At 42.6% G+C, this 72,089-nt stretch overlaps 1 protein-coding gene across 1 annotated transcript; it reads left to right on the top strand.

Annotated features, from left to right (window-relative positions):
- The first annotated feature begins 34,819 nt into the window (after positions 1–34,819).
- NKX6-1 (NK6 homeobox 1) lies at positions 34,820–41,872 on the top strand. The gene is made up of 3 exons (XM_027087612.1): positions 34,820–36,270; positions 37,953–38,125; positions 40,349–41,872. Exons 1-3 carry the CDS (start codon positions 35,604–35,606, stop codon positions 40,604–40,606), a joined length of 1,098 nt encoding a protein of 365 aa, XP_026943413.1. The 5' UTR covers positions 34,820–35,603; the 3' UTR covers positions 40,607–41,872.
- Positions 41,873–72,089: the final 30,217 nt, after the last annotated feature.

Here is a 72,089-nt window from a genome sequence, read left to right as displayed (position 1 = left end):
GTAGGGAATGGCCAAAAAAACTCAAAACAGGCAAAATTTTCAAGAAGATAGTATGAAGACATACATTTTACTCATTGTCTTTTAAGAAAAAGTAAAATTGATAAAAGCTCAACCTCAGGAATTATTACACTCATGCAAATCTAATCTACAAAAAGGTTTCAACTCACTCAGGTCGACTGACCATCAGCAAAAAGTCTACAAATAATGAATGCTGAAGTGGTTTTTGAGAACTGTGTACCCTCTAGCTGCTGGTGAGATGAAAAGTGGTAAGAGCCAATAATGAGAACAGAAAGGAGCTGTGTTTACAAGTAAAAATTGAGCTACCATTCGATGCAGCAGGCCCAACACTGTGCCTCTCACATGAGAAGACCAGAATCCAGAAGACACAGGCTGCAAAAGCTGCACTGCAGCCTTATTCACAATAGCCAAGACATGGAAGCAACCTAAATGTCCATCAACAGATGAATGGATAAAGAAGAAGTGGTCCATGTACACAATGGAATATTAGCCATGGAAAACAATGAAACACTGCTCTTTGAGGTACCATAGATGAGCCTAGAGATAATCACAGAACATGAGGTAAGTTGGAAAGCAAAATACATATATCCTATGATATCACCTATAGGTGTTACCTAACAATTGACAAAAATGGACATATTTCCACAGAGAAAGACACACACAGACTTAAAAAACAAACTATGTGTATATAAAAGGAAAGGTGGTGGCAATGGATAAATTAAGATTAGGTTTACCATACCTATACAAATACAGATTAAGTACATATATCAGAAAGCCTGAGCACATAGCAAGGGACGTCTACAGAACACTCTGTAATCCTTTACATGGGAAAAGGATCTGTACATGAATAGATATATATGATGTACAAATGAACCAGATTGTGTACACCTAGGACAAACTGTATTCTAATCATTACCCCGATTAAAACAATTAAAACAATGAACAAGAAGTAATGAGACATAAACTTCAGGTGTTTTTTCCTGGCACATTCCGTTCTAATTTACAACCTAGTAACAGGACTTCCAGAAAGGCTCTGCTGCCCTAGTACCCAGATTTGGGAACGGAGAAATGCTGCCGCCTTGTGGCCGTTTCCCACAACACCAGCTTTAAACCCAGTGCTAATGGTCACTAAATATTCACAATCATTGCAGGCATATAAATGACACCTGCTCTCCAAAAAAATCCTGGGGTCAAAAATCGACCACAAAATTCAAAAGAGGGCAACCTTCCAAGAAGACAATTTCAAGAGCTATACTGTACTCGCACCATTTTTTTTCTAAAGAAAAGAGAAAGGTGTGGAAAAATGCTGAATATTAGGAATTATTAAAGACATGCAAATCCAAATTACAAAAACCTATCAGCTCACACCAGTCAGAATGGCCATGAGCAAACATTCTGCAAAAAATAAATGCTGAAGGGGTTGAGGAAAAATGCGTACCCTCGGTGTTAATTGGGGTGTGGTAAGAGCCACTAATAAAAACACAATGGAGGTGCTTTGAAAAGGTAAACATTGAGCTACCAGTCAATGAATCATACCCACGGTTGGGTCTATCACCTGAGAAAATGAGAATCAAAAGTCACAGGCTGGCAATACTGTACTCCAGCAATATTTACCATAGCCAACACTTGGAAGCAATGAAAATGTCCATCAACAGAGGAATGCACAAAGAAGAAGTGGTCCATGTACACAATGGAATATTACTCCACTAAAAAATATAAATTAAATTTTAAAAACAAACATAAGTATGGAGACGTAAGCTTTTGGGGGTATATCAGGGCACATTGCACTCTAATTTATAACTGAGGAACACCGCTGGCAGGAAGGTCTGTTTCCCTAGGTACCAGAGTGGGGAACGTAGAAATGCTACTGTCCTCTGGCCGATACCTGCAAGAGCAGCTTTGAAATCTTTGAAATCTGTGCTAATGGGCACTTCACATGCACAAGTACTGCAGGGCTGCAAATGAAACCTGCCCTTAAAATGTCTTGATGCAGGTAAAGGCCAAAAAATTTCAAAATGTGGCACATACTTCAAGAAAACAATTTGAGAAAGTCAGCTGTAATAACAGTTTGAAAAATAAAAGGACATGCCTGAAAGCTAAATTTCAAGGGAGTATGAGACACATGCAAATCCAGCCACAAAGAGGTATCAGTTCACACCACTCAGAATAACCATCAGCAAAAAAACTACAAACGATCAATGCTGAAGAGGTTGTGGAGAAATGCATACCCTCTACTTTAAGTGGGACGTAACCTGGTAAGAGCCAGTAATGGGAACAGAATGGAGGTGCCTTTAAAAGGTAAACCTTGAGCTACTATATGATCCAGCAGGCCCACTCCTCAGGCTATATCCTAAGACAGAATTGGAAAGACACAGGCAGGCAAATCTGCACTGTAGAAGTATTACAGTAGCCAAGACATGGAGGCAAACAAAACGTCCATCAAGAGATGAGTGGACAAAGAACTGGTACATGTACAGATGGAATATTAGCCAAGGAAAAAAATGAAACAGTGCCATGTGCAGGACCATAGAGGAGTCTAGAGGTAATCATGTAACAGTTAGTAAGTAAGAAAGCAAAAGACACATATCCTATCACATCACTTATGGGTGTTACCTAAAAATTGATACCAATGAAGATATTTCCACAGAGAAAGGCAATCACAGATTCATTAAACAAACTTATGGTTCACCAAATGGAAAGGTGTGAGGATTGGATACATTACGATATTGGGTTTAACAGAGATATACAAACACATGTGAAATACATAATCACCAAAGACCTACGGAATACCAGGAGAAGCCTACTCAACATTGTGTCATAACCTACATGGGAAAAGGATCTGAAGAAGAATAGATATATGTATATGTGTAAAAGAACCACATCTTGCACACCTAGAACAAATAAAACATTGTAATCTAATTTGCTGTGATAAAAAATTAAATTTAAAAAACGAAAAAGAAGTAATGAGACATAGTCTTAAGGGGCTTTTCCTGGCACATTCCATTCTAATTTACAACCTACAGCACAACTTCCATTATGGGTCTGTTGCCCTAGTAACCAGATTTGGTAAGGAGAAGTGCTGTCGCCTTCTGGCCGTTTCGCAAAACAGCGCTAATGTTCACTTAATATTCAAAATAAATGCAGGCCTCTAAATGACACCTGCAATCAAAAAAAATCCTAGGGTTGTAAATCGACCAGAAAATTCAAAAGACATCAAAATTTCAAGAAGACTATTTCAAGAGGCATATTTTAGGCACATTTTGTCTTTTCTTTTTTTTCTTTAAAAGGAAATTGAAAAATGCTCAATATCAGCAATTAATAAAGCCGTGCAAATCCAATTACAGAAATGTTCACCTCACAGCTGTCAGAATGTTCTTCAGCAAAAAGTCTACAAATAAATGCTGAAGGGGTTTCAGAGAACTGTGTACCCTCTAGCTGCTGGGGGGATGTAAACTGGTAACAGCCAGTAGTGAGAACATAATGAGTGAGAACATAATGTCTTTTCTATTTTGCTTTGCTCACCTGAGCAGAGCAGAATGGAAAAGACACAGGCTGCCAATCCTGCACTGCAGGAACATTTAACATAGCCAAGACTTGGAAGAAACAAAAATGTCCATCTATAGAAAAATGCACAAAGAGGAAGTGGTCCATGTAAACAATGGAATATTAGCCATGGAAAACAATGAAACAGTGCCGTTTGCACCACTATATAAGGACCTAGAGATAATCACCCAACTTGAAGAAAGAAACTGAAAGACAGATATCCTATGACATTACTTATAGGTGTTACCTAAAAATTGATACTCATGAACTTATTTCCAAGAGAAGGAAAAGCATGGATTAAGAAAAAAAATTATGTTTAACCAAATGGAAAGGTGTAAGGAATGTATGAATTAGGGTATGGTGTTTAACAGACATGTACTAATACATATGAAATATATAATTACAAATTACCTATGGAATACCAAGAGAGGTCTACTCAACACTCTGTAATAACCTACACAGGAAAGGATCCAAAGATGAATAGACAGATACATTGATATGATGAACCAGATTCTGTACACCTAGGAGAAATAACATTTTTATCAAATTTGCTCTGATACCTAATAAAAATTAAATTTAAAAAACAAACAACAAGTAAGGAGATATAAGCTCTTGGGGGTTTGCGCTGGCACATTCCACTCTAATTTGAAGCCTACTAACACGATTTCCAGGAAAGCTCTGATGCCCAAAAACCCAGAGTTGGAAATGTAGAAATGCTGCCGCCTTGTGGCCATTTTCCGCAAGAGCAGCTTTAAACCCACAGCTAATGGTCACTTAACATTCACAAGGCCTCAGGGCTGTAAAGGTCACCTGCCCTAAAAAATTGTGCTGAGGTAGGGAATGGCCAAAAAAATTCAAAACAGGCAAAATTTTCAAGAAGATAGTATGAAGACGTACGTTTTACTCACTGTCTTGAAAGAAAATGGATAAAAGCTCAACCTCAGGAATTATTAGAATCATGCAAATCTAATCTACAAAAAGGTTTCAACTTACACCAGTTGACTGACCATCAGCAAAAAGTCTACAAACAATAAATACCAAAGAGGTTTTAGGGAACTTTGTATCCTCTAGCTGCTGGTGAGATGTAAAGTGGTAACAGCCAATAATGAGAACAGAAAGGAGCTGCATTTAAAAGTAAAAATTGAGGTACCATTCAGTCCAGCAGTCACACCACTGGGCCTCTCACCTGATAAGACCAGAATCGAGAAGACCCGGGCTGCAAAACCTGCACTGCAGCCTTATTCACAATAGCCAAGACATGGAAGCAACCTAAATGTCCATCAACAGATGAATGGATAAAGAAGAAGTGGTCCATGTACACAATGGAATATTAGCCATGGGAAACAATGAAACACTGCTATTTGAGGCATCATAGATGAACTTGGAGATAATCACAGAACATGAGGTAAGTCAGAAAGCAAAAGACCTATATCCTATGATATCACTTATAGGCGTTTTCTAATAACTAACACAAATGAACATATTTCCACAGAGAAAGACACTCACAGACTTAGAAATTAAGTATGCTTATCTAAAAGGAAAGGTGGGTAGAATGCATAAATTAAGATTAGTGTTACCATACGTATACAAATACATACTATAAACATATATTAAAAAGACCAACCACATAGCAAAGGAGGTCTACGGAACACTGTAATATTTTACATGGGAAGAGGATCCGAACATGAATAGCGATACATATTATACAAATGAACCAGATTGTGTACACCTGGACAAACAATATTCTAATCATTAACCCGATTAAAAAATTTTTAAAAACCAAGAAGAAGTAATGAGACATAAACTTATGGGCGTTTCTCCAGGCACATTCCATTCTAAATTACAACCTAGCAACAAGACTTCCAGAAAGGCTCTGCTGCCCTAGTAGCCACATTTGGAAATGGAGAAATGCTTCCTCCTTGTGGCCGTTTCCTACAACAGCAGCTTTAAACCCAGTGCTAATGGTCACTAAATATTCACCAAACTTGCCGTTCTGTAATTACACATGCCCTCCAAAAAAATCCTGAGGTCGAATATCGACCAAAAATTCAAAAGAGGGCAAGATTCCAAGAAGACAATTTCAAGAGCTATATTGTACTCACACATTTTTTTAACAGAAAAGAAAAAGGCATGGAAAAATGATGAATTTTAGGAATTTTTAAAGACATGCAAACCCAAATTACAAAAACCTACCAGGTCACAGCTGTCAGAGGCCATTAGCAAAAATGCTGCAAACAATAAATGCTGAAGGGATTGTGGAGAAATGCGTACCCTCGGTTCTAAGGGCGACGTGGTAAGAGCCACATGAAAACACACTGGAGGTTCTTTGAAAAGGTAAACATTGAGCTACTAGTCAATCAGCCACACTCACTGCTGGGGCTATCACCTGAGAAAATGAGAATCAAAAAGTTGCAGGCTGGCAATCTTGCACTCCAGCAATATTTAATATAGACAACACTTGGAAGCAGCGAAAATGTCCATCAACAGAGGAATGCACAAAGAAGAAGTGGTCCATATACATAATGGAATATTACTCCAATAAAAATATAAATTAAATTTAAAAAACAAACAAAAGTAAGGAGACATCAGCTTTTGGGGGTTATCTGGGCACATTCCACTCTAATTTATAACCGAGGAAGACCACTGGCCGGAAGCTCTGTTTCCCTAGTACCAGCATGGGGAGCGAAAAAAGGCTGCTGCACTCTGGCTGTTACCTGCAAAAGCAGCTTTAAAGCCTGTGCTAATGGTCACTTCATATGAACAAGTAATGCAGGGCTGTAAATGAAACTTGCCCTCAAAATGTCTTGAGGGAAGTAATGGCCAATAAATTTCAAAATGTGACACATACTTTAAGAAAACACTTTGAAGAACTAAGCTGTAATCACAGTTTGAAAAATAAAAAGGACATGCCTTAAAGCTCAATTTCAATGGATTATGAGTCACATGCAAATTCAACCACAGAGAGGTATCAGCTCACACCAGTCAGAATATCCATCAGCAAGAAAACTACAATCAATAAATGCTGAAGCTGTGGTGGAGAAATGTATACCCTCAACTTTAACTGGGACGTAACTTGGAAAGAGCCACTAATGAGAACAGAATGGAGGTGCCTTTAAAAGGTAAACCCTGAGATACCCTATGATACAGGAAGCCCACTCCTGGGCCTATAACATAAGAAGACAGAATTGGAAAGACACAGGCAGGCAAATCTGCATTGCAGCAGTATTACAATAGCCAAGACATGGAGGCAACCAAGAAGTCCATCAAGAGGTGAGTGGACAAAGCAGAACTGGTACATGTACAGATGGAATATTAGCTAGGGAAAAAAATGAAACAATGCCATTTGCAGCACCATAGATGATTCTAAAGGTCATCAGGCAAATTGTACTAAGTCAGACAGCAAAAGGCACATATCCTATAATATCACTTATAGGTGTTAGCTAAAAATTGATACCAATGAAGATATTTCCACAGAGAAAGGCAATCACAGATTCATTAAACAAACTTATGGTTCACCAAATGCAAAGTTGTGAGGATTGGATACATTAGGATATTGGGTTAACATAGATATAGAAACACATGTGAAATATATAATCACCAAAGACCTATGGCATACCAAGAGAAGACTACTCAACATTGTCATAACCTACATGAGAAAATGATCTGAAGAAGTATAGATACATGTATATGTGTAAAAGAACCACATCTTGCATACCTAGAACAAACAAAACATTTTAATCAAATTGGCTCTGATAAAAAATAAAAATTAAATTAAAAACAGAACAAGAAGTAATGATACATAAACTTAAGGGGCTTTTTGCTGGCACATTGCATTCTAATTTACAACCAGAACACGACTTCCGTTAAAGCTCTCTCATCACTAATAAAGCAGTTTTATAAGCAATGTTGAAGGTAGCTTAAAAGAAGTCTCACTAATTATTGATAGTAACAAGAAAACAAACAAAAGTAAAAATCTCACTGCAAAAAGTATACATAGAGTAAGGGTAGTAGATCAAACACTTATTAAACTTCTTTAAAGAATAAAAGACAACAGTGGTATGTTTTTTTAAAAAGAGAGGGCCCAAATAAATCAGAAATGAAAGAGATGATGTTACAACAGCCACCACAGAAATACAAAGTATCCTAAGATACACATAGACTGGACAGAGCCCACTCTCCATTCCCCTGTACATGACTTACAGGAGCCTGAGGAACTGAGTAGGGGGTCCCTGAGGAGAGGCACAAGATAGAAGATGTTAGGCATTAACATGACTGCATTCATCTTAAACGTGCCTGAACTACATTCACACGAGATGATTTTGTCCTGTATGTATATCAGCAACTCTAGTTGGAATTTCAGATCTTTGGCTTCACCACCTCTACTGACAGCATTAGCTTCATCTGCTGTGGACCGTCTCCTATAGGATTTCTAGAACAACAAAGCATCAAAGCTTCACAGAACCCAGAGTCTGTGCTACTCCACTCCGAGTCTCAGAGTCTCAACTGCACTCAGAGACTCAGAGTCTCAACAGAGACTCCACACTTGGAGGGCACACACAAAGTAGTGTGCACATCAGGACCAAGGGGAAGGAGCAGTCACTCCGTAGGCGAATGACCAGACCTACCTGCTAGTTTTAGAGGGTCTCCTGCAGAAGCGGGGAGGGGTTGTGGCTCACCATGGGGACAACAACACTGGCAGCAGAAGTTCTGGGAAATACTCCTTGGCGTGAGTCCTCCCAGAGTCCGCCATTAGCCCCACCAAGAGCAAGGTAGTCTCCAGTGCTAGGTCACCTCAGGCCAAACAACCAAGAGGGAGGGAACCCAGCCCCATGCATCAGCAGACAAGCGGATTAAACATTTTATGAAAGTTTTATTTAATCCACAGACAAGCAGATTAAAGCTCTGCCCACCAGAGCAACACCCAGCTCTACCCACCACCAGTCTGTCCCATAAGGAAGCTTGCACAAGCCTCTAAGATAGACTCATCCACCGAAAGACAGACAGCAGAAGCAAGAAGAACTACAATTCTTCAGCCTGTGGAAGGAAAACCACATTCACAGAAAGATAGAGAAAATGAAAAGGCAGAGGACTTTATACCAGATCAAGGAACAAGATAAATCCCCAGAAAAACAATGAAATGAGGTGGGGATAGGCAACCTTCCAGAAAAAGAGTTCGGAATAATGATAGTGAAGATGATCCAAGACTTTGGAAAAAGAATGGAGGCAAAGATCAAGAAGATGCAAGAAATGCTTAACAAAGACCTAGAAGAATTAAGGAACAAACACCTAGAAGAATTAAAGAACAAACAAACAGAGATGAACAATACAATAACTGAAATGAAAAATACACTAGAAGGAATCAGTAGCAGAATAACTGTGGCAGAACGGATAAGTGACCTGGAAGACAGAAAGGTGGAAATCCCTGCTGTGGAACAGAATAAAGAAAAAGAATGAAAAATGAAAACACACTAAGAGACCTCTGGGACAACATTAAACACAACTACATTTGCATTATAGGGATCCCAGATGGAGAAGAGAGAGAGAAAGGAACTGAGAAAATATTTGAAGAGATTATAGTCGAAAACTTCCCTAGCATGGCAAAAGAAATAGCCACCGAAATCCACAACATGCAGAGAGTCCCAGGCAGGATAAACCAAAGGAGAAAAATGCTGAGACACATAGTAATCAAACTGACAAAAATTAAAGACAAAGAAAAATTACTGAAAGCAACAGGGGAAAAATGACAAATAACATACAACGGAACTCCTATAAGGTAAACAGCTGATTTCTCAGCAGAAAATCTACAAGCCAAAAGGGAGTGGCATGATAAATTTAAAGTGATGAAAGGAAAGAACCTACAACCAAGAGTACTCCACCCAGCAAGGATCTCATTCAGATTTGACAGAGAAATCAAAAGATTTACAGACAAGCAAAAGCTAAGAGAATTCAGCACCATGAAACCAGCTCTACAACAAATGCTAAAGGAACTTCTCTAAGTGGGAAACACAAGAGAAGAAAAGGACCCGCCAAGACAAACCCATAACAATTAAGAAAATAGTAATAGGAACATACATATCGATAATTACCTTAAACGTGAATGGATTAAATGCTCCAACCAAAAGACACAGGCTCGCTGAATGGATACAGAAACAAGATCCATATATATGCTGTCTATAAGAGACCCATTTCAGACCTAAGGACACATACAGACTGAAAGTGAAGGAATGGAAAAGGATATTCCATGTAAATGGAAATCAAAAGAAAGCTGGAGTAGCAACACTCATATCAGATAAAATAGATTTTAAAACAAAGAATGTTACAAGAGACAAGGAAGGAGACTACATAATGATCAAGGGATCAATCCAAGAAGATATAACAATTATAAATATATATGTACCCAACATAGAAGCACCTCAATATAGAAGGCAACTGCTAACAGCTATAAAAGAGGAAATCAACAGTAACACAATAATAGCGGGGGACTTTAACACTTCACTTACACCAATGGAGATCATCCAGACAGAAAATTAATAAGAAACACAAGCTTAAATGACACAATAGACCAGATAGATTTAATTGATATTTATAGGACATTCCATCCAAAAACAGCAGATTACACGTTCTTCTCAACTGCACACAGAACATTCTCTGGAATAGATCACATCTTGGGTCACAAATAAAGCCTCAGTAAATTTAAGAAAACTGAAAACATATCAAGCAGCTGTTCCGACCACAATGCTATGAGATTAGAAATCAATTACAGGCAAGACAACGTAAAAAACACAAAAATATGGAGGCTAAACAATACGTTACTAAATAACCAAGAGATCACTGAAGAAATAAAAGAGGAAATCAAAAACTACCTAGAGACAAATGACAACAAAAACACGATGATCCAAAACCTATGGGATACAGCAAAGGCAGTTCTAAGAGAGAAGTTTATAGCAATACAAGCCTACCTCAAGAAACCAGAAAAATCTCAAATAAACAATCTAACCTTACACCTAACGGAAATAGAGAAAGAAGAATAAAACCCAAAGTTAGTAGAAGGAAAGAAATCATAAAGATCATAGCATAAATAAATGAAATAGAAACAAAGAAAACAATAGCAAAGATCAATAAAACTAAAAGCTGGTTCTTTGAGAAGATAAAAAAAAAAAGATAAACCTTTAGCCAGACTCAAGAAAAAGAGGGAGAGGACTCAAATCAATAAAATTAGAAATGAAAAAGGATAAGTTGCAACAGACACCACAGAAATACAAAGCATCCTAAGAGATTACTACAAGCAACTGTATGCCAATAAAATGGACAACCTGGAAGAAACGGACAAATTCTTAGAAAGGTATAACCTTCAAAGACTGAACCAGGAGGAAACAGAAAATAAGAAAAGACCAATCACAAGTAATGAAATTGAAACTGTGGTGAAAAATCTTCCAACAAACAAAAGTCCAGAACCAGATGGCATCAGAGGTGAATTCTATCAAACATTTAGACAAGAGCTAACACCTAACCTTCTCAAACTCTTCAGAAATTTTCAGGGGAAGGAAAACTCCCAAACTCATTCTATGAGGCCACCATCACCCCGATACCAAAACCAAACAAAGATACTACAGAAAAAGAAAATTAGAGACCAATATCACTGATGAATATAGATGTAAAAATCCTCAACAAAATACTAGGAAACAGAATTGAATAATACATTAAAAGGATCATACACCATGATCAGGTGGGGTTTATCCCAGGGATGCAATGATTCTTCAATATCCACAAATCAATCAATGTGATACACCATATTAACAAATTGTAGAATAAAAATATGATCATCCCAATAGATGCAGGAAAAGCTTTGGACAAAATTCAACATCGATTTATGATAAAAAGTCTCCAAAAAGTGGGCATAGAGGGAATCTACCTCAACATAATAAAGGCCGTATATGACAAACCCACAGCCAACATCATTCTCAATGGTGAAAAACTAAAAGCATTTCCTCTAAGATCAGGAACAAGACAAGGATGTCCACTCTCACCACTATTATTCAACATAGTTTTGGAAGTCCTAGACACAGCAATCAGAGAAGAAAAAGAAATAAAAGGAATACAAATTGGAAAAGAAGAAGTAAAATTGTCACTGTTTGCAAATGACACGATACTATACATAGTGAAACCTAAAGATGCCACCAGAAAACTACTAGAGCTAATCAATGAATTTGGTAAAGTTGCAGGATACAAAATTAATGCACAGTAACCTCTTGCATTCCTATACACTAACAATGAAAGATCAGAAAGAGAAATTAAGGAAACAATCCCATTCACCATTGCAACAAAAAGAATAAAATACATAGGAATGAACCTACCTAAGGAGGTAAAAGACCTGTACTCAGAAAACTATAAGACACTGCTGAAAGAAATCAAAGATGATATAAACAGATGGAGGTATAAACCATGTCCTTGGATTAGAAGAATCAATATTGTGAAAATGACTATACTACCCAAAGCAATCTACAGATTCAATGTAATCCCTATCAAATTACCAGTGGCCTTTTCTACAGAACTAGAACAAAAAAAATCTTAAAATTTGTATGGAGACAGAAAAGACACCGAATAGCCAAAGCAGTCTTGAGGGAAATTAAAAGAGCTGGAGGAATCAGACTTCCTGACTTCAGACTATACTACAAAGCTACAGTAATCAAGACTATATGGTACTGGCACAAAAACAGAAATATAGATCAATGGACCAGGATAGAAAGCCCAGAGATAAACCTACATACCTATGGCTAACTTATCTATGACAAAGGAGGCAAGGATATACAATGGAGAAAAGACAGTCTCTTCAGTAAGTGATGCTGGGAAAACGGGACAGGTACACGTAAAAGAATGAAATTAGAACACTCCATAACAACATACACAAAAATAAACTCAAAATGGATTAGAGACGTAAATGTAAGACCAGATACTATAAAACTCTTAGAGGAAAACATAGGCAGAACACTCTATGACATAAATCATAGCAAGATCCTTTTTGACCCACCTCCTAGAGAAATGGAAATAAAAACCAAAATAAACAAATGGGACCTAATGAAACTTCAAAGCTTTATTTTGCACAGCAAAGGAAACCATAAACAAGACCAAAAGGCAACCCTCAGAATGGGAGAAAATATTTTGAGATGAAGCAAATGACAAAGGATTAATCTCCAAAATTTACAAGCAGATCATGTACCTCAATATCACAAAAACAAACAACCCAATCCAAAAATGGGCAGAACACCTAAATAGACATTTCTCCAAAGAAGGTATACAGATTGCCAACAAACACATGAAAGGATGCTGAACGTTAGTAATCATTAGAGAAATGCAAATCAAAACTACAGTGAGGTATCACCTCACAGCAGTGAGAATGGCAATAATCAAAAAATCTACAAACATAAATGCTAGAGAGGCATTTATTGGAGAAAAGGAACCCTCTTGCACTGTTGGTGGGAATGTAAATTGATATAGCCACTAGGGAGAACAGTATGGAGGTTCCTTAAAAAACTAAAAATAGAATTACCATATGATCCAGCAATCCCACTACTGGGCATATACCCAGAGAAAACCATAACTCAAAAATACACATTCACCACAATGTTCTTTGCAGCACTATTTACGATAGCCAGGTCATGGAAGCAACCTAAATGCCCACAGACAGACGAATGGATAAAGATGTGCTACATATATAAAATGGAATATTACTCAGCCATAAAAAGGAATGAAATTGGGTCATTTGTAGAGATGTCGATGGATCTAGAGACTGTCATACAAAGTGAAGTAAGTCAGAAAGAGAAAAACAAATATTGTATATTAATGCATATATGTGGAACGTAGAAAAATGGTACAGATTAACTGGTTTGCAGGGCAGAAATAGAGACACAGATGTAGAGAACAAACGTATGGACACCAAGGGGGGAAAGCCATGGGGTGGTGGTGGTGGGATGAATTGGGAGTTTGGGATTGACATGTATACACTTATATGTATAAAATAGATAACCAATAAGAACCTGCTGTATAAAATATAAATAAAATAAAATTTAAAAATTTAAAAAAATAAATAAAATTTACTAAATAAAACAGAAAAAAAGTTCTTCCTTTCGCATAGATGTATTTATATGAATGAATTATTTCCATGCTTATATCTATAAATACAAAAAAAGAGGAATAAAATCTACCTTGAACCAAAAAAGAAAGAAAGAAAAAAAAACAGAACCCACCAGTTATACAGAGGAAAGCCCTCTCAGGGCACCTGCTCCAGTGGTAAACGATTCTGAAGTTGGTCAGAGGTGGGGAATCGTCTCCCATGAAGCCAGCAGCACCCCCGCAAAGAGCATCGTCACTGCAAAGCTGGGGGACCATGCCGAGGCGTCTCTGAGTAAACGTGAGCTGAGCCCCAGGCCAGCTGCTGCTGAACTGTTCCCACCCTTCCCAGGTAAAACACCTGAATATGTGCAAGGACTTGAAAGCCTAGAGTGGAGCCAACTTGGTGCCTGCAGGCCAGCCAGGATGGTCCTGGACCCGGGCGCTCTTCTGGAAGCTTTGCATTTCCCCGCCTGAGATACCCCTCCTGTCCCGGCACCCACTCCTTTTTTCCTTCCTCACCTCTGCCTGGGGAGACATTCCAGCGGCAGGTATGGGTGACACATCCTCTTCTTTAGCAGGTGGCAGCCTGGCAACTCCTGCAGAAAGTCCAGCAGAGCCCCACTCACACCGGGCCACACACAAAGCTGTGGCCCCTCACTCCCTCCCACCAGCCCAGCCCCGAGACTGCTGACGGGGCAGAGAATATGGCGTCACGCACAGCTGCAGGGGCTCTTGCTGCCTGGAGCGGTGTTTATATTGACCTCAACCCAGGCACACCTGGGGAGGGCTGGCCGGCAGGGTCAGGCTGCCCAGGTCAGCCAATCCTCGCCCCTCAGGGGCTCACAGTTGCAGAAAATGGACCTTGCTGAACCGGCCAGGTCCAAGGAACAGGTGTGGGCTCCTGAGAGTCAGGAGAGACAAGGGGCTGCAGCTCTGGCTTGTTTTCTAATCATTTTATCTGGCCCATGAGTGGGAGACAACTTCAAGAAGACCCTCTCATAATGAGAGGAACCCAGGAGTCAGGGAGAGGAGGGATGGTGGGTGGAGACAGAGGCCTGGTGCCCCGGCTACAGTGGAAATCTCTGGAAGACCAGGCGGAGGGAGGCCGCACAGAGTGATGCCCAGGGTCACAGACCTGTCGGAGCTGCTGTATATTATTTCAAGTCCTGCTCTGAGTTGCTCTGTGTCAGCTCTGAGTGACAGGTGACCTGGGGGTGCTCTGCAATGAGGGCTATGTGCACGGTTCCTGTGTGCCCAGCCCTGCCGGGGTACCTGCCCAGGGGAGCTCCGTATCCTGGGAGAGGCCTGACCACGAGAGCCCCATGGGCTGCTGGGTAGCTGCACAGGTGAGCTCCATACCCTGGGAGGGCCCTGACCACGAGAGCCCTGTGGGCTGCTGGGGACCTGGTAAAGGATGTCAGGACAGTCAGTGAAGCCACAGAGGATATACATCCAGTAGTTCCTAATTCCTACACCCTGCTGGTCATTCTACCATCCACCAGGACGTGGTATTCCGTACTAGACTTCAATGATGCCTTCTTCTGTATTCCATTAGTCCCAGAGTCACAAGAAATTTTGGCTTGTGAGTGGCAGGACTCAACATACAACAAAAACAATACTGCTGGGCCGTCCTGCCCCAAGGGTTCAAAATTTCCCACATCATCTTTGGAGAAACGTTAGCTAAAGACGTAAAATTTCTACCACTGGAAAAGGGAACCCTCCTTCAATATGCAGACGACATTCTGATCACCAGCCCTACTAAGGAGGCCTCTGAACTACCTAGCCAATAAAGGATAGGAGGTGTCCAAGAAAAAGGCTCAAATATCACAGACTAAGGTAACCTGCCTCGGCTTCATTCTCACAGAAGGTCGGAGAAGCCCATCCCAGGAAAGAGAAGAAGCCATTTGCAGCCTTACCACTTCTGAAACTAGAAGACAGCTTAGGGGTTCCTGGGGAGGCCGGGGTTTGCTGCATCTGGATCCCTAACTACAGTCTAATAGCTGGGCCTCTATATGAAACACTGAAAGGAAAAGATGATGATCCTTTTGAACAGAATCCAGAAGTGGCCTTTCAAGAATGGAAAGAGCAGTCAATTCAGACCCTTGCCCTGGAACTCCCTAATTTAGCTAAACCCTTTGACCTTTACATTCCTGGTCGAAGGTGAATCGCCCTTGGAGTATTAGTGCAAAAACTGGGACCACTTGAAATGGAACAACACAAGAATGCCCTCCAGGTAGGATAAACTACGGTCACCAAGGGCTTGGCCCACTGCCCCATCCGGCCAGGATACTGGCGGTATCTAAAAACCTGGAAATCAGCAGCCCGCAAGGCCAGCTCCCTCCTAAGGGAAAAGGACCCCACGTGGTGATCCTAACCACCCACCATGCCCTGAAGTTGCAGGGGTGGCTCCGTGGGCACACCGACCTCGAGTGAGGAGGCCCTCCAACTCCAACCCCCAGAGAGACAACCGAGGGCAACGGGCCCCCATGACGACTCGTGTGACCATCACGTGACCTGGAGCTTCTCTCAGAAAACAACAAGAGTGTGCCCCAAAAGAGCAGACTACTGCTTGCAGGACTTACTGCACCCAGAGGGGAGCTAATAAGCTTGGCAGGGGAACCGTAGATAACGCTGTCACCATAGAAAAGCCTACAGACACCGCGGTGATGGCGGCCAATGAGACCGGCTGGACTCCTGGCTACTTCAAAAGGCCGTTGACTCAGTGGCCGTCATGATCCTGGATCACCATCGGCCCTGGACTGTCTGGGGGTTGAGCGGGCAGGGCTCTGACACCTGGTGCTGTTTGTACGTTAATTCAGGGCCTAACTGCAGAAAGCACAGACTACTGGTCAGAGCACCTAGGCTGGCAGAAACCGTCAGCCTAAGGTGGCTGAACAAACGTGGGGCCGGGTAAAACCAGCCTCCCCAGCGTCTCTGCGCATGTCTTTCCTGGACCCTTAAAGGTCATTAGAATCTATAACACTTCCAATGCTGGTGCTCAGGCGGACAAGCAGTGAGGCAGGAGCCCTGGGGACAATCAACCTCACCTGGAGGCTGCTGGGGAGAAGTTCTGCCCCTCCCACCTGGGTATGAGGACTCCCAACTCAGCACGAAGCATTTACAGAAGAGGGGTCTGCACCCTCAGTGCCCCAAGAATGAGGAACGGGACAAAAGGCAGAGGAGGGGTTTGTCACCGGCAAAGCCCATGAAAAATTCCTAGGAGATAAAAATAGAATCTGGGCAATAAAATAAAGTCTAACCATTTTTTCCTTTGTGGTTTGTCTAATTTCACGTGCTCCTAGGGTTCCGCATGCAGAAGTCCCACACCTGGCACTTCAGACCCGATTTCCTAGTGCAAAATGTCTGGGCCGACACCTCAGCTAGTGGGGCTCCGTGCAGACTCCGCGACATAGAGCCTGAGCTCCAGCCAACCCGGCCCTCGAGAGCTCCGCCCCCTCCCTCCCACTGACGCTGACAGGATCCTTACACAGCAGCCCGGCCCACAGCCCACGGGGGAGCGCACGCTCTCACCTCTCCATTCTCTGATCAAAATATAAATTTTCCTTTGCTTCTGAACAAAAAATCTCGATCTGTTGACTCCAATGACACTGGGCAGGGGGACCCTTGTTGGGGCCCACTTTATAGGATCAGTAGCAGAAATTGACAACATTGTAACTTCAATGAACAGATGTGTGAGCCAAACTGTAATCAACATAGAGCAGTGTATAAGGCTCGGGTAAAATAAGATGTTTCTAACACTTCCATTTGATATTTCCATCACTTTATTATAAGCAAGTTCAGTGAAGGGGTTTGTCTTATTTGTCAGGTCAACATTAGAGAAAAGAAGTGATTTCTTTCCAAGGATGTACATCTAATAATCTTGGCTGGAGCTTCAATCTTGTTTTGAATGATTTTCCATTGAAAATGATACCTCTCTTTAAGCTCCCCCATTTCTGAGAAGTATAAAATCTTATAATTTATTATTATCAAAGAGGAAAGGTGGGAGGAGGGATAAATTAACAGTTTGGGATTAACACATACACACTTCTATGTATAAAATAGATCATCAACAAGGAACTACTGTATAGCACAGGGACGTACACTCAATATTTTGTAATAACCTATAAGGGGAAATAATCTGAAAAAGAATAGATATTTTTATTGACATCATCTATCAATGACAGTTAAAACGTAACCTAAGGGAAGCCGGTGGTGAGCGCTTCTGACCCTGAAGACTTCAATCATCTAAAGTTCGGACTCTGCCTACTGCCCAAGGCCCTTAATGAACATACATGTAGCCATAGCTTAAAAATTCCCCAGTTTGGGGTTCAGGGAGACACTGATTTGGAAAAATCCCTGGTGTTCTCCTTACATGCATGGGACCCTTCCTACAGCTAAAGCATGCCTGTGACACCCAGAAGATGGCACACCGTTTGATCGGGAAGAGTTTGGAAAAGACACGTCATCTCTTCATCTCCAGGTAGTTGGGTTCACCCCTCCAGCGTCTTTCCTAACAATCTCCCCACTTGGGGATGTCAGCACCTTCAACATCCTGTTGCGCACAGTTTGGAATTTGTCCAGAGGATGAAGCGGAAGGATGAGAAACAATGAGAGACAAGTTCTAGGTGTTCGGACAGGCACATGTCACTGTAATTTCCAATCAGGAAGACGAATTGACCAAAGGCCAAGATTGCCCATGGAAACAGAATAGGGCTTGAGGAAATCCCGCTTTCTTGTGGCCAGTTCCCAAAAACACAAGTTGAAAATGGAACTCAGGGGCACTAAAATTCACGAAACTGCAGAGTTGAAAATATCTATCTTCAAAAAATGTCTTGAGGTAAGTCACCGAAAAGGACTTGTAAGCAAGGGAGAATGGCAGGAAAGGTATTTGAAGAAGTAGAAAGGACTCACCATTAAAGCACAAGAAAAGGGGCTGAATATTGCCAACGATGCAGTTGGCCAAAAAGGGCGAATGCATTTTCTTCTGAATATATTCAAGAAAAGGGCACACACCCTTTTTAGCCAACTAAACAGGTGGGCATTGCAAATCAATACTACAAAAGGTATCACTTCGCAACAGTCAGAAGAGCCGTCCTCATAAAATGTAAACACCAGAAATGCAGGACAGGGTGAGGAGAAAAGGGAGGCCTGTGAGGCTGATAGTGGAAATATAAATTGCCAATGGACACTCTGGAGAAGTGTATTGTGTTTACTAAAAAATCTTAAAAAATGAGCTACAGAGCATAGGGTACTTGCACTCATGGGCGTATATCTTGGGAAAAACAAAAATCAACAGGACACAGGCACTGCAACGTTTACCGCCTCTCTGTTTAAAAGAGCCTCGACTTGGATACAACCTAAATGTCCCTGGAAGGAAAAAATGGATAAAAGAGATGTGATACTTATGTAGAGTGGAATATTACTCAGCCAGGAAATCAATGAAATAGAGCCAGCTGCAACAACTCGGGAGGAGTTACGTACGATCATTCTAAGTGACATAAGTCAGAAAGAAAAAGACACATATCATAAGATATCACTTAAAGGTGGAATCAAAAATGGCTACACATGAAATAAATTACAAAACAGAAACATAGTCAAATATGTAGAAAACAAACATAAGGCTGCTAGAGGGGAAAGGTGGGGAGTGGTGAGGCATTATCCAGGAGGTTGAAATTAGCAAAGATACCGTTCCAAATACCAAATTGATAATCGATAAGGCCTACACAGTACCTCAAAGAACTGCACTCAGCACACTCAAGTCACCGGAAAAGAATATATACGACTGGTAAGAATCTGAAAAAGAATTTATTGATGGCTCTTTATACATCAATCAAGTGGATGTACAGCAGTAAGAAAGAGAGCATTGAAAATCAGCTGTAACCAATATAATAATAAATTAAAAAAAAGACAGTGAAAGGCAGAAAAATTCTTACAACTTTTGCTCAGAGACTGTGATGCAACATGGATTGAACACATCTCGACCCACAGCAGGATGAGACATAAGGCTGGAAACTGTTCGGGCTGAGAGGATTGGTGAGGTTGGGTGAGCAAATGCAGACCCTTTAAAGCAATACTGCATGCTACCCATTCCATGGGTCCCAACTCTCCAGGTTTAAGGGAATCTTCCTACAGCTAAAAGACGCATGGGAAACCCAGAGGATGGTACACCGTGTGATCGGGAAAGCTTTCTAAAACTTACCTCATTTTTCATCTCCTGGTGCTTGGGTTCGCCATTCCAGCCGCTTTACTAACAATCTCCCCACTTGGAGAGTCAGCGCCTTTAACCTCCTGTTTCGCACAATTTGCAATTTGTCCGGAGGATGAACGGCAAGAGGGGGAACCAATGAGAGACTAGCTGTAGGTGTTTGGACAGGCACAGGTCACTCTAGTTTCCTATCAGGAAGAAGAATTAACCAAAGGCTCAGCCTGCCGCCCCGGAACCAGAATAGGGCCTGAAGCAATCCTGCGGTTTTGCGGCCAGCTCACAAAAAAGTGAGTTGAAAAATGAAGCTCAGGGACACGGCAGTTCACAAACCTGCAGAGGTATAAAGGACAACGATCGTCCAAAAATATACTGAGGTAACGCAACGAAGAGGATTTGAAAGCAAGGCAGAATTGCAGGAAACAGATTTCAAGAGGTAGATTGGAGTCGCCTTTAAAGCACATGAAAAGCGGCAGAACTTCGACAATGATGCAGTTGGCCAAAAGGGGCGTATATGAAAAACCGCATACACCCTTATTGGCCAACCAAGCAAGCGGGCAATGCAAATCCGCACTACAAAGAAGTCTCACTTCCCACCGGTCAAAATGGCCATCTGAAAAATGTGTAAAAACCAGAAAGGCAGGACAGGCCATGGAGAACAGGGAGCCTTGTTACTCTGATGGGCGGGATGCAAATTGCCAACAGCCACTCTGGAGAAGTGTATGGTGTTTCCTAAAACATCTAAAAAACACAGCTACAGAGAGCATAGGGCATTTCCACTCATGGGCGTATATCTTGGAAAATCTAAAAATCAACGAGACATAGCCACCCCAAAGTTTAGGGCTGCTCTGTTTACAAGAACATCAAATTCGGTACACATTAAATATCCCAGGAAAGAGAAAAATGGATAAAGGAGTTGTGTTACTTATGTACAATGGAATTTCACTCAGCCATGAAATCAATGTCATAAGGCTAGTAGCAGCATAATGAGTGGATTTAGGTACGATGATTCTAAGTGAAATAAGTCACACAGAAAAAGAAACTTATCATAAGATATCACTTAAAGGCTCTAGAGCACAGGCTCAGTAGTTGTGGCTCACAGGCTTAGCTGCTCTGCTGCATGTGGGATCTTCCCAGACCAGTGATCAAACCCGTGACCCCTGCATTGGCAGGTGGATTCTTATCCACTGCACCACCAGGGAAGTCCTATCCACTCTTTTAAAGATTATTTTCCCATATAAGTCATTACAGAGTATTGAGCAGAGTTCCCTGTGCTCTACAGTAGGTCCTTATTCGTTACCTATTTTATACATAGTAGTGTGTATTTGTCAATCCAATATCCCAATTTATCCCTCGTCCCCCACTTCTTTTTTAAAATTGAAAGGTCTTTTTCTTTCCATTGGTTAGTGTATGTGATTGTGATTGTGTGCATGGTCTTTCTTGGAGGTAAGTTCAAACGTCTAAATTTGAGGCCCTTTGTGTGTTGAAGTGCTCGGCCAAATAGCTTTCCTGCACTGCCTACCTGCTTCCTCCAGGTACCAAACACACAGACAAATGGTCCCACAGTCCAAATGATATGTCTCCTTGAAGATAAGCTCTCCCCAAGTCCTGCTGAAGAGTGGTAGGAAGTCTCCCATGTATCACCCTATCTTGCTGTCCCTAAATATAAGCACACAGAACCACTAGGCTTTGAGGAGAAAACAAAAAACAAGTATCCTTAAGTTATTAACTTTGGGAAATTTTACAAAGGTTTGATATTCCTAGTTCCTTGTGTCTGCCTCCTGACTCCCTGGGCTGAGATGGCACCTGAAAACTCTGTGATTACATCCTCCACCACTATTCTTCTAAAAGTTAAAGCTTATTACAGACACTCCATTATTCTTACTCCATCTTCTGTGAATCCCCCTTGCTCCAGGATTTACAGGGAAGCCATGCAATCCCACACCAGCTCCTGTCATTAACACTTGCTCTTAAGTAAGGATCTGCTAAATTCATTACCCCGAGACTTATACGATTACTAGGGAATACTTCTTGGTCTTTCCAAGGACTTACAATTTTAACCAAAGACAAAACATTATTTTTAAAGACAATAACTGAAAAAGCACCATAGTGCTATATAAAATGTAAACTATTCTTGTTGACTGTTTAGGGATTTAAGCTTCTTACCTGATATTCTGCTGTGAGGCATTTTCAGTTTTGATCTAGAGATCTAAACAGAACTGGTTAGTTGATAACTAGTGTTTTGCTTCTTGCTCCATGTTCTTAATGTATAGAAATTATGAAATGGGGAAAATTCATCCACTTGCTCTGTAGAACAGCCTACGAAGTATATTTATCTATAAAAGAACGAACATGGTATTCAAGCATTCTTTTGCAGAATACTTAATCCTTCAGGGAGAAAAGATACAGTGCCTAGCATTCCTGCTCAGAATTTTAATGATAAACTTTATTATAGTTTAGTGTATCATTGGCCTGAATTTTTGTAATCTTACAAGAAAATTTCCGTTTCCACATAGCCATTAAATATCTGATTCATTTCTTGGCCCAAGATAATGCCTTTCAGTTATACCTCCAGCAAACCAGAGTCTGCATTGCACAAATATAGGATTGAGTGTGATTAAGCTATTAAGTATTTTAATTACCTTTTACTGTTCTTTGGATATATTATGTTTTTGAGGAAGCAGAAGCAGACTTGGAGTACCTTGATATTATACAGCTTTATAGAAGAAGCATATGGACTTGGCTTATTCATCATAATTGGCAGAGATTCTGCTGTACAGAATCCTGAAAGAACATCTCAATTTTCTTGCTATAGTGAATGTCACAGTGAGCACATTTACAGCATGAGTTATGGAGAGAGTGAAAATATTTCAATCTTTATAGCATTTTTATGTTCTCTCTTCCTTTTTGGTAATCAGATCTTGATTAAGAGGTAGAATTAACACCCAGTAGGACATCAGTTTATTGGCTTAAATCTTCTGCTTATCTTTTCCTTGTCCCTAGGACAGATAGAGAATGATTTATGGACTTCATGATTCTGAAACAATAAAAAGTATCTGAATGCATATTTGCTGTTTCCTACAAGCCAATTACATCTTGTTTACAATATGAAATATAAAAGAAACTTGGAAGGGAAAATAAGTAAATTGGTGTCATTTTGTTTTCGTATTCCCTTATTATGTTTTAATTTTCCATTTATAGGGCAGTCATTCCCATGCCCTTCCTCCATCAGTATCCATTTCTTTAGCTACTGAAATTTTGTCACTTCCTCTCTCAGCAGATTTCCTTAGGTGAAGACAACAGTAGGCGTGTTTTGCTCTTTATGGAGTGCTTTTGTCTATACTCTTGGCACTTTTTTACAATCTCTCTTATTTTAAAATAGTTTTATTGAGATATGTTTCATATGCCATAACAGTCACTCATTTAAAGTGTACAATTCAGGGGTTTTTAGTGTATTCACGGAGTTGAGCAACCATCACCAGAGTCTAATTTTAGAACATTTCAAAATCCCCTAAAGAACTTCTGGTAACCATAAATAGTCATTCCTGTTCCTGTTTCCCTCACCATGATCCCAGCACCAAGGGGCCACTAATCTATTTTCTGTCTCTGTGGATTTACCTATTCTGCACATTTCACATAAATGGAATCATACAGTGTGTGTGGTCTTTTGTCACTGGCCTCTTTACTTAGCAAAATGTTTTCAAGGTTCATGCATAGTGCAGCATGAAGCAGTACTTCATTCCTTTCTATTGTTGAATAATACTCCATTATATAGATATATTATGGTTTTATGTATCCATTAATTAATTGATGAACATTTGAGTTGCTTCTACTTTTGGTTTTTATGAATAATGCTGCTGTGAATGTTAGCATAAAAGTTTTTGAAGAGACATAATGTTTAGTCTATTTTTTTTTAAGGATGAGGAAAATCAGACTCTGAGTGTTAGAGCTTAGGCTTCTGATTCCTAATAAAGCTCTTTTCCTACTCACTTTATTCCAGAAATTTTAGAAATACAAGTTATTTTAAAAACTCTAGTATCACACATTGCTTCTATTTCTAAACTTGATTTGCATCCAAAATGCAGAAATATGTTTTAAAGTTTTTCTCAAAATATTTTAAATATCTTTGCATCTGCCTATATATCTCTTCATAATCCAAACTGCAGATAGGCAGTGATGCCAACCTTCTAGTAAGTCTTTGGGATACTTTGCCTGCAATATAATCCTTTTGAATAATAAATAATTGTGAAGGAATTCTGTTGAGAGTACTTATGGAATGAACCACCCCTTGTTATGGGCCTTAGAATGCTGAGGAAATGAATGCTGTGCAGAGCGACCTGGCTGTAATAAATCAACCTAACGTAAACTATGTCAAATTAAAATTGAGTGCCTAAATGAGCTGTGATCATAAGTGTGCTGCAGTCTTCAAGTACAGAAACTGCATACAGCCATCTTGTAGCAACCTCCTGGAAAGTCAGTCCTCTGGAAACCAAACCACAGCAGCTGGTTAATGATATTTTCATTTGTACCCTCCTTCAGAGTGCTGGGCTTCCTCACTAGTTTCCTAGTTCTCCCCACATAGTCTGGTTTGTGTCTGCCTTTAGGTTGGCCTTTTGCATACACCTGGCTGTCAGTCAACTCTTAGGCCCATAGAATATGAGCATCAAAAGGCACCATAGAGGGCTTCCCTGGTGGCGCAGTGGTTGAGAGTCCGCCTGCCGATGCAGGGGACACGGGTTTGCGCCCCGGTCCGGGAGGATCCCACATGCCGCAGAGCGGCTGGGCCCGTGAGCCATGGCCGCTGAGCCTGCGCGTCCGGAGCCTGTGCTCTGCAACTGGAGAGGCCACAACGGTGAGAGACCTGCGAACCGCAAAAAAAAAAAAAAAAAAAAAAAAAAAAAAAGGCACCATAGAAATTACCTAAATCAATGCTCTCCTTCACCCATCAATATGTTAAAGACAAGAAAAATTAGGTCTGCCAGGGTCAAATAAGCTGATGACCTAAACCCATACTATTCTGGAACTCCTAAATCTGAATCCAGGATAATCCCAATCTAAGAGATGCCCCAAAACCTGAGAACTGCGATGACATTATAAGACATGACATTTGTTCCTTAGCTGTCTGAACAATTCAAGATTAATTGTGGTTACATCCATTTTATGTGGGAGCACACATGTTTTCATTATCAGTCACACAGCAAGATCAGGACTAAAAAGAAAATGCATGTGAGGTAGCGTTGATTGGTGGATATTAGGCACGGACTGTGTGCCAGGTACTGTGCTGGGTACTGGGGATGCAAAGATAAATAAGGCATGGTCCTGCTCTCAAGAAGTAAGCACATAGGTTCAATAGTGAAGTAGTGGGATATTCTAGGCACAGAACATAAACCAAGGTATAGAGAAAGAGCTGAGCACTGTGTGTGTGTGTGTGTGTGTGTGTGTGTGTTGTGTTTAAGACTGATAGCAGCTTAGAGGAAAGAGTGGGTCATATGGAGGCAAACTGAAGTAACCTATCAGTGCTCCTAACAGAACTTTCAGCAATGGTGGGAAAGCTCTATACCTGCACTGTCCAGTAGGATAACCACTAGCCTCATGTGGTTATTGAGCATTTGAAATGTGGCTGTGTGACTAAGGAACTATATTTTAATTTTCATTTAAATTAATATAAATTTAAGTTGCCACATATGGTTAGTGGTTACTATATTGCATAGCTCAAGTCTAGATAGCCAAGCTAGATGCAATGGAGTTTTCTGGGTTAAAAGCAGAATTATATCCTGTATTCCATCTCTCTATATGCTCCAGACTGATGAGTCAAGGAGATGATAAGGATGTGCTGTGGTGAATGACTTTGACTTTTCACATCTCCTTTTGGTGCCTTAGTTTCCTCATTGTTGAAATGACAGTAATAATGTCCTTCTCATGGATTTTGAGGAGAATTAAACGAGATATTATATGTGAAAAAGCTTTGCAAACTTAATGTATATGAAAACACTTTCTAAACTGTCTGAAGTTCTAAAACAGTGATTCTCAATGGGGACTTTTGGCACATCTGTGTGTGCTTTGGATTGGATAGGGGCAATACTGGCTAACAGGCAGGGCCCAGGAAGGCTAGACGTCCTGCATTGCATGGGACATTCGTGCAAAAAGTAAAAAATTTAAATCTCCCAATGGACATTTACGTAGAAGAAAAACCTACTTATTATTATTGAGCACATAATTTCCTCCGTTTTATATATAAACACAAAGCAATTTTATATGGTTTCAATAAACACTGAATTATCCAGGAGAGTAACTTCCATGTATATTAAAGGAAAAACATACTGAGTCTCATTCAAGAGTTATTTACCATTTCTGAAAATCGACACACAAATGTTAATGTCATTAGTTATATTTGAAACTCCTTAATCAGCCTGTATTTGCAGTGGTTGCATTTATCGTGGTTATATGTGCATGTATGTCTGATTATTCATTGTCTTCAGTGTAGACAGCCCCCATTCATTTACATACTGAATTGCACATCATATTATTATAAAGTATTTTCCATTTATTTTTCCTTTATATTATAGCTCAGGTTGTATATTGACTTTTTTGGAAATTATGTATGTAGCTAGATATGAATATCAATTCAGGACAGTAAAAGACCCATTATTAAATATTTGTTATGAAAAGGTAGCACTCATTCTAATAGGGTTGAGAACCACTGTTTTAAACCGACGTGGCCCTTTTTATCCCTGTTTGCTGTAGTCTCTTAACCCTATCAGAGAAACTTCCATGCATGTGAAAAACACAAATTGTTACTTCTGATAGTACACTAGTGCTCTCCTTTCCAAGGTGGGGCAATAGTTTTGTGGTGGAAGGGAGAAATAGCTAGACAGCCAACCCAGACGGCCTAGGAGGGGCACAGATCTCCCTCTAATATTGTGTGCAAATATGGACAGTGGATTTGTACTTTCTAGCAGCAATTCCTAGACCATGATAGAACATTTCAATATAGCATAGGGAAAATTAAAAGGAAACAATGAGTATCATGAAACTAGGTAAACTAGTTTATACAATGTACTCATCATCAATTTGGGGTTCCCTTCAGGATTTTCTTCTTCCTAGATCAAGTTTTGCTTCCACGTGATAGTGCTTATATTTAACCTCTATCTTAAAAGCACCTTGGACAGCTCGAAATCCAAACCAAAACAAGGGACAGTCCGAGTGAGATAAACATTTTCTCTTTTCTTATTGTATGATGTCGCTTATATGCAGAATCTAAAAAGAAATGATACAAATGAACTTATTTACAAAACAGAAACACACTCACAGACTTAGAGAAGGAACTTATGGTTACAGGACGGGGGTGGGGGGGAAGGGTGGGGGGAGGGATAGTTAGGGAGTTTGGGATTGACAGGTACACAGTGCTATATTTAAAATGGATAACCAGCAAGGACCTACTGTATAGCACAGGGAACTCTGCTCAATATTATGTAGCAGCCTAAATGGGAAAAGAATTTGAAAGAGAATAGGTACATGTATATGTATAACTGAATCACTTTGCTGTACACCTGAAACTATCACAACATTGTTAATCTATACTCCAATATAAAATAGAAAGTTAAAAAAAATTTTCTCTTTTCTAATTATTTAAGGGCTGCCTTCAAGTATATCTTTCCTTCCCAAGGACCTGCTCTTTCACTGATGATTAAGATCAAGAAGTTCTACTTCTTCACTGATGATTAAGATCAAGAAGTTCTACTTCGAGTAAACTTCACCCCTGTATACATAGGGCCCTACTTCTGCAAGATTACCTCTACCAGCTAACTCTAGGAAAGGCAATACACTTAGTCTAGAGAGTCACTTATTAGCATGACAAAGTGCCAGTTTTAAATAAGAGTAATTAACTTGCCCAAGATCACAGCTAGGAGGGAGTAGAGCATGAATCAGATAGGGTTGCTGAATTCTAGGCTGATAAACAGCACATTTGTTCTAATAGACAGGGTATCACTTCTGGTTGGTTGATAGCTGTGCCCTGTAGATTGTAAAATAGCTTTAGTACCACTCCTATTCCATCATTATTTCATGATACCTAAAGTATACCGAGTAACTGGAGATTTTCTCACTGGGATAACCCACATCCTTGGCAACTTTGCAGCGTAAAATGGCCAGGTTGACAGGTTTATTTAGAAGTCTACCCGGCCCGTGAATAGCTATTTAGAGCTATAATCTAGACCATCTGTGAAGCAAATCTATGATTAACCACTCCCCTGGATTCAGGGAACAAAAATATGAAGCTGAGGTATGTGTTTGTTAAAATTAAAAATTTAAGTTAAAGTAATTAAAATGCCTAAAACTGCTCTAAAATAAGGTCTATTTTTTTAAAAAAGTAACTAAAATTAAAATTATTTTGAAACTGAAATACTTGTGTGTAAACCAAGGTCTAAGATTATTTTCAGGAATTAAATTTTTATTTGAATAACTCAGAAAAGAATTCAATAAGCTCTATTATCCTTTTCAATGTTTTTCTTATCTAAGAAAATGTGAATTGTGTTTTTTTCTGTAATAGAATATGCAAAGATTCACTTTATATTTACTTATCAATTTATAATATTCAGATTGCTTTCTTATGCATTAATATTTTTTCAGTTATCAGCAGAGCAGTTTAATATACTGGTTAAAAGTAGGGACTCCGGTTTCCCTGGTGGCGCAGTGGTTGAGAGTCTGCCTGCCGATGCAGGGGACATGGGTTCGTGTCCCGGTCTGGGAAGATCCCACATGCCGTGGAGCGGCTGGGCCCGTGAGCTATGGCCACTGAGCCTGCACGTCTGGAGCCTGTGCTCCGCAACGGGAGAGGCCACAACAGTGAGAGGCCCGCGTACCGCCAAAAAAAAAAAAAAATATAGGGACTCTAGAACCAGACTACCCGGGGTTTAAATCCCAGCTTCCCAAATTAGTAGCTGTATAATCTTAAGCAAGTTACTTAACTTCTCTATGCTTTAATTTCATCATCCTTATAATGGGCACAGCTCTTGTACCTAATTCAGAGATGCAGAGTTGTTGAATTAATGCTGTAAATTACTTGAAACAGTAAACACTCAGTGTTAGCTATTGTTAATATTACTATGTCCTAACATTCTGAGAACTAGTGGCAAAGTGTCTGAGGGGGTTAATAGTAAGTGGAAGAACCAGGGCAGGAACCTTGGCATTGGAGCACTTAGCATCCCTGCAAGATTATGGTTTGTGGGAGTAGGCTGGACCCAGGCCTCTGAGAGTGTGCAGGGCTCTAAGAGAAGACTAAGTCTGGGAGATTTCAGTGCTGATCTGTACCTGCTTCAATAAGTGAATAAAGCAGGTTATAAAATAAGCTTGAGGATACACTATTACATACTCAGTGCGATCTCAACCATCAAAACTAAACAAAAGACAGCAAGCAAATATGTCAAAATATCAGAAGAGTTTTTCCCCTGAATATGGGATTATGGGTAACTCTTTGTTTTTATAATTATCTCCACTTTCTAAATATTCTGAATTAAGTAGAGTATTGCTTTGATAATTAGGGAAGAAAAGTTAAAAAAAAAAAACAATCCCAGTAAAAATAGAAATTTCTTTTATCCCAACTGAGTCAAATAATGGAGTGCAACAAAAGGTAGGTGAGGAAAAAAGATTAAAATCAAAATGTTCATTTTAGAGGGCTTTTGCTATCTGAATTAAAGCAAGAACTGCCAGACCCACACTTCATTTTATGAATTTGGCATTGCAGATAAAAATTAAGCACATGTTAATCAACGAGCGCAGCAGTTACACAAAGGCAGACCTCTTTGAGAAAATAAATCCTTCTAACACAATCAGGCGGGATTGTCTTTTCTGGATCGAAGGAACCGCTAAGTTTTTTTCCACAAGAGGGCGGTAACTGCTCAGGATTTCTTCAAAAGGGCCTGAAGGACCCAGGAACTGTAAGCAAAGCAATGACGCAAATAAAACAACTTTTTCTCATTGAAGAATAAGGAGCCGCACGCGTGAGGCGGCTGAAAGGACCAATGCTGACACACTCACTCACACGCAACAACTTTTAACAGGGCTGAAAGAGGAACTAGTTCACAGGCTCGTTTAAAATTACTTAAATTATGTTCAGTGGACGTCATTTATACAGGTGTAAATTTTTTACGACCGTTCACATCAGATATTGTTTAATCTGGTGGTGAAAGTGAACAAGCATTTTATTCTTTAAGGAAATTGTAGAAGCTCACAGACATTCCTTGGAGCGCATGATTCCATGCCGGATCCCCGTCTCCAGAATATACATCAAAGCAAGTGGGTTCCCTGGAAGCAAATGGGGTCTCTGCAGAAAATGCTTGGGAGCGTGAGGGGTCGGGGGTATTATACATACATGTATGTGCTTTGCTGAAGTTATGTGTGCTTTGCTGAAGTTGAAGACTAGTTTTCTCTCTAGCAGGTCATTGGTGTCTTCTTGCAATTATTCTTATTCCTGGATCGGGTCTTGATATTGCAGACATTTCTGGACCTTAGTATTCTGCATCTTCTTGGACTTTTCAGAACCCTCCCTTCCGAGTGCACGTGTCTCCCAGGAGAGCTCAGTACGTATTCTGCAGTTGTGCACAGGACTGCCATGCAGTTACTTTGAAGATCGCCCGGTGGTGGTGATGGTGGGTGGGGATCCTGGCTTGACGTTCGAGATCTTTTTGGTAGTAGATCCAACGGGGCAGTCTACACCGAGGGTCCCTTCCCTCTCGTGTTTTGCGTTGACTTCGGCTGGGAGAGCGCTGACAGCAGGATCCCCCAGCGCTCTTCCCCACCCAGCATTGTTGGCCCCTCGCTACCCCAACCCTTCCCAAGTAGTCTCGTTAATTCCCGGTCAGCAGAAGCGGCCAAGGGTCGCGTTCCCATCCCGCCGCGTTTATGGGTTGCAAAGATGCAGACAGCCTTGCTCTCCCTCCTCGCCGGTTCTCCTTCTCTGACACTGGGTTGTTCCAAGGTATCGTGGACATTCTTCTTTCTCCCTTGAATTGCCACTTAGCTGCCCTCTAGACCCCTCTTTTAACATGAACGTAAACCCAGCCGGCCTTTGGGTTCAGCCCGAACAGGCCCCACTCGTCGGCGGAAGTGGAGTTATTAAAGAAGTCATCCAGACGATACAATCAAACACATTTTCTAGTGGGTTTTGGCCTGAAACACACAAAATTCCCTTCATCCCCTCCTCCCTCCTTCTGCGAATATAGAATTGGCTTCCTGTGGCTACACTTGAGTATCCCGACCTTTTAACGTTAATATATCTGGGGAATAATAGTTATCACCCATCCACGACAGAGTGCTGAATTTAGGTACACTTAGCTGAGATTTCATTTGCATTCCTTCTGTGAATTACTCTGAATTTAGTGGCTGCTCCTTCATTTTAAAACAGAAGTACCAACGCACTAGGCGTCTGAGTCCAGGGTTAGATCGAGGGTAGGGTGGGCAAGTGCGTGGTGCAGGCTGAGTAATAGTAGGAGCGGCTAAAAACAGTAACTTGAGAACTGAGGCCCTTGTTTGCAGGCTTAAAGAAAGTCAAGGGGTGGAGAGGGGTGCGTCGCCTTCCTCACCCCTACCCTTTTTAGCCCTTTTTGAAACCTCAGAATTTGCCAAACCGCTTTCATTTGTTTTTCAATTAAAATGCAAATCATTCGCTTTCAAACACTGTCCCCCCAAATATATATATATATTGTTCAGAGACGCGGGGGGCGGGGGGCGTCGCGACCACGTGTGACACTTTCCATTCCTAGGGGTTGCTTAGAAATGTCGGACTTTATTAGGTCGTGGGCAGAAGCGCGCGCGGGTCCTGGGGGTTCCCCGAGGGAGAGAAGTCCGGACTCTCTAGGGCGTGTGTATGTAGTGTGTAAGATGGCCCCGACCGAAAACCGGCCTCCCGCATCCGCGTCGGGATCTGCTCCTCCAGGACGCTGTCCTGAAGGAGGTTTTAGCTCTGGAGGGACAGGGCTATCTTTCCCCGCGAGAGACTGGGGCAGCCCACCCCCTTCGAGGACGCCCCTCGCTCTCCCGGCTCCCAGCTGGAGACAGACGGAGCAGATCGATGATGACCACCAACACACCAGGCAAGAGGCACCGGCCTTCCTTCAGCGCCTCGCAGCGTGCGTCTGGAATACACACTGCCCCAAGCGGGATTCAGGCACCCGGGGTTCACCCCCCGGGGATCGAGGTACACAGACCCCAAATTTTTTTTACTGTCACAATTAAGAACAGTGCTGCTATTTTAATTCCCCAATGTGAATGATAAGTAAAAGCAAACGATTGAGACTTCTTACCCGTACCCAGTTTTGCAACAATTTACCGATGGCAATTAACCCGGAGTTGGGTGGAGTTGAATCAATCTCTCCTGGTGTTGGTCTGTCTCTTTGATTTTGCTCTGTCTCTACCTCACTCACCACAAATCTGATACTAAATTTACAATAGGAAAATGCTCAGTTCTTTCCCGGGTCACACTATTTACATGAAATAAAGGGGAGTAGTTTTTTAAAATTGGAATCTTTGGGAATCACTGGCCTCCTTTCCTCTCCATTCCTACCTAGTCCTTGAGAATGCTGTGAGGAATGCCGGGGATATGAGGAGGTGGCTGGTGGCCAAGGAGCGCGGTCCAGGCGGAAGGTTGTGTGCCACCTCCGTATTGGAGACTCCCGAGGCGAGAAAAAGTTTCGTTTTCAACGAATCGAGAAGCAGAGGACCCCAACACTCGGGGCAGGGCCGGGCTACACGCTCCACTCTCCTGCAGCAGTCTCCCGGCCTGTCGAAGGGGCACGGCGCTGGGGTTTTAGACCCATAGCCCAGCAAAACATCCTCGCAGGGAAATACAGACAGCCCCCTCATCATCTCTATTCTTGCTCTACTCAGCATAATTCACATTGAGGAAAGACTTCACCTTCCCCGGAGTCAGATTCTAAGGTCTATGAGGTGATGGGTTTAGCCCAGTCTTGAAGTTAATGAAAAAGCGTCGGGAAGCAAGAAGGGAACTTTACTTTTATCTCAGAAGTGAATAATAAAAGTGGCAAAAGATAAACAAAAACTCCTCAAGCTCAAGCTCAAGTTGCCACCCTTAAAAGACCAGTGCGTCGGAAATGAAGGTTATCAAAGCGGAATAATCCCTCTGGCTTTTGGTGCTTGGATGCAAATGAGTGCTTTTGGCACTCATAGCCAAACACCAACCAAACTCCAACTGGGTGGTGCCGCTGGAATTTTATTCCTTTATTTATTATAGCTGTTTATTTCTATTTTCTGCGAATTAAGTTTGGACTTAATGTTCTCATCGAAATTACTCTAGCCACCAACCCTCAATGGTGTGTTACTTTAATATCTTGAAATCTCTAAATTGTTCAAGGGTCCTCCTCCCCGTCTACACAGCTCAACCCTGCTGGAAATGTAAAGATCTCCAGGGATGGAAGAAATTGAGAGGAAATAAGGGAAACCACCCTCCAACTCAAACCCTAGACATCCCATCACCACAGCGCAGAAGCCGGAACATCTCCATCTCCCGAAACAACCCTGGCCTTGAGAGGAGGAGTAAGAGTTTCGGCGACGGTTTTCAAAAACTTACAGTGGATCGGGGGGGTGGGGGGGGAGGGTGTAACCAGGTACTTCTGTATCTAAAGACTCCACCTCAATTTTGGTGATTCTGCCCCCGTAATACTCAAAACAAATAATAATCACAGGGGAGCAAAGTTAAAAAAGTTCACAGCTCTAAGGTCGAAACATCACACGAGGAATAAATATTCCCAATAAGCTGATTCCGTTCCCTGCGAATTGAGTAAACCTATAAATGATAACATCGTGTGTGGGGGGGGGCGCGGGGGGGACCCAGGAATGAAAAGAAAATGAAGGAGAAGGAACAGCGAAGGAGAGCGGGAGGTGGCAAAGACGGAAAAGGACGATGCTTCGGCCTACAAGAGGATTAAGGACATCTATAAGGCTTAAGGAGCAACAAATTAATTTACACAATCCTGGGAGAGCCCAGATGGCCTTTAATTAATCCCTTCAAAAGAAGGAGCCAGGCCAGGGCTACGCCGGCTGCCTGCTCCATTAGCTCCATTTTACAAGAGACCAGACTCTGTTCGAGGTGAGGCGTCGCGAGCTAGTGGGGAGAAGGGGGGTAGGGTGACGCGAGCAGGCCAGGGGGAGGCGAGGGAAGAATATGAACTGCTTTTCCATAAAAGGGTTGGGTTTCCATTATTCTTCTCTTTAAAAAGTAATACCCTCTTCATCTCTGCTCCCCCCCCTTCCCGTTTTATTTAACACAATTAATTGAGGCGTCCACTGGGCCAGCGGCCGAACCTCACCACTCGCCAGGCCCCGCCTCCGGGCCCCACCCACAGGAGGGATGGAAGTGGGAGGAGGCGGGAACGAGGCGGGCGCGGCCCAACGGCTCGTCCTCCTAAGCCAATCAGAAGGCGCGGCGCTCCCGAGTGGGCGCGACCCGGAGGCGACGCGAGGCCCAAGGCTGAGTGCTATTGGAGACGGTGGTTACGCCCCCCGGCCTGCACCCCGCTCCTCGGCCCCGCCCTTGCCGGCCGCCTCGGAGTGACGTCCTTCAAAGTTCTCATTTTGGATCCCCATTTCCCCCTCCCTCTCGTCCCCCAGCTAAAGAGGGGTAGGGAGTGATGCAAATGTTTTATTACCTTTGAGAGCTTCATCTGAACTGTCAGGCCCGAAGGGAAAAGGAGAGGAGAGAGAGGCAGTGGAAGAGCCGCGGAGAGGGTCAGCTTGGCCAGAGGACAGGACTTAGAAGAGCGAAGCCTGTAGAGCCGCGAAGAAAATGCGAGAGTGGAGAGGCAAAGGCGGAGAGTGAGAGGAAGAGAGGGCGCTGGGGGTGGGGGGTGGGGCCGGGGTCGCCAGGCCCGTTTTCAGAAGTGGACAGACGAGTGGAGCTGTAACCGAAGCCGTCAGACTTTTCACTTAGTCTGTTTTTCCGTGTTTTTCTCGCCCTTTTTCTTTTCAATATTGCAACTCTAGTGCCCCGTGGCCCAGAGGGGAAGGCAGGTCGGCGCGCCGAATCCGGGAGCCGCAGGGATTGGTGGCACTGCCCTTTCTGGCACAGAAGCCTCGGGCAGCGCTGGCGGAGGAAGCCCGCCCAGAGGCCAAATCCTCCCGCGGGCTGGATGCTCTCTCTCCCTTCGCGCTCCGAGCGCTGAGTGCGAATCAACCTCGTGGCCTGAAGAGCAGGGCATCCAAGTAAGATTGGACGAGCTCATCGGGCGGAACCCGGAGTCCTTTGAATCTCCCCAAAGAAAAAGAGCCAGCCCCCACTCTCCCACATCAAAGCGGAGATTCGGTGACTCTTAACTTTGTTACAAGCTCTCTGGGGCCGGCTGGGGTTTTGTTTTGCTTATTTCCAAGAGGGAGAAGATGAGAAGTAGCGCACTTTGAGCGGCGAGGAAAAAGTGAGGAAGAGAGAAGAGCCCGGGATTGAATCCGGGACTCTAAGAGGGAAAAGACAGCCCAAACCACCTGGACCCTCGCTGGTCTCGGCGAGCCACCGCCTCTCGACTGGTGTGTTTGGACATTTCTGCTGCGCAGTTACGAGAGCAACTCTCAGCGGCTGCATTCTTGGCCCAGTTGGCAGGTCGCCTCCTGGTGTGCGGAGCGACTCCTCGCTCGCGCCCTCGGCGCTTCTAGCTCTCCTGAGCCCCTCCGGGGGCACCGGCCGGCGCTCCCGCTGCGTGGCTGCGGGCTCCGGCCTGATCGTGGGATGTTAGCTGTGGGGGCGATGGAGGGCACCCGGCAGAGCGCGTTCCTGCTCAGCAGCCCGCCCCTGGCCGCCCTGCACAGCATGGCAGAAATGAAGACCCCGCTGTACCCCGCCGCGTACCCCGCGCTGCCCGCCGGCCCCCCCTCCTCCTCGTCCTCCTCGTCCTCCTCGTCATCACCCTCCCCGCCTTTGGGTTCCCACAACCCAGGCAGCCTGAAGCCCCCGGCCGCGGGGGGGCTCTCATCCCTGGGCAGCCCCCCGCAGCAACTCTCGGCCGCCACCCCACATGGCATCAACGACATCCTGAGCCGGCCTTCCATGCCCGTGGCCTCAGGGGCAGCCCTGCCCTCCACCTCGCCCTCCGGTTCCTCCTCCTCTTCCTCGTCCACCTCCGCTTCCTCCGCTTCGGCCGCCGCGGCCGCAGCTGCGGCCGCTGCCGCCGCCGCCTCAACCCCAGCGGGGCTGCTGGCCGGCCTGCCCCGTTTCAGCAGCCTGAGCCCGCCACCGCCGCCGCCCGGGCTCTACTTCAGCCCCAGCGCCGCGGCCGTGGCCGCCGTGGGTCGGTACCCCAAGCCGCTAGCCGAGCTGCCCGGCCGGACGCCTATCTTCTGGCCAGGAGTGATGCAGAGCCCGCCCTGGAGGGACGCACGCCTGGCCTGCACTCCTCGTGAGTACAATTGACTGCGCCCAGTTGTGCTTGTTCTGCCCGCTCTCAGGTCATGGCCCCTGGTGTGCATGCCGAGTCCACCCTCTTGACTGCCGAGTAGTTTGGCAGCGCCAGAATCGCACGAGTTAGGTTGGGCCAGGGCGTTCAGCGAGGAACTCTCGCTGTCCTGAGCTCCATGGTTGCGTCCAAGCGCCCCCCTCTCCCCAAGCCTTGGGCACGCCTTGCGGAACGGGTGTGCATGCGTCTCCACGGAACACAATGTGGTGCGGGGCGTGTCTCATCCGAGGCCCTGGCTGCTCCCGGAACAGCCCGGCCAGAGCCGCATGCCCGTCCTGGGTTAAAGAGGTGGGGAGGGCAGGAAAGGCTACTGTGCTCCAGCCCGCACCCCAGCTTTCCAGTGTCCCATGCCGAAGTCCCACTCGACCTTCGCCAGCCTGACTGGCCTCCTCTCTACGAACCGGTGGGGACCGGCAGCGACGAGCCCTCCACAGCCCTGAGCCGAACGCATGTGTTTGCATGTACATCTCGGTCCAGGGTGTCCCCACCTCACCTCGTCGCCCTCACCACCGCCACCCTCGTCCCCCGAGTACGCTCAGCCCAGGTGAGCCCACTGAAGAGAGGTCCGCGGCCCGTGGAGGAGGGCAAGCACCACTTTGGGCCGCTCCCCACCTCTGGGCCCTCGCTTTTCCACCTGCCTCGGCCCCGGACATATTGAGGGGCATCGTGGCTCTCAACATCCTAATAAGAGAAAGAACCGGAGGAAGAACGAGGTAACAGGACAAAGACGGGGGAAAATGCAACATCCCGCAAAGATCTTGCTCGAAACTGAGTTACCCCAGGATCCCCCTAATCTTATAGGTAGTTGGCCAGCGCGCCGCGGAAGCTCCCATACTCCCAGGTGGCATTTAGGGGCCAGTCCCCTGTCCTTTTCTCGCTCTGTTCTTTGCTTTTGACCGAGTCCCCGAAGTTTCTTCTGTCTCCTGATCTCTTTCGTGTGGCTGAGCGGCAGTAACTGAGGGAAGCTGGGGGAGCCAAGCGGAGGCTCCCTTCGGAAGCCTCGGGACTGGGGCGGCCGGGGCGGGGGCGGCTGTCGGGGAGACGTTATTGTATTCGTTTGGATGGCCACGTAGGGACCGCCAACAAAGGCGGCGTCCCCTCCCCCTCGGCCGCAGCGGCGTTCGACGCGGGGGCGATTTAACTCTCTTGTGTTCCAAAAACAAGGCGCTCTTTGTTGCGCGGGCACAGGTTAGGAAAGCGGTCAAGGAACGAAACTAGTCACCCCCACGCAAAGGCCCCGGGACCGAACGAGCCCCAACTAGACGAGGCGGTGAGAGGGGACTTTCCCACACCCCCTCCCCCCCCGTACCCACATGCCTTAATTTACTGGGCCTAGAGATTGGGCCTCGGCAAACTTCAGCAGTGCGCTCCCTCTGTTGGACGTCGTTGGGCAGGTTATTTACTGCGGCTCCAAACACACGCGCTTTTAAAACACAGGTGGGTGTAAGAAGGCAAAGCGAGAAGCGCAGTGGGACTGCAAGCACCACGGCACTTCTCGTGCCCGCCGCGGAATACACTTGCCTTTCCCACCACAACGTTGTTTCTGGAGTTCGTCTCTTCTCAGCGGAGCCGCTCGTAACTGGTTGTTTCCCCCCTTCCTTTCTTTTTTTAATCTGTTCTCGTAGATCAAGGATCCATTTTGTTGGACAAAGATGGGAAGAGAAAACACACGAGACCCACGTTCTCGGGCCAGCAAATCTTCGCCCTGGAGAAGACTTTCGAACAAACGAAATACTTGGCGGGGCCCGAGAGGGCTCGCTTGGCCTATTCGTTGGGGATGACGGAGAGTCAGGTCAAGGTGAGTGGACCTTGCAAACCTCGAGGGAGAGCTCTCCCATGTACGTCATGCGCGCGCGTGTGCGCACACACACACACACAAACACACACACACCAAACTAACAAACAGCCGCCCGAGGGTGCAGTCCGAGAAGCAAGGGGAGCGATGAGATCAGCGAAGGGGGTGGAGGGGGAGGTTACAAAGCTCTGGGATCTCTCGGGCAGGCAAACTGTTGATGAACAAAAGGAATCAAGCCTCCGCCTTTGAAATTAGGTTCATCTAGATAGCAGCATGTGCTGGGGGAACTCGCCATTATTAGAGAATAAAAGCATTACGGAAATATCAGCCCTGAGAATAGACCAGGCCAGTTAGATAGCTTCTATGTATTCTACTTGTAAGGATATTCAAGCTTTTGTTTGTCAACTCAGTCTCCACTAGTTATATAATTCCCTAATGTAGATCAGCATTATAGTGCTACTGTATTAACTTGCAGGTTAAAAAAACCCCAATAAATCCACAAGATCTAACCACTTAGCATGGATGCATCTGCTTTTAGCTTACCTGAGGCAGCCACTTTGGAATAGTACTTTTCCAAATGAAATGACAAGATTATTACTGTATTATGAAATATAAGTTTATCAATAGATGTAAGATGTTTTACTGTTTATGACAACAAATTATAATTAAAATGTCACTTACCTTATGATTGAGTTGTACAGTGTATTTCCACGGAATCAAATTGGAGAAATCTTTCCCTGAAATATAAAGGGATTGGTTTCCTATATTTCTGGTATTCTCTTTTGTTCCTCTTTTTCATTATATTATATATATGTATGTATATATATATTTTTTGGTGTGTGTGTTTAAGTCTGTTTCCATTAGTTATATTGTTGCTTTTAAAATTAAGTAGGGATAACGTTAGCCATATCTGCTGGTCAGAGAGTATTTCCCCACAGATAAGCACCATAAAATGCATTTCAGGAGTGATTTTGTATGTTACCATTAGAGTACCATCACAGTTAAAATTATTTTTGCAGTGGTTGGTACAGAGCCTACCACAGTAATCTGGAGGTCTTCATTTGTCACCAAAATATGTCGGCGTGGCTAGAAGTGAATTATTATAGCTGTATAAAGAAACTAAAAATCACTTTCTTAACAATTCTGATTCTCTAGATAAATACATAACGGATGAGAAAATGGATGAGAAGCATAAAGAGAGGATGATTCAATATGTTTGGGAAATTGGTTGCTATTGCTGATGCTTTAGGTTAAAATATATGTATGAAACACGATGTCAAACATCATGAATAGGTTTAAAATATTTGTATAAAAATGAATCTCTTAGGGAGGGACAATATTAAAATAATATGTGAAAGATTAGGCATGCTAATAGTGGGAAGTAATGTAACTGGCAAAATTTCACTTAAAAAAAATAACTGATGAAAATTCTTACTTTGACTTCGGTTTTATGAAAAACATTAAACCAGAGAGACAGAGAAAGACACACAAACTACTATGATGATTTCAACTTTTAAATATTTTCAAATATTAAATATTTTCATGCATTTATGTTGGTTATTATTACTGATTTGAGGTTTCTGTTTTAGCAGATTTTTTTTTTTAAAACTTTACATCATACATTACAAGTGTAAATGGGGAGGGGAGTGTTTACCTACCATATTTGTGTGTATTCAGACCTGAAATAAGTGAAACAGACAAATACCCCAAAGTGAAAAGAACAGAGGTAATTGGAGTAAATGCTGTGTCTTCTCCCACAAATCACACTAAAAAGCCAGTACACTTCAGATTGCTTGAAATACCTTAATCTAAGAAAGTTAAAAACGAATAGAATCGCAGTCATTATGAGGCAACTTTACGAAAGGGAAAAGTTTTCTACTTCAAACGAGAAAGTAGGCAAGCGAACTCTTTTAGGGAAACTCATTTTAAGTTTCCAAGTTTTTTTCTTTTCTGAGAAATCACTCCCTGACAACCTCAATACTCTTGTGTTACCATCACTATGGCAACGGCAGTCAGTTTGTTGGTGCCTGATACTCGGAGGAAGCTGGGGCAGTGGAGACCGACTTCAACGGCCCAGACCTGGGAGGACTCTGAGGGAGGGTGTCAAGACGTCAGGGGCCCGCAGGAGCGACTGCGGGATGCGGGAGAGAAGGCATTGCCTGGCTCTGCTCACCTTAAATTCCTTCCGCCCCTGTCTCGCCTCTTCTCCGCTTTCTCGACCCCCAGGTTTGGTTCCAGAACCGCCGGACCAAGTGGAGGAAGAAGCACGCAGCCGAGATGGCCACGGCCAAGAAGAAGCAGGACTCGGAAACCGAGCGGCTGAAAGGGGCCTCAGAGAACGAGGAGGAGGACGACGACTATAACAAGCCCCTGGACCCCAACTCGGACGACGAGAAAATCACGCAGCTGCTGAAGAAGCACAAGTCCGGCAGCGGCGGCGGCGGCCTCCTGCTGCACGCGTCCGAGAACGAGAGCTCGTCCTGAGCGCCCGCCGCCCACCCGGCCTCCGGTCACTCCGCGGCGGCCGCGGGGACCGCGCATCCCGTCTTCCCGCTCCTCGGGGCCCGGAGGACACGGCCCCGCCTGCCGGGGGCCCTTTGCTATTTTCTAAGATGTACATATCTATTTTTTTAACCTAGAAGTTGAGCGGGGCGGGGGAGAGAGGCTCGGAGGATGATGAGAAGGCAGAGAAGGGCAGGAAATACACCGCAAGACTAACGCAACAGACGCCGCAGCTGGGCCACCCTACCGCCCCGCTCGGTGTCCTAGTCGCGTCCCCCTTCCCGTGTCCCCCCCGCGCCCCCGCCCCTGTCTTGCGGCCGCTGGCCAGGGCGGGGGCGCTGAGAAGGCCTCTGAACCCGTCGACACCCACCGCGCGGGGGACCTCGGAGCCACGCGGGCGGGCGGCCGGCCGCCACAGATGGGAAGAGGGATGTTTCTCCCGCACAAACTGCTGTGCCGACTAAAGTGGCCTGTTGAAGGCTCTTTGTAAATAAATCGTGAGTCTCACTGACTAGAAGTTACTCTATTGTGAATATTTAAAATGTAAAATGCTTTTTTGAATTTGGTGTAAAAAGATGGACCTCCTTCTTTCTGCGACCCCTTCCCCTTTTAAGAGCTATTCAAACCACGTTCCCCTTTGCTTAACTGGAGAAGCGTAGTAAAGAATGCTCTCATCCTCTCTCGCCCGCTCCCCTCCTGGGTTTGGATTTGATCAATCCCATTTCCCCTTCATCCCTCTCGCTCTTCCCGGACCACCCCTGGCTCTGCACCCGGCTTCCGCCTCCAGCACTTGAAGTAGAACACTTGGAACCAGGACGGGCCTCAGACCTGCCTCTCTGTTTCTCTCCGAAATTGCACAGTCGTTTGTTGCTATTTATTAGTGATTTAAAGAAGGTGTTGGGGAGGGAGGGGCTACAATAGCTTGTATTTAATTTAACTCCTTTCTGATAAAAATGCGTGTTAAAGTAGATGGTGGGAATTGTTACAACTGCTCTGGGTCAGAAACATAAAAATCCATTTAGTTGCTGTAATTGAATTTGAAGTGTTTTGTATCATAAGAATCCTATAGACTATGTAAATTGTTTTCTTTTTTAAGCTAACAGTGATATATTAGCATCTTTAACTTTTATTAATTTATATAAGGAATTCGGTTTGTAAAGAGAAGAAAACCCCCTTTGCAAGACCAGTTAAATGTAATGCACTTTCTGTTTCAGAGGATAAATCAAATTAAAAAACAGTTGAAGACGTCTGTTGCCTTGAATGAAAGGGTATAGATCATTTGATCTCATCAGAGATCTCAAATAAAAGTCAAAACCACAAGTACTTTATATTGGTTTCTTGGGTAAAATAGCTGTTACATGATTATTATTTTGGAAGAGTGGGGTCACATCTCCTGGCTTGGGAAGATAAATGCAGCCCCACTCATTGGGCTTCTTGGAGAGACTTGTCTAGCAGGCTGCCTCTGCTGTCTGTGTTGTCTAATTTTTTCCTGATGGCTTTTTCCTTTGCTAGGAATTCCCCGGGGGTTTTGGAGGAGACCTCATTTCCATACATCCAAGATAGCTTCTCAATTCAGCCCTAGCTCACTTAGCTGAGAGGAGGCAGTGGAACCTGCTGTCAGCGCTGCACGACTGTTGGATGCTAACATTTTCTCCCCAGTAGCCTGTAAGAATACAGAAGTTGGTGGAAAGCTGGGAAACCGGATTTTGCTAAACATTACAATAAAGAAGGATACGTTTAAAGAAAGCTGCTTATAACTGATGTGAAACTCTCTAGGATTAAGGAAGCAATGTCACAGCTTCTGCAGCTGAATTTGCCAAAAAAAAAAAAAAAAAAAATTGGGAATCCCAGGGAGAGAGCTGTATCACTGTCTTGGAATCTTTTTATTTTCAGACACTCAGTTATAGGCTCAGTGAAATATAGTTATCCCCTTAGTGTTTCAGGTTAATGAGCTTGTGTTCAAAGGGAGAAAAATCAATATAATTCAATAGATTCTTCAGGCTAGTGTTAGGTAAAGAAAGTGTGGGTCTGTTTTGTTCCCTTGAAAATAAAAAACAGTGAAAACTGGGAATGAAATTGCCTGAAGGAAATTATTGTAGAATACATTCCTGATGGCATGGTTTAATGGAAAAAAGGATGCAAATCTGCCTTATTTCTTTTCTCTAGTTTGTGAAGTTCCCAGTAAGTTTTAAACTTCTGAATTTCTGTGTTCTTAGCAAGACTAAGGTGTGTGTCCTACAAAGAGGCAGCTATTTCAAAAGAGGCTTTGCTGTGCTGGGGTGATATAATTTAAATCCTAAATAATAAGATCTTTCTTTTCCCTTCCCTCCCTCCCTCATCTTTTTCTTTATGAAAGAACCTGGGTGTGGGGCAAGTCTGTTATCTTAAAGCACCACTTTATTATTTGTTATTTTGCAATAAATGAGTCTCTTATCTACTTTATTTACTTATTTTTACCTTTACCATCCCTCTTCTGTCTTGAAAAGCCAAGCAACTTTTTATTTATTCCTTCTTCCTAAGAAAGCAAAAATCCACAAGATAATTAGAAATGCTATTCCTGAAATATAATAATAAAAACTACTACTATACCAGTAGTAGTAGTAATATAGTCATATCACTCATAGAAACTTGGAACTAAGATTGAAGCTTTTTCTCAAGAAGTAAATAGGGTTATAATATTTATCCCGAGTTAGATATGTGGGAAGACACCTCTTTTAGTTCCTTTAGGAAGCATTCTCTCTGAGCTCCTTATGTTTAGAGCATCGGAGAAGTGTGAAAGTTTGTGGCCTGGCCTCCATCCTACAGGCAAATACGCAGAAGGCAGACAGAGTCTGCGTGATTGCCAGCCTGAGCACAGAAGTGCTCTGAGTTGTGTGGGCAGTAGCCAGAGGTGGGCACTGGGGCCATGCTTCACTGGCATTCGTTCCTTTATTCCAGGGGACTGCAGCAGTGACTCGAGTTTCCAGTTAATTTACTTCCACCCAGGATTCCAGCTGGCCACCAGTTGCAACTGGCCCTGCAAAACTGGGAGTGAGCGAGAAGTGGGTGGAGGGCACCTTACTTAGGTGTCCTTTATCCTGGTTGGTTTGGTTTAGTTCCATGTATGCACAACAGGAATGTTTTTCCTAAGAGTTAGCACGGTGGAGAAGCTGATGAAACACTCTACAGCTCAAGCAAGGGAGAGTAAGAGTTATCTTTCATCATGGCTCAAAAACTTTATGACATTAACCAGCCCTAAGCATCTGATTGAGCCTGCCAATCAGTCATTACAGCTAAAGGGGGTCACGATTTAAAAACAAAAAGTAAGGGCAAGTGACCTCATACACCACTGCTTTTATTTTAACAATTTCCCCAGTTTCATTAAGATATAATTGACAAATAATATTGTGTAAGTGTAAGGTGTACAACATAATGATTTGATATACATATATATTGCAAAGTGATCACCACAATAAATCTAGTTAATATTCATCACCTCACACAGTTACAATTTTTCTTCCTTATGATGAAAACTTTTAAGATCTACTCTCTTACTAACTCTTAAATACACAATACAGTATTGTTAACCATAGTCCCCAGGCCGTACATTACATCCCCAGATGTTTTCTACCTTTTGACCACCTTCACCCATTTCCCCCTGCCCGCCACTTGACCTCTGCTTTTAAAAATGCTTACGGGTAACAAAGTGTCAACATGGAAAACAAAATGAGAAAAACAAGGTTTTGTGTGTGTGGTGAAAGGAAGGTAAAACTGCTTTTTCATTTTTGTTTTATAGTGTGTATGTGTCTTCTCCTGTAAAGGGAAAGCCAGTGAGGTTGGGTGAGGGATACAGAGTGGAAGGGAAGGGCCCTGTTTGTGTCTCTCAGATGTCCCAGCAGCATTCACAATTTGAGGCTCCTACACAGATATTTTCGCAGTCCCCAAATTCCAAGCTCAGTTCTTTGGTTCACATTCAGAGGATTCTGTAACTTAAAGCTCTATACCTTCTTTCCCAGAAGTTGTGGTTTGTTGAGTGGCTTCCCAAGCTTGTGAGCACTGTAATCCACTTTTCCTTTCTCTACTTGGGAGATGGTGGGAAGAGAAGGAACCAAAAATGTTTCCTTCTTCTCTGGAAAGATGCGCACCCCTCCCCACTCAGTGTACAGGCAATCTGGACTGGAGGCCAGCTCTTCTTGTAAATATAGTATCTGGCAACAGAGTCAGAGGGTGCCTTTGAAAACTTTTGGAGCCTAATGTCATGTACATGAGTGTGTTATTAGACCAGCATCAGCTTGGGTTGATCTATACCGTCTTGTCCTTTAAGCTGGTCATCAGGGGCGCGCGCGCACACACACACACACGCACACACACACAGGAGAGGTGAAATTCCACTTGTAACTCCCAGCACTGAATAGCTTAAAAAAGACAGTGACTCTTTCGTCAATCATTGACAATAGGATCGTGTAATAACAACAGAGGTAAGCAGCAAATTTCATCTAGAAACTCGATTTTAGGCTAATCTGAGCAGATTTCTGCACTAAATTTCCTCCCTCTTACCACACAGATACATGCAAAAAGTATTCTTCTCCCTTCCTCAGTATGACTCTTTAAAAAAGTCAGCTCCTCACTATATTTCCTTTTTTGACAGGAAAGCGTGTATTTTGATCTAAAGCATTTAGGCTCCAGCTTCAGAGAGAAATATTCTCCCTAATGTAGCCCTTTTAAAGATCTGCAGAAATCACAATAATACAAACCCCACATCTATCAATGTAAAATATGACTGGCGAATAGAGTGATGGTGTGAGTTGGATGACAAAAGGGCTGGGATATTTTCCTGAATTTTAGCCTTCAGCATTCTATAAATTGGCTTGGGATTGTTCCACAAACTGGAAAGTTTTCCTGAGAGCCTCAGTTCACTCTCGGGTCTTCTTCTTTAATCCAACAGATCATTCACCTCAAGGATGAAATGTCTAGATATGCATCATTTATTTTCTGGTCTGGACCAGACATTTCCATTGAATACCACACTTGGAAAAAGGAAAGCATAATGTCTCTTTGGGGTTTTATATCTACTGGAGGCTGGCGAGAATTCTGATAGAAGCCTCATCCAGGGCTTCTATATTAGTATACTCTGAATAATAAGGGCTAGTTTGGATGAAGATACATTCTAAGGTGAATCCCTTCCTCATTACATGGAAAGAAAGAATTTTTAGTACACAATTTAAATGGGTGCATATTATTTTTGTAGAGGAATCCTACCACCTCCCTAACGTTACTGCCTATGTCTACCTTGGCGAAGCTAAAGGAAATCTTGAGATATAAATATCTTATATAATTGGTTATTACAAGGGAGACAGAGATATCAAGTTGAGAAAGAAAACCAGCACACCTCTATAATATAGTTTTATTTCCCAAAAAAATTCTGAAGGTGCATACATTCTGAAAAAACTATCAATCGTCAGTATGTTGTTTGGGATCAATCTGCTTGTATAGACCACAGAAAAGCAAGGTTGCTGAAAATACATTAACCTAGTTATTACCAGATGGTCTAACCACCTTCAAACAAAGGCAACCAACAAGTTTTCATGCCTCCAATCTGAGCCTCGTACGTGGATCCACGGTTTGCAGTAATTCCTCTAGTCATCATCTGTAGCTTGGACCCTTGTGCTTGATGCTATGGCTCAGCTCTTAAAAAGAATCCTGTAAACTTTTTTTTTTATCCTGGATTTTTCTTCTTCCCTCTCTGAGCTCTTCACTTTGGTCTATAAAGATCTGTCTAATTTTCTCCCAAATCCAAATGGCCCCAAGTGAATAAGAGGGTCTGAGAAATCTTTCATCTTTGCCATAACCAGGAGAGCACACCGTGGTTGAGAGCACGACTGTGCAGCCAGATTATCTGGTCTATAGTACTCACTGGTTGTGGTCAAATGACTCTATCTCTCTGTGCCTCAGTCTTTTCATCTGTAAAATGGAGATGATAATCGTACCTATTTCATAGTGTTATTGGGCGAATTAAGTGAATTAACATATATGAAGTTCTTAGAACAGTGCCTGGCCTAGTAAGCTATGAAAGTCTTAGCTATCATCATCATCATCATCATCCTGAAAGGCCCAGTCTCGGGTCACTCCTAGCTCAGGCCCTGCTGTCTTGTACAGGATAACTATTCAACCAAGGAAAGGATTCAAAGTGAAAGTGAAAAGAGAAGTAGGAGCAAGGGATATTTTCTATTCTGTGACACTTAAAGGCTAATTACCTGTGGTGGTTTTCAAATATTTCCAAAAATTCCTTGATATTCCTTTCTTTGAAAGATGGAGCCTAATGCCCCTCTTCCCGAGTGTGGCCTGTATTTAGTGACTCTCATGAATACAGTGCAGCAGAAGTGATGGTGTGTGGTTGGGTCATACAAGGCCCTGTGGCTTCCTCCATGCCCTTTCTCTTGATCACTCACTCTGGCGGAAGTCAGCTGCCATGTTATAAGGACACTCAAGCAGCCCTATGGGGAGGTCTGTTTGGTAAGAAGCTGAGGCTTCTGCCAACAAACAGTCCTCATGTACAAGGAATGTCAGTGAACCCTGGAAGCAGATCCTCCAGCCCCACTCAGACCATCACATGACTGCAGCCCTGGCCAACATGTTGACTGCAACCTTATGAGATGCTCCGAGGCAGAATCACCCATCTAAGCTCTCCAGGATTCCTGACCTACAACAACTGTGTGAGATAATCAAGGTTTATTGTTCTAAGTCATTACATCTGGGGGTAATCTGTTACATAGCATAGATAACTAATATAGTATCTAACAGACCTATCTCAAGATAGGTCTGTTTTCTGGATAAAGAATAGTTTTTCGAAGGTAAAGATCTGGAGGGAGGCATCTTTTATGATTACTTAAACTCATTTGAAAATGACCCCATGTGGTGTGAAAGAAGCACTGAGTAACTTCATTAGGGTCAAAAAACTTGAGCCCTAGTGCTGGTTTCTATTTCTTGCTGATAACTGATCCCAGAAAAGTCACTTAACTTTGGTAAGCTTCTGTTTCCTCATCTATAAAATTATCTTAATAATAATAACTGCCTCACAAAGTTATTGTGAAACTCAAAAGCAAAAGGGCTTTAAAAATATAACGTAGCACATAAATAAATGTAAGTGGTGATGACTGTATTCTATAATGTGGATGTATAGTTTGGCTAACTGTGTCATACTGTTGTTGAAGGAATCTCAGCCATGGAGAGAACCTGGATCTGGCTTCAGGCCAGTATTATTTATTTCACCATAGAACATAGCCACAGACACTCTTCCATCTTTACTCTGGCTGGCTGGATGCAGGGAAACCCTTTCTCTAGCGGGAGAAAAGCTCAGGGAAAGAAAAAATGGTACAAAGGAGAGAAGGGACCCTGAGTTTTGAATAAGGATTGAGATTTTGGAATTGCCCCATTTATCTCTCCTTTGAGAACTGGGGACAAGACTCTGTTTGCAAGAGAGTCAAGGTGGCAAGAAAGCAGGAGAGAGAGGGGGTAAGTGACAGGCTCTGAACCTGCTGTTGGCTACTTGGGATGAAGGAAGGAAGGGAGGCAGCAAGCCCTTAGAAAAATGAAGTCCCCCAAAGCCAGGAGAGCTGGCTCTTGATTAAGAGGAAAGCTCCTGTAGACCTTGCTCCTTCCAGAGTGAACTTGGGCATTACTTGCCAACTGAAGTTGATGGGAAGAAGGTTCTTCTTCCTTGCCTGACTACTCTACTCTTGCACTTCCCTTCCAACACAGCAGAAGCAGAGAAGTCAGGGCACTAGGGTAACAGTACAAACTGCAAATACAGTTGAAGACTTGGGCTTCATGAGCTTTGGTGTAAGAAGCCATCCCAGTGCCAGCCTAGGTATTCTGATAGAGGCAATTACAAAGAGACAAAGGACTGTAAAGGCATATATGAAATCAGCGTTTTGTCGTTAACCTCCTTGGTATAGAGAGTAAGGCAGAATGGATGACTTCAAGGGACCTTGCTTCCAGCACACGCAGGGTGACTGTCAGCCAGGGACCCATGCTCTACCTAGAAGGATCATGATGGTTTCCAGTGAACAGTCAGCCTGTCTGTTTGCCTGCCTCTCTCCCTCCCTTTCTCCTCTTCTTCCCACCTCCTCTTCCTTCTTCTTTACAGTATAGTCTGTGTTATTTCACTCAGGGGAAGAATGTGCCTCAAAGGCCAAAGTGAGTGACAGCTTGGACAGAGCTGCAACTGTACTACCTCTTCGAAAACTAAGATGCAGAATAGTCAAACTGCAAGGGCACAGGCCCACACGCTCCTTGTTTACTGTTGGATCCCCAGCACACTGCACGGTGCCTGCCACATGGTGGGCATATTCTTTGAATGCCAGGTGCGTGTGAGCACACACACCCCACCCCCCACCCCCACACACAAAGCTGAAGCCACAGGGAACTTTGCATTCTCTTGAAGGTCTTAAAGAAAATGATAGACCTTTAATGCAACCCTTTGTCATCTCCCAGCCTGCAGGCAGAGAACTGATCTTCAAGCTATCAGGAGTCTAATTTAACTCTGTGTATATATGTAAACATCTGACATATTGTTGTAAAAATAAGCACGAACAGCTTAAGTAGCAAATGGGTGAGCTCAATATAAAAAAAATTTTTTTTGACAAAATGGAAGATCAAGTAACGGTATTAAAATACATTCATTTATCAGCTCACATAGTTCCTTTAAAATAACTTTAAAATACAATCTTCAGTATAATCATCATTTGTAGTGATGTTATGTCATTCTCCAAGACACATGGATTATAATCATGTGTAAAACAAATAAGGACTTATAGACCATTAAAAATACTCTTTGCAGTTGAGATGCATGTCTCAGTTACTAATTCCATCGAATAGTCTGCAATACCAAACTTAGATTTCCAGCAATATTTTCTGAGAAATAAAAATTTGAGAAGGTATAAATTAATACGTCTAACTCCTGTATGTTTTAACCGGGGTTTCCTGCTGTTAGAGGATTATCTCTCTAAGACTTGGAAGCATTTCTCTTGGCCACCCTCCATGTCTGTCTCATGCTATTCTCAGTACCTGAACAGTCTGGATGCACTGTGGAGACCTATGCATCTTCAGAGACCTCTTTGTGGTGAACTGATCCTTGGAGGCTGTGAGAGATCTTGCTGCAAGTAGGTGGTGGTAGTGGTGGATTTGGAGTCAACTTCTTCTTGACCTGTTGGTCAAGGTTAAAATTAAGCTGTTTTCTTTAGTCCACTTCCTTTTCTTTCCCCTAGAACAGGGAATTTAGGGGCTCCTGGTCCGTGTCCCCACCCCCCCTCCACCACTGGCCTCTGTATTGAAAGCCAACAGCCAATGACCACTTCTATTTCCAAGGGAAGGTTTTAAAAATTTTGTTCTGGAGAGAGGAACAAAATCTAGGACAAATCCAGGATCCAAGGAGGAGGAGGAATAAATAAATCAAGACCTCAGATCTTTTCAATAAAACTATGAAACTAGCAATAGCTGCCCCACCCCTGCAGTCCCCTATCCTCGCCTTCTCAAGGGGTATGAATTCTTCCACCTGTAATAGCGGCATCACTCAACAACTTCTATGCAGTACTCTATCTGTATTGCTGGCTTACAGCAATAGCCACCCCACCGTCCCCTGGCTGCCCTGGGAAGCCTAGAAAAGTCCTTTGTGTGGTGCCTTTACTCCCTGCAAATCTGGGAGATCCTCACCCAGGGAGTGGTCCCTGGTCTGCGGCTCTCCGTCCACAGCTTGAGCCCAGGCTATTTTACCTGGTTCTATTCTGCTGGGCGGAAAACTTGCTTTCATTTTAGGACCTGTTTCCCAGACCCCACCTCTTACTCGAACCGGCACTAATGAGGCTCTCTTTAAAGAGTGGGAAGTGTATAAGAGCAAAGAATGAGGGAACTCAGCTTCCCCAGAGGAAAAAGGCCGTATCTGGTGAGGGAAGATTTCCCAGACCGGGACAAATGTGCCTAAGGGAAAAGTTTGCAGTATGCTCTGCGTCCCACCTACAACAGGCAGGGGCTGAAATAATTGCCCGAAAGCCTGAGAGGCTGTGCCTGGTCTATAGGCCTCCCAAAACTTTCCATCCAGGTGAGGAGGGAGGGGACACCCTGAAGGGCTTGGAAGCCGGAAGCTCTCAAAAGGCCTTCCAGTTCAAAAAGGACCTGGAAGCAAACGATGTGGAGTTTGCGGGGGCTGAGATTCCCTTTGAGTCACAAAGGTCTGAAGGAGACAAATGGGAATTCATCTTGATTAAATGGGAAGACAATTGAAAAAACGCTATTTGCCTGCCTCATTCCATTTGTTCTGAAAGGGGTTCCCCACAGGGAAATCCTACATACAGGCTCAAGCTCAGTCCTCTCCCGTCCCTCTAACCTGCACACTCTGGGTCCTCGAGTCCACGGCTGAAAAGGGGGACAAGCAAGCAGGCAACAGCGTGTCTGTAACGGGGGTTTAATGGGGTTCCTTGCGGAGTGGATGGTGCGGGGATGCAGGCAAGAAGAGCCCACTGGATGGGTTTCCTTCTCTAGTCTGCTTACAGACTGCTTTAAGCCCAGAGGGCTGCGCCGCTGCGGACAGCTGCAGCGCTCATCCGGCCCTCCTAGGGAGCGCGCGCGCCTACCCTTTGAGGAACAGGTGCTGCAGATCCCGGATCCCTCCAGATCCCCTTAGAGTGGGAAAGGGCACTTGTGGCTGCTACCTTCTGTTATATGGCTGTCTCTTACTTTGTAGACTCCCTCTTGTCGTGCTGTCTCCTCTGCGACCCTCCCACGATTTGGATCGAGCTAAAACCCAGCCACTGCACAGCTGGTCACCGGGAACTCACCTCCACACATCATCAGACTCTCGCGACCACGTTGTCTACTTTCGGAGGTGACAAGGCCCAGGAAATTCGACAGAGTTCGGAAGTGGCAGGCACCGTGCTTCCCTCTCTGGTTTCGGCTCTGCCTTTTGGCAGATTGCTTATTGAACCCAGCCAAACGAAGTGTGTTTGGGATTCACGACACCCGGCCCCAGTCCGCTTGTGCCCGGGGCAGACTTCATCCCCGGCCCCCGGGAGACCCCGCGGCCTCGGCCCCTATCGCTGGGCACAGGCCTGCGGGGGCCTCCGGGCTACACTTGCCATTGCCACGGGTGCGCAGCCAGTCGGGCTCCCTCCCGCAGGACAGCTTCCCGCTGAAACGAGAGGGTTCCAGAAGCCCCTAGGAAGGCACCACCGAGCCGCGGTACTATCTTCCTTTGATACCTCCATGCCTAGAACTGAACCTATCCCCCTCCAGACACTTGACAGCTTGGCTTCACAGAGGAATAAAACCGGGGTGCCCAGGGCAGAGCCGAGCACGGCCCGCTCTTTCTTCTCCACCTCCAGGAGTTTTTTACCCGAGCTTGCAGGCTGAAGGCTGAACCTTGGAGGCCAGCGCGTCGACGCTGCAGCCTGGGCTCGCCTCCTGCGGGAGGGGCGGGCTGTTCAGGAGGTCGGGATTCCGACCGGGGCTGGGCCCACGGAGCCCGAGCGCGTCCCCTGCAGGCCAGGAGAGCCCCCGCCCCCCCGGCGCCCACGCGCACCCCGGGTGGCGCCCACGCGCACCCCGGGGTGGCTCCCCAACCTTGGTCACCACTCTCCCCTTGGTCCCAGCTTAATTTGCACCTCTGACGTGGTCGGCGCACAACGCCTTCGTCGCCACCCGCCCTCCCGTCCGCGCAGGGGAAGGTCCCTCTTCTGGGCCTCCCCAGGTCGCAGAGCTGCAGCGCCCGGCAGTGGACGACGCATTGTGCAATTTGTAGACGAGGGCGAGCCCTGTTCCCCGAGTTCCTCCGCACAGACCACCTAGACGCACTGCGCTCGCTTCCGCGTTTCCCAGCTTCTCTCCTTACTTGGTTATCACGAAGAAGCCGTAAAGGCCACCGCAGCCATGCTGGACTTCACCATTAAAAAAAAGCGGTTAAATGATACATTTAGAGAAGTGTGTGCGCACGTGTGTACATAAATTTTCTTTCTCTCGTCTCTCTCTCACACACTCTCCTGATTCTTCCCCAGTCCATTCTCCCCTCAATACTGACTCTCCCCTCTCCCCCCGCAGCTCCCACCAGGTATGTTCTAGAACCGACACAGGTTGCTAGCGCGGTCCACCAGCTGTCCCGAACATCAGTTACAAGTCTCCGCGAGGGACGAAAACATCTGTTCGGGTAGAGGCTGAAGCAGCGGTGGCGGGTGTCGAGCGGTGGGGACGCACCACACCCCGGCGCGGCGCCAAGGGGGAAGGGCCCTGCAGGTCACGAAGGATTTTCGAGATCGCAGGTACCCCTCGCGGAAGGGCACGGCGAGAGTGCTTCACGGTCTTCCACGCCCTGCCCCACCCCCCCTCCGACCTTTGTTCTCGCCCCACTCCCGCTAGGCTGGGGGTGGGGACATTCCCTCCACCTTTCGTGTCGGCTCCCGGGAAAGGTTTGCGCCCGCCCCTGTCCCGCAGCGCGCCGACTGGGTGCGGGTGAAAGGGCTCGTCGCGGCGGCGGCGCCCTGCGGGCACAGAGATGGGGCGCTGCTCACCGCGCGCTGCCCGCGTCTCCGGCTTGGAAATCCCGCCGGAGACCTCGTTTGAGCCGTTTCTCCAGAGACCGCGAGGGAAGGCAAGGCCGCCTGCAGTTACAAATATATGTAATTTTTATAGTTTATTCATATTTTACTATGTAGTACGCGCACATGGTGAAAAGAAATTCAAGCAGGACAAAAGGATGCTCATGCAAGCAGGTATTTGAGTATATCCTCTTGGGTGCCTCATCTACGGAGTGTCAGGGCTTTTGGCTCTCTGGGCGCAAAGAGACTTTCAGTCCATGTGCCCACAGACTCGGCGGACGCTTCCTGAGTTACCCACAGTTTCTCACTTAGTGGTTTTCTCATCCCCCCTGCTCAGCGGCAGTTCGCTGTGCTGTTCCCGGGAGAACGGCTGCTTGTTCCGCGGGTTCTAGTTGAGCGTAGCCAGCCCTCTGTGACTTCCGACGGAGGGCTCCTGGTATCAAACGCTCATTATTGGCTACCTAGATGGTTAATACGGGAGGGGGTGAGCGGGGGAAGGGGGCGGTTTCATTTTTCTTTTTCATGCCCCTGATTACATTCACAGTGAACGTACTAATGGTTAATAAAATGTAGTTTGCGACGGTAATATGGGGACTGAGCGGTCCCAATAAATGTCACAAGATATAAGACAAAAAGTACCCTCCAACTGTATGCGGAACTGTATTGCTCCCAGTTTCGGCTACGGATGCACTAAAATAACTTGTTAACACACACCAAAGTGCATCCCTATAATAACCTCCTCAATCATTTATTAAAAGTCGTGTCAGGCAGGCCCGTATAACTCATCTCTATGCAAATACATCAATGTCAGGCCATTAGTGTATTGCTCAGGTTTTTATTAAAGTGCATTCTTTTTAATTCAGCCCCGTAAAATACGAGCCCCATTGCTCAAGAATTATAGCAACTATTAGAGTAACATATGGGCAACATGCACTCAGAAAATAAAAACCAACAGATAAAGTGGCAGGGTCACATCGCAGGAGCAAACACTTAACAAAATGGCAGTGGGGTAATAGATTTTTCTCCCAGGGCCTTTGCGAGAGGGTGTCATGGGCATCAACACCTCGGAAAAGGCAAGAGGCTCGAAGTTGCTCTGCCGAGTCCCAACCCCAGAACCAGCCCGGGAAGGACATCCTAGGTGTTAAGAGAGGAGAAGCTTCCAGAGCTCCTCCGTATCTGGCCTCCATCTTTCGCCTAGAGGATTTCAACATTCACCAGAGAGAAAAGTCAACGTAGGGTGTTTGGTAGAAACCATTCTCTCCCTTCCAGGCCCTCCATCTCTTCCTTCCCTCCCATCTCCCCACCCCCGCCCCCGCCCCCGCCCCCACCCCCACCCCCCACCTGGTCAAGGCCACTTCTCAGGACTCGCTAAGGAGACTGGGAGCCCCACCCCCATCTCGAGCACTTCCTGAGATGTTCTTCCTCTCTTGCAGGAAAACCGAGCAGAAATGAACAAGGCCCAGGAAGGCCCGGGGATTTGCTGGCAAATTTCCCTCTCACGTGTAAAAGCCTGGAGAAAAACTTTCTATGAAATCAACCCGTGGCTAAATAGTATGGACATCTCCTTTAAACTCCCGACTCAGAGGAAACGTAGGTGACCTCTGCCCGCTCCACCCCTTTCTCTCTCCCTCCCCGCAGGGCGCCCGCCGGTTTTCCTGGTTAGAACGCTTTGCTGTAAATTTTGCTAAACTGGGGCAAGCTCTATTCTGATCCCGGGGGCCCTGACTATTTTTTTGTACCGAATACCGAGGACGGTTTGGGGGCCCCTGCGTTCTTTCAACCAACAGCCAACGCACAGGTTTGAGGCGGGGTGGGGGAAGGGAGGGAGGGAGAGGGGGGAGAGAGAGAGAGAGAGAGAGAGAGAGAGAGGGAGGGGGAGGGGGAGGGGGGAAGGGGAGGGGAGGCGGAGGGAGGGGAGAGAGAACACCGAAGTGAAATAGCAGCTGACAAATCCACTGGAGAAGTCAGCAGCATCAAATTCAGTTTTTATTTTTAATTCCGTTAGAACAATCAATTTCTAGAGGCCTCAAAATAAACCTCAAACCCAAAGCACAACACAGGTCTCACGGAAAAATAGAGAGGAAAGGGGAAAAAACTCTTAAGAACAATCTCCCAGATTTAATGAGAGAGTCGCCCACATCCTCATCACCCCAGCATGGTAATTGAGCAGATCTATTAACTTGTTACACTAGATTTGTTTAAAGAGACTATTACACAGTCATTTAATCAATTTGTTACACTGGAGGTCCTGACTTATGAGACACTTGCCTTATGATTCCTTAATGACTGAATTAATTTGTTTTAATAAAACCAACATTGTGTACAAGTACATTTCTAGAAATGTAATTTTGGAGACAGAACAGCCCAATGCTTCATCTGATTAGGTCCTTTCTATGGTTTATCAAAGTCTGTAGTTTCTGACATAGCTGCTTGTATGGAATATTTTTCTTTTTTATAGCGCCATTAATTTAATGTGGATCATTAGTTCTTTATACACATGCATGTTCTGACAAATGTACCCAATGAATAATGCAGCTAATGTGCTTAGGCCCAAATGCATCACATCATAAACAGAGACCTCTGCAAAAATAACAACAATGAAATAAAACACCCCCTCTAGTCACTGTGATCATCGTCAGGATAGCATTTCAGTTACAAGTTTTGCAGAGCAAGGTATGTTTGGCCCCAGGATTATATCAGCATAACCAACTGGGTCTAACTATGCAGTGAGCACAAATAGATTTATGGTGAATTAAGGTTGTGTTCAGAGCAGATGCAGGACAAGAAAATCGGTTTTGCACTTGATGGAAACTGACGTGTTTAGAATAAAATGTAAAGAAACAGAAAGTCCCCAAGAAAAGGGACTTGATGTTATTGATTATGTAAAATAATTAGGACATTACAAATGATAATGCACTACAAATAGTTGGCATTTATGGCTGGATTTTTTGCAGAAAGAAACGATTTAGGCTCTGAAATACCACTTGAAAAATGGGGCATGATCTGAAGGGCAATAAAAAAATTAATAATGGAGGGATTGGAATGACCAGTTTGTAACTGATAACTGATATAAATGATAACTGAATGAGCCTGCTGCAGCGGTAAACATTTGAGCTTAGAGGAATATAAGGCGAGTGATGGCCCTACATGATCACTTGAGGCATAAAGTGCTTTTGTATAATGTGTAACTATGTACAGAAGCCGAATATTGAGTAACTAGTTTACTATTATTACAGGGAAGAGAGAGAAGCTGGATATATTTCCAATAAGGAGATGCTTTACAAATCTTTCTTAACAATGCTGGACAGGCAGGCGTTTGAACTTGACATCATTTCGAAAAAGACTCTAGGCTGTACATATATTAACAGTATATTTGAATGCTTTCATGCCCTCCTTTTGGTATCCTTTTGGAACAGAAATGGACATGAAGTTGATGAATGGAATTTGTAAATAAAAAGATATGGCTACTTCTGCTGTATCAAGAGTCATTATGATGATTACATACCAATGAAACTCAGCTTAGAGTTATATGAATAGAAAGAAACTTGCTCTACAAATAGTCTGAAAAAAAGCCCTCCAAGATTTCAATAAGAGGTACAAAAATCAGATGTGGTTGTGTGTATAGGTCTTGGTTAAACAATGTAATACTATTCATGGTTGGGATTCTCTTTTGAAACTATTTTTTCCAACATTGTTTTGTTGATAAAATAGGCTATTTTTGAGTCATTCATCCTAGAGTTTGTGGATAACCTGGAAGACGTCACTAGAGTTTTGGTTTTTGAAGCCTAAACATTTGTAAAACAAGGAAGAGTTTTAGAAATCAGATAGTTCTACAATTCTGACATTTTCACAAGCTACATTTATCTTTTCTCTTTCACTAGATAGAGCTCAGTGATTTCTCTGCCTGAGATAGGAATGTTTATGATGATAAATCAGTGTTGTTTAATTAGATTCATCTTTACTTCATTTTAATGTTAGCTGGAAATGTATTTCTTTAGTTTATAAAAATGAATAATTTAATCACTTCCTGGTATAAAATAAGTGGTGTGTGACCAAAAATCAATGTTGGCTCCTTTTTGGAATTTTTTGATTTATTTTAAATTCGTTATGTAATATCTTACCTTCTTTGACAAATGAATTTTATGCATTTCTTCTTATTTGTAAGCAGCTAATGTAAAATATATTTGCTATTTATTACAAAGTAAATGAATTTGACCTTTTGCCTGTCTCACCAGATGCTGTTTCTGACCATCCCAAAAAGCCTGTTTAAAGTCAATGACATTAAGCAGTTGAGGTCACAGGACTGACTCAAAGTTATTTTAATACTGGCAAAAGGTTAATTAGATCACTGCATCAAAACAGGAATAGACTTTTTTTCAACTTCATCTAAATAAGCATAGAAAAGCTTACTTTACCTTTTAAGATTTCCTTAAAGATTCTACCTCATTTCTTAGAATGGTAAAAAATAACTCTTTGTAAATATAAGTTTTAAAGATTTCCTTTCCCAAATTTTAGTAACATTTGTCATTTATTGGGTGCTAACTATATACCAGGCACTATCTAACATACATTATACATCTTCACATACTTTGCATCATCTCATGTAATCCTCCCAATAACCCTATGAAGTATTATTATTATTATTATCCTCATTTTACAGATGAGTATACTGAGGGTCAGAGAGGTTACTTACTTGACCAAGATTAACAGAGGTGTTAATCTGGATTCAAATTTAGGCTCTAAACTTAACTGCTGCCTTTATTAAATGTATTACACATCATGTTAAAGCCACAGACTCTTTCTTAATTTGAAGTTGTTGTCTGTCATATAGTTTAACGTGATAGAAGAAGAGAGGCTAAGCAATATATATAGCTATGTTGGTTCTAAGAACAGTGAACTTTTGTGCTTACCTCACACAACACTAATAAACAAGTATTCAGTATGAGGATAAATCAGTGTTGTTTAATTAAAACTGTCCCATAGTGTGTATGACAGTAAACACCACCAAGTGTAAATGGCCTGCCTATTAGTGCTCTGGATAAGTACTTTACTACAGAATTCCTTATGGCCCCTGAAGAAAAAGATTTGCACTCTCCAAGGGACAGTTTCTTGTGGGACTCTGTTGCTCCTAGAGAGAAACTTCTTTCCTAGTAAATTGACTGGTGGATTAATTGAATCATATTAGTTCACGAGGATGTCCCCTAAACAAACCCTGGTAACTTTCAATGTGACTTAGGAATAGTTAGAAATTTTCAGGCATGCATCCTACTTTAGAGTTACTTTTTCTGGAGACTGGGAGGATTTGTTATTGTCTCCATACCTCAGCATTGTATTGTTTTCTATTTGTTTCTCCTGGTTATTAACCTGCTTTCCCAAGTAGACTGGACTAAATATTTTGAAGGGAAAAATACATATTCTCCTCTAGTCTTTCTTCATCCAGATTATTTTTCTTCTTGGTCTCTGAAATGCAACTCTAGGACACTTGCAGGTCACAGAGTGTAGAGACAATCTTCTCATAAGCTTATATTTAAAATTAATTAGAAATAGATTTAGAAATAATTAGTTAGTAGAAATATTTCTGTTTTCCAGATACTCAATATTCATTATATATTGTGGAAGATTTTTCAGTGGAATGAATCTGCACTCAGAGAGCAATGGGTGTTCCACGTTCTGCCTTCCAAATAGCCTGGCCCTTCTTTGAGTGCCTGTGAAGCTAGACATCCTCTGGGACAGGGTTAAAAAGAAAGAATACCTAAAAGGAGATAAGCCAGGTAAGTCAGACAAATAACTTCATGTTGGAGCCTACATGAAATTTTCTTTTTTCCTTTATGAATGACAAGATTAAGGTAATGGAATGAACATACCCACCACTCAGATTCTGGAATTACCATATTTTTTAACATAGAATTTAATTCTCATATATTAAACATGAAAATACCTCAAGTCTGCTCTAAGGGCTGCAGTATACAATCCATGATCACCCAATCACTGCCGAGAACTAAAGATTCCAACTCCAACCTGATATACCACAGAGGCAGCAAATCCTATTTCCAAATTCCATGTGTTCAGACTTCATTTAAGCGGTTCTTGGTCAGGACTTTTTGCCTCTTGATTGCTACTGGAGGACTGAATGCTCCTGGTTTAGGTGAGCTCCAAGACAAGATGCTCCAGCCGTGAGATCTGGCCATAAAATTACAAGGCAGAACTTGCCCCTAAGAATGCATCTGGAAAACTCTTCTTAGGTTTTCTACTGGTTCTACTTTGGAATCTAGGCCTACTCTTTTGCCTTTCCTATGGGGCTTTTCTGAGACATCATGTCCATCTTACAATCTGCAGACTGTACTGAATCTCCAGACTGCATGTGAAGATGTAGTGTCTTCTGGCTTTATGACCAATGGAATAACTAAATTTAAGTGAGATAATATGTAATGTGCAAACAATAATGCTTGGCATGAAGTAATGGTATAATAATTGATAGCCATTGTTATTATTGATGTTATTATTACTATGACAGTTGCTGTTACTGTTTTTTACCCAGCTTTATTGAGATGTAATTGACATATAACATAGTGTAAGTTTAAGGTGTACAGTGTGCTGATTTCATACATGTACATAGTGTGAAATGATTACCACAATAAGATTAGTTAACATGTCTTTCACCTCACCTAATTACAATTTTTTGTTGTTCTTTTGGTGAGAACATTTAAGATTTACTGTCTTACCAACTTTTAAGTATACAGTGCAGTATTGTTAGATTATTATTGATGCTGTATGTTAGATCCTGAGAACTTATTCATCTTATGACTGGAATTTTTTACCCTTTAACCAGTATCTTCCCATGTCTCCCACCACCTAGCCCCTTACAATCACCAGACTACTCTTTGTTTCTAAAGTTCTGCTTTTTTAGATTACACATATAAATGAAATCATACAGTGTTTGTCTTTCTGTCTCTGACTTATTTCACTTAGCATAATGTCCTCAAGGTCCATCCATGTTGTTGCAAGTGGATTTCCTTCTTTCTCCTGGCTGAGTAATATTCCATCGTATATACATACATACCACACTTTGTTGTTGTGAATGGGAGGATTTTTTCTTTTTTATGGCTAAATAATGTTATCTGTATATCTACCTATCTATCTTTCTCACATTTTCTTTATTTCATTCATTTATTGATGGATACTTAGGTTGTTTCCATGTCTTGGTTATTGTGAATAGTGCTGCTGTGAAAATGGGAGTGCAAATGTCTCTTTGATATCTTGATTTCATTTCCTTTAATTTTTAAAATAACTTTTAAAAACTTTATTTTATTTATTTATTTTTGGCTGTGTTGGGCCTTCATTGCTGCACACGGGCTTTCTCTAGTTGTGGCGAGTGGGGGGCTACTCTCCGTTGTGTTGCGTGGGCTTCTCATTGCCGTGGCTTCTCTTATTTCAGAGCATGGGCTCTAGGTGTGTGGGCTTCAGTAGTTGTGGCATGAGGGCTCAGTAGTTGTGGCTCGTGGGCTCTAGAGCACAGGCTCAGTAGTTGTAGTGCGTGGGCTCAGTAGTTGTGGCTTGCAGGCTCTAGAGCGCAGGCTCAGTAGTTGTGGCGCATGGGCTGAGTTGCTCCGTAGCATGTGGGGTCTTCCTGGACCAGGGATCGAACCCACGTCCCCTGCATTGGCAGGCGGATTCTTAACCACTGCACCACCAGGGAAGTCCCTCATTTCCTTTAGATATATATCCAGAAGTAGAATTGCTGGATCATATGGTATTCTATTTTAATTTTTTGAAGAACATCCATACTGTTTTCCTTAGTGGCTGCATCAATTTACATTCTTACCAACAGTGTACAAGTCCCCTTTTCTCCCCATTCTCACCAACACTTCTCTCGTCTTTTTTTTTTTTTTTTTTGCGGTACGCGGGCCTCTCACTGTTGTGGCCTCTCCCGTTGCAGAGCACAGGCTCCGGACGCGCAGGCTCAGCGGCCATGGCTCACAGGCCCAGCCGCTCCGCGGCATGTGGGATCCTCCCGGACCGGGGCACGAACCCGTGTCCCCTGCATCGGCAGGCGGACTCTCAACCACTGCGCCACCAGGGAAGCCCTTCTCTCGTCTTTTTGATAAGAGCCTTCTCCAGGTGTGAGGTGATATCTCATTGTGGTTTTGATTAGCATTTCCCTAATGATTAGTTTTGTTGAGCACCTTTTCATAACCGTGTTGGCTATTTGTATGTCTTCTTTGAAATAATGTCTATTCAGATCCTCTCCCCATTTTAAAATCAGATTATTTGTATTTTTTTCTTTTTTGCAGTACATGGGCCTCTCACTGTTGTGGCCTCTCCCGTTGCAGAGCACAGGCTCTGGACGCACAGGCTCAGCGGCCATGGCTCACGGGCCCAGCCGCTCCACGGCATGTGGGATCTTCCCGGACCGGGGCACGAACCCGCGTCCCCTGTATTGGCAGGCGGACTCTCAACCATTGCGCCACCAGGGAAACCCTTGTTGTTTTGTATTTTTGCTATTGAGTTATATGAGTTTGCTATGATGGTTAATAAGGCCAGGTTGTATTAAGAACAACAGTGGTCATAATGATCCTCCTAATCAACTTTGACCGTTGGGATGACTTCTGAATTCTGAAGCTCCTTGATCTGAGTACAAGGCAAGGGCTGACATTTTATTTTTGGTACTCCACAGAAGCAAGAGTCAGTCTGAAGCCAGCCCCACCCCCCACCCCCCACCCCTGCATCTCCTTTTATAGGATAGCAATAAACACAGCTGTATCTCATTAAATTTAATGAGTCTTCATAAAATAACCATTACATTCTGAAGGTAATGAAAGAATAACTTTGATGGTTAGTAAATAAACTACCAAGGGCAGTTTCATCACATTCTAGGGCTGCATGGGGTACAGGCGACATCAGGAAGGGGCTGTAGCATTTTTGTGTTAAGACCAAGACAGGGTGTGCCTGGCTTCACTGCATGAAAACCCATGGGACAACAATTTTCATTTTGGCCAGGGTTTTCCTAGCTATGCCTTGGTTGTGAGATGTGATTAAATTGATTGGCTTAAAAATCTGCTAAAGGATTTTATGTGTACCATGTCAGTGATATTGAATTTGAATACTATCATAGTAGGTTAGACCAAATAATGTATCTTATAAACACAGAGGTAGAGCAGATTGAATAGAGTATGCAAATTTATGTAAATAACCCTACAAATTCAGACTCTTCTGATCCAAGAGCCCTGGTACTTTATAAACAGGGCTGTAACATTGTAAATCAGGAGTTATTAACCTATGGTCCATGGCCCAGTAGGGTCCTGAATTTATATGCAAAATTGCATGCGTGTGTATTTTTCTAGAGAGAGGGTCCAAAGCTTTCATTGTATTCTCAAAGGGGCTCACCACCAAAAGAGTGTAAGAACCATAATATAAATATTCTAGATGGTCATATTAAATCAAATCACATTTACACTCTCTGCTTTTCAGAAAGTGTTGCTTAATTAGAATAAAAATCTGCTACTTATTTATGATCTAAGTAGAACTAACAGTTCCTGACGTTTTAATGAAATCTTTCAGTTTCTTCTGTAGACATATAAATTTAAAAAATTCTATTCTTTCATATACTTGAATTTTTCTATATTACTTTCTACCCCAGACTACTCTTTCACCTTCAGTAGTTTTTTTTTTTTCTAGTTTTAATTTTCAATCTTTATTTTTTTGAATTCATTTTGATACCAAGCCACCAAAGGCTTTGGTCAAAGAAAATGGGTCTGAAAATAGGCTAAGGAGGAACAAAGGAAAATGAATCTATATATAAACAATCCTTTCTGGTGCTATTTTTTTCTTCCAATTGCCTTTTAATCTAGATTATAAACTTCGTGAATTAATCTAATAATTATTCAAATATTTCAGATTGACAAATATAGCAGGAAGACTTATGTCCCTAGATTATTCCTATGAGATAGGCAGAGCATGTGTAAGATAGTTTTACTGTTATGTCAAATGAGATCCAAGGAGATGTGTTTATGGCCATAGAGTCCAGGTCTCCATAGCAAAGCGAAGGCAGAGAGTCAGAATTTTAGAGCTGGAAGGGATCTTCGATATTACTGAGTTATTCTTTACCAAGTTAAAAAAAAAAAAAGAAAAAAAACTTTAACCTAGAACTCTTCTCCTAAATCGCAACCTAGAACTTACTTATGACACTGTATCACCAAAGGCAATCAGGTGTGTGTTTGGGATTAAAGTAAACACAGCACTCTCAATGTATACCAACTCAAGGATAATTTCCAATTTGGCTGGTTCTTTTTTCTCCTGTGATTGTATGTATGTGTGTATCCATGTACATACATATACAAATGTAAGTATGTAGAAGCCCAAACATGTAAAGTGCCGTTTATATATAGTCATAGTGAACTATTTCCTTTTCTTGTATCCCAACAATCTTCTATGTAAGCAAGATAATCTTCTTTATTTAACAGGACCTAATTTCTCTCAAAATGAAGACATTCTGGGTCAGGGATACTCTGGAAGTGTCACTGGTCACAATTTTGTTGTTGTTGTTGTGAAAATTGTAAACTGAGTGGACACACCAGAAGGACAGAGGATCTATATAAGTAGCCTTACAATTTCATCATTTTGGGATAAATAACATCACAAATAAGTCTATGTCTAGCCTCATGCTGATGGATGGTTGGCATTACTTGAGATAATGTGTATAAAAGTATTTAGTGGCTACATATCCCTTAACAAACATAAGGTCATTACTCACTAATCTGGAAAAATATTTCTTCTCTCTTGATTAAACAAATGTAATAGAAACTCTAGTGTCTTTTCTTATAATGTGCCTGTAAAACACAGTGAGAAAATTAGCAGCATACTCTTGGTTTATGGAACCAGGAGCATCCTCATTTCTTAGGAATCAGAGAGGATTCCAAATCCTTGAGCCTATGGATTTTTATTTCCCAAATCTTATTATACTTCTTGTAGCTCCTAATGAGAACATCCTTTGGGAAGTTGGAGATTGAGCATAATTTCTGATATTTTGGGGGGATCTGATATTTCAGCTCAGCTGAATGCTCCAATTAGACACTCTAGTTGCCATTTGGAAAAAATGGTCGGTTGCCTCTTTGTGGTCTGGGCTGCTTAATGAAGCTGTTGAAGACTTTTCAGTTAATCTTTAATCTTTTGGCCTCTGTAAAGTTCCCTACCTGTTGAATAGGTCACTACCTTAAAACAATGCATTCATGAACTCTTAAATAGGCTTGAACCCGTGGAACAGTTCCAGAGTCTTAGGACATAATTTGACTATTACATTAGTAATTGGAATATAAAGATAAGAATAGATTTTTCTGAGTCCTTCTGTTCTTAGAACCCTAATTAATGATCAAAGAAAAGTGCTAAATGCTTCTAAAGGAGGTTCCTGTCTTGCCAATAAAAATGTTCCACCCACTATTTCCATTTTTATATCTTCTCTATCTTTGGAAGTAGGCAGAGATGTGAATCCATTCACAAATACAGACTCACATTAACACCAGAAAACAGAAACATGGGAAAGCATTTAATGACCTTAACAGTAAACTATTGTGTGTGTATGTTGCACACTCTTACATATAAAATAATTATCATTATTTTATTGTAGCATGGTTGTAATTTTTGTTGCATTATGAATATCGCAGATCCAATTTTTTTTTTTTTTTTACTACCACAGCAGTTTCTGAAGACGTGTAAACCCATAGTGTTATTACTCTCTAATCTAGCTGAGGTGATGAAATAGTGCCAAAACTCTCATTGTAATTTCATTAACATATTCATGAGTCGCACTTTTGCGACTTTGGTTTGTGGATTGTGAACTCCCCCTTCTTCTACTCTCCAGAAGCACAGACTGTGGATTAGCAAGTCAAGTTGGTCCACAAACTTCTGTTTTAAAATTTTTTTTATTTTTTGCCTGTGCTGTGTGGCATGTGGGATCCTAGTTCCCTAACCAGGGATCGAACCCACACCCCCTGCAATGGAAGCTTGGAGTCTCAACCACTGGACTGCCAGGGAAGTCCCAGGTCCACATGCTTCTGAACACTGAATTGCCTAAGTTTTCTGCTCTGCCCTCATTTCCATATTTTATGATTCTTGTGTAGTTGAATGCCATGTGAATGGACATACCATCCAATAGAAGAACAAGAATTGAGGTTTGAATGGCTTCGAAAAATGGAAGTTCTGGAAAAGCCAGACTAAATTGCCCTGCTAGAAGAAAACATTTCTTTTTTGGTTGTTCTTGATGTTCTCTTTCTTTTTTCTTTTGAGTGGGGGTTAAGAGCACATTTGCAGTTTGACTGAAATTGGCTCTCAGTCTACCAAGTCAGTTTTCTTCCCTCCTTGGCAGACAACTAGACTACATTTTTCCAGCCTCCCTTACATTTAGATGAGACCATAGTACTGATTTCAGGCCAATGGAATGTGGGTGGGAGATATGCACATCACTTCTACGTCTGACCCAAGGCACAGTCTCTGTGATGTTCTACCCTCCCTCTTGCTCCATCTACTGGACACACACTTATCCTTAGGGCAACTCTGGCAGCTGATAGTTGAAGATGACAGAACGTTCATCAGCCTGGGTCCCTGAATGACTGCATGGAATTCCTGCTCTCCATTCCTTCCTGAACCTTTGTGATAACCTGCTGAGATCTTAGATTTTATCTTTTAAAACATTTAGCATTATCTTAACTAATTCAATGATATCTTTATTATCCAGATTTTGTACTCTTAATAAACTCAGTTGCTATTATTTAAAATTTTATTTGACATGAGAACTTTGAGGATTAAATGTATGGTTCATTTCTGCTGTTTGTTGTATTTTCTTGCTGTGGTTATGTCTTTTAGCTTCTTTGGACCCATTTTTACTAATTACCTGCCCTGAAGGGACATTATACAATTAACTAAACCCAGTTCTTCTATCTCTCATCGTAAACTAAGTATTGAGAGAAATATCTGTGAACATATTCAAGTTCTAGATAGAACACTGAAGTCCACCTGTTAGTTAACTAGAAAACTAGAAAAGTCAACTTTGCTCAGCATCCTGCATATTTCAGAAGTTAAACACTGGGAATAGTGATGATTTTTAAAGCTTATGCAGTGCTTTTGGCTTTTCAAAACACTTCCACATAATAATGTACAATGAAATGTATGTTTGCTCAGTTCTTTGAAAGGTTTAGGTAAGAGATTTTTCTGAAGATGAAACATGCAACTTTAAATGAAAAATCTGTATTATAGTAACAACAACAACAAAATCACGCACTGTTAACACATTGAAAAATGTATTTTACTCCTAACTTTAGTAGGCAACTAGGGAAAGTTACTCAAGGTGACCAGCTCTTCTTTGTTAGCACTGCTTTTGATTTATATGGTATGTTGCTATGGTACTTTCAAACAATGTAAAGCCTTTCAGGCTTTGTGTGGGCAGTTAAAGATGGCTGATACCAAGGCACAATAAGAAATTTATTATTGAAACTTTAAGAGTAGATAATCAGGGTACGAGTTGGTACTGATGTACAAAAGATCACGAATTCTGGGCTTTTTCTAGCTTATTTGAGAGGTTGTGTAGAAATCTGGATGAAGTTTAAATATGTTATAAAATGTCTTTGGTACCTCTCACCCCAGCCAAGAATCCATTATATTTAGAGTTCAGAGCTTTTATGAGCAGATGACAAGCAATGTATGAGGTATCCCATGTTTATATACATCTGAATTATAAATATGTTTTATTTAATTTTTCCATGGAAAGATTGCTGTGGGCTCACATTGTTCACATGGCATAATGCAACATAACTGATTTAATTAGAGCTTGTTTCTTGGCATGCAGTCTCTCTATATGGGAGGGATTGCTTTTTCCATGGGAAAAACTATCAGTGGGTAACGCGATTTAAGAGACAACTGCAGAATATATCCTCTGCTCTTTTTTCAGGCTTCAATCCATTGCTCAGTTTAAGTATGGAAATACTGCTTGTCAAAGATTTATTGACACATGAATTTTACAACAAAATATCAGCGCACCTACTGCTTGGATTTCTAGCTTATTTATTTTACAGTATACAGCTAATCCAATCTACTGCTGCAAACATGGTTTGTGCAGTTATGCTTAGATACAGCACAATGGTTTTCTTTAAACTGGAGGGTTTTTTGAAGTTTTATTTTCTTTCCCTGGGCAGATAAAAGTGGATGAGACCTATTTTACTTGATAAACATGATGGTGTTGAGTCCATAAGTGGAAGAGTGGGGTTTGCAGAACTGAGAGGCTCTGGTTGCCTTTGAGACCGGCGAGACAGTGTCTTCTGAACTGAAGCTTAAGGGAAGACTCTAGGGAAGCGTGGTGCAAGAACTAGGGGGTGACTAGTAGAGAAATATCTGTAAAACTCTTGAAGAAAGATGCCTTAAAGGGGAAGAAATTATTTTATTCAATTCTGTTACGTTATTGGTGAGCCGAAGAAAGTGTTTAGAATTTGCATTTAAAAAAGATGAAAAACGTAAGTGAAAGGGTCAATTTCTTTTTCTTCTTTGTATTATTTTTAATTTTAAGGATAGTGTATGCTTACTGAGAGAGACTTAGCCTCACTCTCCAGGGATTACCACTGTGAACTGCGTAATATATAGCCTGACTCTCTTTTTGCATATTTAAACACGTTAATTAAAAAGTAAAGGTTCATCCTAGACATGTGTTCTATGACCAGCTTTTTTTTTTTTAAACATCTTTACTGGAGTATAATTGCTTTACAATGGTGTGTTAGTTTCTGCTGTATAACAAAGTGAATCAGCTGTACATATACATATATCGCCATATCCCCTCCCTCTTGCGTCTCCCTCCCACCCTCCCTATATCACCCCTCTAGGTGGTCACAAAGCACTGAGCTGATCTCCCTGTGCTATGCGGCTGCTTCCCACTAGCTATCTGTTTTACATTTGGTAGTATATATATATGTCCATGCTGCTCTCTCACTTCGTCTCAGTTTACCCTTCCCCCTCCCCATGTCCTCAAGATGTTCTCTACATCTGCGTCTTCCTGTCCTGCCCCTAGGTTCATCAGAACCATTTTTTTTCTTTAGATTCTATATATATGTGTCAGCATACAGTATTTGTTTTCCTCTTTCTGACTTACTTCACTCTGTATGACAGACTCTACATCCATCCACCTCACTACAAATAACTCAGTTTCATTTCTTTTTATGGCTGAGTAATATTCCATTGTATATATGTGCCACATCTTCTTTATCCATTCATCTGTCGATGGACACTTAGGTTGCTTCCATGTCCTGGCTATTGTAAATAGAGCTGCAATGAACACTGTGGTACATGACTATTTTTGAATTATGGTTTTCTCAGGGTATATGCCCAGTAGTGGGATTGCTGGGTCATATGGTAATTCTATTTTTAGTTTTTTAAGGACCCTCCATAATGTTCTCCATAGTGGCTGTATCAATTTACATTCTCGCCAATAGTGCAGGAGGGTTCCCTTTTCTCCATACCCTTTCCAGCAATTATTTTTTTTAGATTTTTTGATGATGGCTATTCTGACCAGTGTGAGGTGATACCTCATTGTAGTTTTGATTTGCATTTCTCTAATGATTAGTGATATTGAGCATCCTTTCATGTGTTTGTTGGCAATCTGTATATCTTCTTTGGAGAAATGTCTGTTTAGGTCTTCTGCCCATTTTTGGATTGGGTTGTTTGTTTTTTTTGATATTGAGCTGCATGAGCTGCTTGTAAATTTTGGAGATTAATTCTTTGTCAGTTGCTTCATTTGCAAGTATTTTCTCCCATTCTGAGCGTTGTCTTTTCGTCTTGTTTATGGTTTCCTTTGCTGTGCAAAAGCTTTTAAATTTCATTAGGTCTCATTTGTTTATTTTTGGTTTTATTTCCATTTCTCTAGGAGATGGGTATGACTGGCTTTTAAGAAAATTCACCAATATATTATGACAACCTATCTTTGTTCATACAACATAGAGTATGTGGTAGGCAAAATTCTAAGAATGACCTCTAATGACCTTTGCCCTTGCATTGATCCCTCCCCTTTTAGTGTGGGTGGAATCTCTGAATATGTTGAGATATCACTTCCTTGATTATGTTACAATAAAGCAAGAGGAGGATTATCTGGATCTTCCTTTAGAGAGTTTTTTTCTAGCGGATGAGTAGTAGGAATCAGTGATTCGAAGCCCGAGGGGGATTCACTGTGAGGGAGATTGGCCTTGAACACTTCTGCTGCCGCTGTGTTGTGAACTGCTTATGGAGAAGCCAGGTGAGAAGGCGTGTAGGCAGCCTCCAGCAGTGGAGAGCAGTCAGTTGACAGCCAGCCAGGACATGGGAACCTTAGCTCTGCAGAACTGAAAGAACTGAGAATCTGCCAGCAACCTGAAGGAACTTGGAAGTGGATTCTTCCCTACCTGAGCCTCCAGAGGAGAGAAGGCAGCCTGGCTGATACCTTGATTGCAACCCTGTGAGACCCAAAGCAGGAGACCCAGCTGCCCTGTGCCAGACTTCTGCCCCACCGAAACATGAGCTCATAAATGGGGGTTGTTTTAAGCCATGAGGTTTGTGGGAATTTGTTACACAGCAATAGAAAATTAATACAGTGTAGGTGATTCCTCTCTGCTTCACATTCCTCATCTGACTTCAGGGAGGCAAAAGGTCAAACAAAAGGAGCTTCAGAATTATAGAAATGTGATGTTCATTTATTCACTCAACAATAGTTTTGGATTATTACTACGTGCCAATCATGATTCTAAGTGCTGGGGATACATCTATGGGCAAGGCAGACAGAAATGTAGGTAGTTTGTCTCTTAAAGGGGTGGAAGGGAATTGTTGTGTTACAATAATGCACATATGTTTAGCACTTTATATATTACAAAGCATTTTTTTCATACATGTTCTTATTCTGTTTCCTACTGAAGTTTTCACTATGAGGCAGGTATTATTATTACTCTCTTTTAATAGGTATGCAAACCAATGCTCCTGTCCTAGAGATGAAGGGACTCCACAAGCTCACCCAGCTCCTAATGGCTTCAGGGATCTGTTCTTAGTAGTAGTAGTTTAAGGAGTGTTTGCAATGTACCTGACGTTTGTGTTGAGGGCTTTACAGGAATTATCTGAGTTAATCTTCACAACCACTCTGTAAGGTTGATAACTATATCTATCCTCATTTTATAGATGAGGAACTTGAGAGTGATCAAGGCTAAACAACTTTTCCATGCTGAAGCCAAGATCCAAACCCTGGCAGTCTGACTCCAAGATCCATCTTCTAAATCCTAAACTGCCTCCCCCAGGCCAACATTACTGTGCTGGCCTTCCAGAAGGACTGGCCGTAAGTGCACATTTATACTCTGCTGCCTGTTACTTTAGGGCTTATGTATGTCTTCAGTTTTTATGATTTTAAGCTGCATTTTTGCTCATGTTTCTTATTTTACCATGTAGGTTACTTTTTTAACCCATGAAATGTGAAGTCATTGTTAAACGGAAAATCGTAGTTTATATTCTTTATAGTTTTCATTGAGAACATTGTAACATAAGGAACACTATCATAGGGCCAAGAATCATCTACTTATTAAACTTTTATCTCTAACAATGGAACAAAAAAGTTTAGAAGTTTAGATTTATGCCCCTTCTGTTCTCTCAGCAGTTACTCTGGATTGTTAATCCATGAATGTACACTTGTCTCAGATAGACGATAAATCTTGAAGAGAAGTTCCAAGTTTTAAGCATTTCTCTCATATCTAGAGTACTGGTATTCTAGACACAATAAGGTACATCTTCATTAAATTAAATCTCAACTTATCTCCAACTGTATTGAAATTACTCCCTCCCCTCTTCCCCCACTAGCCCATCTCATTTCTTGAAAGTAAGAATTTCCATGTTAGCTATCTTCCTTCCTTTGCTCTATAAAAACCTCTTTCCAATTTCAGTTGGTACTCTGGTGTTCTACGGTTTGATTAATGAGTTCATGTTTAAGCTGTCCATTCTATTTAAAACCATAATAACTTTGATTATGTCCCCTTCACCCTCTGTCACTAAAGCTAAATAGTCTTACTTTAAAAAAGTTTAACCTCAAAGACTATAACCTCAGCCATCCCATTTATTATTATTGAAGTAGTCTTTCTCCAGGTCTCTCTTTTTTGTGCTGTGGGGACCAGAATTGTGTGTATAATTTATAATTTGGTGTAAGAGTAAGATACTGCTTTTTAATTTTATTTATACTGCCTCTTGGATTGATGTTTGATAATTTTGTACTCTTCACTGCAGCAGGACCCTGGGCAAGGCTCACAATGACTTGTAGGTTCATTTCCTGGGCAGTGACAGTCTGCCCAGTATCTTCTGTGTGTGTTTGGAAGTTTCCTTAACATACTACTGTGGTAATATTTTATATCTGGTTAAAAACTATGTTAAATTATATATATATATAATACATACATATATATATAAATATTATTTGAAAGGGCTTTTTTAAAGAAGAGGTAATAGTCTCTGTAGAGAACACTTTCTGGTATAAACTGATATTTTTAGACATCCAAATCAGATTCTGTGTTAGGTTGCTATTTCATACAATTTAACTGGATGATAGAATCTTAGTGATAATTTTATTCAAATTCCTTCTTTAATAGATGAAACTGAGGCCTAGAAAAGGCAAGTGATAGGATCTAGGTGGGCCAGCTACTTGAGCAGTGAGAATTGGGTAAGGAAACAAAACAAATATATTGAATGAAAGAAGAAACAGTTGGGTTAAATATAAGACATATTACACTGTTATGAATTTTTTGATTTTTGTTTCTTTTCCTTATAAAGTAGGAAAGCTAAGAGCTGAAGAACCACCATTTTAATTATCTTTAAAAGTCACTTGTGAATACCCCCTCCTTTTTTTTTTTTTTTTTTTTTAGTGTGTGTGTGTGATA

This window comes from Aethalodelphis obliquidens, unplaced genomic scaffold (genome assembly GCF_003676395.1).
Source record: "Aethalodelphis obliquidens isolate GAN/ISIS:26980383/991018 unplaced genomic scaffold, ASM367639v1 scaffold59, whole genome shotgun sequence".
NCBI classification, from domain to species: Eukaryota; Metazoa; Chordata; class Mammalia; order Artiodactyla; family Delphinidae; genus Aethalodelphis; species Aethalodelphis obliquidens.
Note: the sequence above shows the minus strand (reverse complement) of the source record. Positions and strands in the feature narration are given on the sequence as shown.

Excerpts from the sequence above, each read along its gene's own strand:
- NKX6-1 (XM_027087612.1), top strand. The coding sequence starts at position 35,604 with ATGTTAGCTGTGGGGGCGATGGAGGGCACCCGGCAGAGCGCGTTCCTG. Across the intron at positions 36,271-37,952 it reads ACGCCTGGCCTGCACTCCTC|ATCAAGGATCCATTTTGTTG; the intron begins GTGAGTACAATT and ends CTGTTCTCGTAG. Across the intron at positions 38,126-40,348 it reads TGACGGAGAGTCAGGTCAAG|GTTTGGTTCCAGAACCGCCG; the intron begins GTGAGTGGACCT and ends CTCGACCCCCAG.